Source organism: Rhinolophus hipposideros (genome assembly GCF_964194185.1).
Source record: "Rhinolophus hipposideros genome assembly, chromosome: 7".
NCBI lineage: Eukaryota > Metazoa > Chordata > Mammalia > Chiroptera > Rhinolophidae > Rhinolophus > Rhinolophus hipposideros.
Genome location: NC_138053.1, coordinates 24,815,224 through 24,887,312, shown reverse-complemented (window position 1 = coordinate 24,887,312; position 72,089 = coordinate 24,815,224). Strand labels below are relative to the sequence as shown.

General features: G+C 39.4%; 1 protein-coding gene across 2 annotated transcripts; it reads right to left on the bottom strand.

Annotated features, from left to right (window-relative positions):
* Positions 1–23,631: 23,631 nt before the first annotated feature.
* NREP (neuronal regeneration related protein) lies at positions 23,632–51,760 on the bottom strand. 2 transcript variants are annotated; one of them, XM_081054121.1, is made up of 5 exons: positions 51,658–51,760; positions 51,233–51,274; positions 49,849–49,913; positions 29,850–29,927; positions 23,632–25,390 (listed from the first exon to the last, which is right to left on the bottom strand). In XM_081054121.1, exons 3-5 carry the CDS (start codon positions 49,861–49,863, stop codon positions 25,265–25,267), a joined length of 219 nt encoding a protein of 72 aa, XP_080910247.1. In that variant the 5' UTR covers positions 49,864–49,913; positions 51,233–51,274; positions 51,658–51,760; the 3' UTR covers positions 23,632–25,264. The 2 variants fall into 2 exon arrangements, with proteins under 2 accessions (XP_080910247.1, XP_080910246.1); XM_081054120.1 differs by lacking the exon at positions 51,658–51,760 and adding an exon at positions 51,460–51,546.
* Between the last annotated feature and the right edge of the window lie 20,329 nt (positions 51,761–72,089).

Sequence of the window (72,089 nt, the reverse complement as noted above, 5' to 3'; positions counted from 1 at the left end):
TCTCTCCCCACCTCAAGAATCATCCCTTTCTCTCACAGCCAGCTCCCGAAGCAGCTAAAAAGCACTGTGGTGGCTTAGCATGCTCATTCTACAGAGAACAAAGGAATACAAACACCAAACCATAGTACTGGCCTCCTCAGACTCCTTCCTTGCTTCCTAACAGAATTCAAACTCTGCGTCTTGATATTAGAGGCAGTTCTTCTGCTGCCCTCAATCTCCCTGCTTCCTTTCTCCTTGGCAGCTCCCAAACCTGTCTGTTTGTCATCGCTGCATTTTTGCCCCCTTGCTGTCCCATGGCCCTTTGCCAAAGTGACCACCTCACACTCTTCTGCACCTAATTCTAGCTAAGGCTCCAAGACCTAAGTTCATTTTCCTCGGTCTTGTTCAGGAGGCCCCCACCTCCTCTCGGAACCCACCTAAACACCCCATGTACACTGAGTACATAGGGTCAGGTTTTGTTTTCTGTGTGTGTCTCCCAGCTTTCTTCTTCCCTAAAGGCTTCCATGCTTCTTAAATGTCTGTCAAACACACTTTGGACCTCCTCGCCTCTGCACCTTTGGCCACGCTGTTCTCCCACTTGGAATTCCATTTCTTATTTCTGCCTATTAGAATCCTACCTATATCTCAAAGTTCACCTGAAAGAATACCCTCCATTTAACTTTATCTATCCTTTGTATTCTACTGCGGTGATAAATTACCACAAACTTAGTACCTTAAAACAGCATAAATTTATCATTTTCTAATTCTGGCCATCAGAAGTCTCAGATAGCTGTCACCAGTACCGGCAGGTCTGTGTTCCTTTTGGAGATTCTAGAGGAGAATTCGTTTCCTTGCTTTTTCCATCTTCTAGAAGCTATCTGTTTTCCCTGACTTATAACCCCTTTTTCGACCTTCAGAGCCACAGGTGTAAAGGGTGTAGCATCTTTAACTCTCTCTCCGTTTCTGTCATCACATTGCCTTCTCTCTCGGTCCCTCCCTCCTCTCTTGTATTAGGACCCTTGTGGTAAGGACCTGGGTATTCCAAGAAACCTCCCACTTCAAGATCCGTAAGTTAGTCACATTTGCAGAGCCCCCCTTTGCCATGTAAAGTAACGTATTCAAAGGGCCTGGGGATTCCCCCAATGGAGAAACTTTTATTTTTAGTGCCTCCTAGCACTGTGTTTGTGTATCTATAAGTCAGGGTTCAGCAGAGATTGTCATGAATCTGTCTATATCACTACAGCAGGATAAATTCTTTGAGAGCAAGCACGGTGTCTTCCTTATCTTTATGGTCCTACAATATGAAGCTTGATGCCTTGAACATAGTAGGTCCCTTACTATGTTTGTTAAGTTACTAATTTGTACTGCTCCAGTTTACATCTTCAGAGATGATTCTGGAAGATTAAATGCCCATAAGACAGACATGTAAATGGAATAGGTGGAGAAAACCGCTTCTAGGTAATCATAGGCTTGCTAGCACTAGTGCTGGGCTCACAACATTCGGTGTGGCCACAAGCCCTGGTCACCACTCCATCCCTCCCACTTCCACTAGCATAGTGCCTGGCACATAGCAGCTTAGTTAGAGAGTGTTGGTTGGACAATTGGAATCGGTAAATGAATAAATGTGCTTTATAGGCTGCATGGGGTGAGATGGGGTAGGTCAAAGTATTTCAAGTTTGATAGCTAATGAAGATATACTGCTTTTTGATTCCTCCTTAATAATGCTCAACAATGAAGAGAACTAGGACTAGAATATAAGCTCTGATTTATCTTGGTAAACCCCTCCCTCCATCCTGGCCACCTTACACCTTAGAAACAGCAGCGTCCTGAGATTTCAGCCTTGATATTTCACCAGCAACTTCTAGGGGGATCCAGAACTTCTGAGTCAAAGCCCCAACCTCGGCCAGTAAAGCCCCACTCCTGAGAAGTGCCTCATTGGTGTGAAAGCCACGTCATAGGAATCTTTTCCCTCTTTGCAGCTGATTGACTTGTGTTCCGGAAGAGTCAGGCTGCACGTGCAGCCCTGTGAACTCTGTGGGGCAAGGGTATAGCTCCACATGGCACGGTGTGCCCATGACATACCATCTTACCATCTACAGTGGCTCAGCACAATGTACCTACACATAGGAAGCCTAATAAAATATACTTGAACCTTCATATTCTTGTCAGTAATTGTATGAATTAGTGCAATTTTTTTTGAGGAGCTACTATAGCAAAAGATTTTAAAAGATTCCTTATGCATATCTTTTTTCCTTACAATTATATTTCTCAGAACATCCTAACCTCCCCCTCACCCATTACTGCAATGCCCACCCAAGGGCACAAAGATAATTTACACAAGTGTGTTCACTGCAAAAATATCTATAGTAATGAATAATTGGAAAAAACATAAGAATCTATTGCTATGGAGTTCCGATCAAGATGGTGCTGGAGGTAAATGCTGTGCTTACCCTCTCTCACGACCACATCAAAATTGCAACTAAACTACACAACAACCATTGTCGAGCATCCCCTGAAATCTTGCTGAACTAAAGCCTACGGACATACAGAGGAAGGCACTTTGAGACTGGTAAAAGGGGCAGAGACATGGAACGGGCTGGTTCCACACCCATGTGTGACCATTAAAAACTGGGAGGGATATCTTGGCGGTGGAGGTCCCCCCAGAAAGAGCAAGGGGTCCCAGCAACACCCTAGGCTCCTCAGCCCAGGGTTCCAGTACCAGGGAGAGAAGTTCCCATAATTTATGGTTACGAAAACCAGCAGAGATTGTGGCTGAGTGAAATAGAGGGCAGCTATAGTCCCAGGTGCTACTCTTGAAGCAACCACACACGGAATTACTCACCGACAGAATCACTGGTTCTGAGCTCCACTGCAGGGGCAGCGCCTGGAGAGGCAACAGGGGCATGTGGGGGAACCGAGTTGTCTGGCTTCAGGACAAAGATGGAAGGGCAGCTTTTGCAAAGACAGAGGAGCTGGTGGACCTTGTTCCTTTGTTAAGACCTCCCCCTTCCCGGCATGCAGACGCCGGTGGCTGCCGTAACCAAATCTCCATGAGCTTGCTGACACCATTGGTTGGCCAAGCCCTGGTGATTCTGAAACCCTGCCCACCCAAATTTCAGGCACACCCGAGCCGCTTCCAGTGGCTTTTTCATGCACACTGCCTACATAGGCCCATGCTGCAGACTTTCCAAGGGTCTCTCAAAGGTTTTCGGAAATGAGACAAGCAGCATCTGTCTTGAGCATGTACCGTACCTCTGGCTGAGCAGTCCTAAGCCCAGCACCAGCAGCAGCTGGCCTTGGTTTGCAGCTTGGCCTCTTGAGGCGCTTCCAAGCACAGCATGGGCAGCAGCCATCTGAAGATTGCTTTGTGCCTCTTGCCAAGCTTCCTTGGGTGGGGCACAGGCTACAGCTGAACTTGACCTGCAGTAGGTCCCCTCCCAGGTGTCTCTGGGGCTGGTTCCCCAGTGGTCAGCTTTTTTCCCCCCCAGTGGCCAGCTTTGAAAAGAGCTGAAGCATCACCTGGAAACCTCCAAGGAGGGACAGATTGGGCAGGCACCAGAGCCCTGCTGAGGCAGATCCCACCCTGTCGGGTCAACCCCTGTACCACAACTCTTCCACCTGTAGTCAAGGCCAATCCTTACAACCAATGAACCCAAGGGTCAATCCCTCCCATTGACATGTAAATAACAACCAATGTTCAACTACAAGAGAGCACACACAACCCATGCAAGTGACACACCTGGAGTGCACAGCTCAGGTCACCAGGAAGACTGCTACTGAGCCCCATACCACACCTAATACATACGGCCACTCTACTAAGACTGGGAGGCATAGCAGCCCTACCTAAACCATAGAAACAAACACAGGGAGTGAGCCAAAATGGAGAGACAATGAAACATGTCCCAAATAAAAGAACAGAACAAAGCTCTAGAAAAAAGAACTAAACAAAATGGAGACAAGCAATCTACCAGATGCAGAGTTCAAACCACTGGTTATAAGGTTTGCTCAGTGATCTCAGGGAGAACTTCAACAAAGAGATAGAAAAAATAAAAATGGAGATAGAAAACATAAAAAAGAACCAGTCAGAAATAAAAAATACAATAGTAGAATGAAGAATACATTATAGGGAATCAACAGTAGATTAGATGAAGCAGAGAATCAAGTCCACGATTCAGAAGATAAGGTAGCAGAAAACACCCAATCAGAACAGCAAACAGAAAAAAAAGAAAAAAAAGAATCCAAAAAAATGAGGAGAGTTTAATGGGCCTCTGGGATAACATAAAGCATATCAACATTTGCATTATAGGGGTACCAGAAGAAGAGAGAGAACAAGGAATTGAAAACCTATTTGAGGAAATAATGATGGAAAACTTCCCTAACCTGGTGAAGGAAATAGATATATAATCCCAGAAAGCACAGAGTCCCCAATAAGATAAACCGAAAGAGGCCCACACCAAGACACATTATAATTAAAATTCTAAAGGTTAAAGACAAAGAATCTTAAAAGCAGCAAGAGAAAAGCAGTTAGTTACCTACAAGGGAGTTCCCATAAGATTATAGGCTGATTTCTCAACAGAAACTTTGCAGGCCAGAAAGGATTGGCATGAACTATTCAAAGTGATGAAAAACAAGGACCTACAATCAAGATTACGCAGCAAAGCTACCATTTAGAATCGAAGGACAGACAAAGAGCTTGCCAGAGAAGGAAAAACTAAAGGAGTTCATCACCACCAAACCAGTATTACAAGGAACCTTAGAGGTACTTCTTTAAGATGAAAAAAATTTTTTAAATCACAAATATGAATAATAAAATGGCAATAACTACATACCTTTCAACAATTACTTTCAATATAAATGGGTTAAAAGCTCCAATCAAAAGATAGGGAGGTTTAATGGATAAGATAACAAGACCCTTACATATGCTGCCTACAAGAGACTCACTTCAGATTGAAAAACACACACAGACTGAAAGTAAAGGAATGGAAAAAGATACTTCATGAAAATGAAAACAAACAAAAGAAGCCGTGGTAGCAATTCTTAGGCAAAACAGACTTTAAAACAAAGACTATAACAAGAGACAAAGACGTAATTGCACTTCTGGGTATTTATCCGAAGAAACCCAAAACGCTACTTTGAGGGGACATGCTCATCCAAATGTTCATTGCAGCATTAATTACAATAGCCAGGATATGGAGGCAACTTGGGTGTCCCTGAATGGATGAATGGATAAAGAGGAGGTGGTATATATATATATATATATATATATATATATATATATATATATATATATGTATATATAATGGAATATCACTCAGCCATAAAAAAGAATGAAATCTTGCCACCTGTGACAACATGGATGGGCCTAGAGAGTATTGTGCTGAGTGTAGTGAGTCAGACAGCAAAAGACAAATGTCATATGATTCCACTTATAAGTGGAATGTAAAGAACAAAATAAACAAACAAACGAAACAAAGAAATTCATAGATACTGAGAACATTTTGATGGTTGCCAGATGGGAGGGGAAGGGATTAAGAAGTACAAATTAGTTGTTACATAGTAGTCATGGGGATGTAGGGTGTATCATAAGGAATATAGTCAATAATAATGTAATAACTATGTATAGTGTCAGATGGATACTAGATCTATCAAGGTGATAGATAGGAGAGGGGTCGGGGTTAGGGTGGAAATGGTGAAGGGATTAAGAAATACTAACTGGTAGTTACAAAATAGTCATGGGGATGTAAGGTAAAGCATAGGGAATATAATCAAGAATATGTAACTATGTATAGTGCCAGGCGAGTACTGTTGAATAACTATTGTGTACACCGGAAACTAATATAGTATTGTATGTTACGTATATTTTAATAAAAATCTTTAAAGTTTATCCGTATGGTACTAGCTATTAAATTATGGTATAGTAAAAAAAAAAATACTAAGCAGATATTCAAAACGAGAAAGAGATGCATAAACTGGCATGGAAAATGTTCACAGTACGAGTATATTGTTAATTAAAGAGAAAAGCAAATTTCAGGCAGTGCTGTAGAAGCAATTTGGCTTTTGAAAACAAAATCATTAAATAGATGATGGATGATAGATGATAGATAGATAGATAGATAGATAGATAGATAGATAGATAATAGATATACACATATATAATGATTTTTTTTTGACTTTCAATATGCTTGTTACTCAAACATCAATCATCAGCACACCAAACAGTAAAGCACAGAGTAATATAATAATTGGGTAAAATAGAGGAAGGAACCAGTTCCAAAGTCAGTCAGAGTCCTGGTGGAGCGAGGAAGGGTGGCTGGTCTGGGAGGTCAGTCCAGCAGAGATTCAGTCCCAGAGGAGGAGGGCTCAGTGGAGGGTTCTCGGAGCAGAGTGGCAGCGTGGTCACCTCTCAGTGGACTAGCTCTCTGAGCTGCAGAAGTCCTCAGTTCTTATGCAGTTCTCTATAATTATTTATATATATAAATAATATATATATACATATATATAAATTTATATGTATAGACAGAAAGATCTGAAAGACAAACAGGTCATCTCTTAAGTATGTGATTTTGAAACATTTTCACCTTCTTGGAACATTTGAACTTAATTTTACAGTTATGTTTCAGTTTTATCGTTGGAAAAAGGAAAAGAAACCTATTTCTGAAAAATATAGCAACAGGTGCTATATAAATTCTGGAAACAAGAGAAGTCAATAATGGATATTTCGTAAGAGACCAAAACACAGGACATTCTTCTTTCAGAGGAAACTGAATGCCAAGAAGGAGGTAGAACCCCACGTTAACCTTACTGAAATCAACTGCTTTACATTTATTTTATTTTCTACAAAATAACAGCAGTTATGTAAAAATATTTCTCAGTGACATTAGGATGTCAAGATTCCACTACTTTCTACATCTGACTCTTTTCAGGTGCTTCTGCTTAAGAAAATTTCCCAGAGTTCCCAGGGTGAGCAGGGAGGGAAAAAATATATCTTTTTTAATTGAATTTGATACAGGATTGACAGGTAATATTAAGGAATATTTTGTAAGTGGATTTAATCAGACTGTTTATAGTTTTAAATATTTCCATTTGTGAATTTTTTGACTTCCCTTTTTCTCTTTTCCTCTTAAGTCCATGTGTTCCTATATGATTTTTTTTCTCCTATGGTCTAGATGTTCCTATATGATTTTTTTCTCCTATGGTCTAGAATATAATCACTTTAGAATTCTTTACACTTTAATAACTCGTTAAGTTGAGTTTGGCCACCAAAACAGCAGAATGTTATCAAACTTATTTTTTATATGTGATTCCATATGTTTAAAAGTCAACATGCAAAAATCCTAGAAATTTTTTTAAATGAGGAAAAAAAATAAATCTCCCTTAACTTGAAACCAGTCCTACTGGGTGATTCCAGGTGTCCTGAAGCTCGGTGGCTTAGATGTGTGTGTGGATGATGGAGGGCAGGCACCAACCTCATGTTTTTTTCTTAACGTTGTTAAAAATCAAATCTTTTGGAGAACAAGGACATGTATTCAGTGGGTGCTCAATAGTAATTTTCTAACTGACAGTTTTTTGTAGATACTTTTTTAATAAACATAATTTCATTTACTTTAGCCAATCATTTATTTTAGATGAGAACCCTAAGATTGTACCTTTCCACTCCATCTAGTAGCATGATCCCTCTATTACAGAATAATAAACGCAATTTTCTGTTTATTCAGAATTCTGATTGAATTCAGTGTTTAGAAACAATGCCATTTTTTTCCCTGAGTTTCATTTCTATCATTGGCAATCTTCTCTGCATACGATGTCTTCTGTTATAATGATTTCAAAACCTTGCAAAATGCTCTGCTTAGTGTCATAATAAGAATTTACCAAAACTTGGTACTATTTATTTCTACTTAGAATGACCTCCTTTTCTCCAGAATCTAAAATTCTTATCAGAAATCAGTGAACCAAGCAAAGACTCCAAGCTCAAGGAAAAAAGAAAGAAGAAAGGAATTCAAGTGGTTGGGTTATAAGATATCAGGCACCAGAGAATTCTAAGTGGTTTGGAGTACTGCTCTAGGTAGGACCAGCCTTGCAGAGTAGCAGCCACACTCCCATCTCTTACTCCCACAACCTCTCACTCCCTACTCATGCACCCTCCCTGCTCTGACCCACACACCTTCCCCCCTCCTGCCCACTCACCCTCTTACCTTCTCTCTGGATACTCATCTATAAATAGGTGAGCTGATTACATATGACTCAGGATAGGAATGAACATGTTTGGGGAGTAAAATCTCAACTCGTTCTTTACTTCCTGGTACATTCTAAGATATAGAGTGACATTCCCCAGGATGGAACACAAATATGCCTGTTCATCCAAGGCAATAGATCAAGTAACTGTGTTTTCAGTACTAAGACCTTCTTCCACTGGGGAAGTGAAGCCAGTTTTTTTTTGATGTTGAAGATTTGTACTCATGTTTAAAATATACTCAAGTCTCTGACTGATTAAGCCATTATAGTCTTTTGTGAAAAAAAAATAAAGAAAATTGAACTTTTGGATAAAGCAGAAGTTGGAGTAAAGTTAGGGAAGCTGGGAAGAAAGGGAGATGAGAGGAGAATGGAGCTGTGAAGCAGGAGAATGTTCCACCATCACTAAGTGGGTACCAGGAGAGGGACAGAGAGATGGCCCTCTATGAGGAGGTTATCATTTCTGTTGTTTTGTAAAAATATGTCAGGGTATACAGCTTTGTATTTATATAAATGAACTTTGTACATATGCAAATGAACTTCAATATAAATTCTAGGGGAATTGGCATATGAAGCAACCTAATCAGAAATCCATATATGGGCAATAGCTCCAGATATTGAGCTATTGATTAGAGTGAGGCATATTAGAAAATACTTTTCCCAACTGGAATTAGAGATTTTCAAGATAGGTGGTTGGCCAGGAAGATTTAGACAGATATGTTTGCCCGGCATGAATGAAGTGTAAGGTTATAGCAAGCCGGTCTAACATCAAGGGGCGGTGCCCTTGATCTTCAGCGCCAGCTGGTCCTATGTTCCCTTAGGAGCATTTACAAAGGACACTTAGAAAATTATTCTCTTGAATGATTCTACACAAAAGTCAGCTAAGGGGCAGCCGGTTAGCTCAGTTGGTTAGAGCATGGTGCTCATAACACCACGGTGGCCGGTTCTATCCCCACATGGGCCACTGTGAGCTGCGCCCTCCACAACTAGATTGAAACAACTACAGACTTAGATCTGATGGGTCCTGGAAAAACACACTTAAAAAAAAAAAGTCAGCTGCTACTGTAGTCAGTATTTGTTGTTTTTGCTTCAGCCTAAGCTTTTCCTGTAAAGTATGTGTTAAGCTGGTAGAAACATTGGAGAGTGAGGACCTCAGCAAGTTTAATAAATAAGTTGTATGACTGTTTTGGTGCCTCCTTATTTATAAAGGTTTGTAAATGAGGCAGTGCTAAGTTGGAGACTTTTTATTCATTCAAATATGTATAATCTTATTTATTATAATAGACCACATGGTAGAGAGGTGGTTCAAAGAAGGCATATGGCTCCCACCTACTCTACTAGTAAAAGACTACTAATATTCACCAAGGAAATGTGACATCAGGGAAAGGCCAGATTGGTTTAAGTGAATTCTTGAAAGAGGGGAAACTGCTAACGAGCCCAGAAATAAAGTCAAAGCAGAATCTTTGTTTGTCAACCACCAGGCCACAGGTGAGAAGTAACCTCATTTCACATTGCTGGCATGTGTTGGACAAATGTGAGGCCAGGTGGACAGAGATTCCTGGACCTCAATTTAGGGATAACTTGGGAAACCATCTTGATTCCTCTCCTGGTCCTTGCACATGGTCTGCCTAAAACGGAAACTTCCATGATCCCCAGCTGCTTTTTGCAAAGGCCCCTGCAGGTCTTGCATATCCTGTTAATCTCTAGAAGAAAGTCCTCACACTTCCTCTAAGTCGAAGAAGTGGCCACTCAGCCAGCATCTCGTGGATGCCCACACAGAGTGGGGATTTAGAGAGGATATTCACAGAAGAGGTGATGTTTTGGTGATAGTATTTTCCATAAGATGAAATGCATTTGTATTATGAATATTTAGAATAATTAGAAGAAGAATGTAGTGAGTATAGGCAGGAAGAGGAAAAGGGAACCAAGTTTGTGGGTACCAGACAAAATAACACAAAGAGAACAATAGAAGTGACAAAGTTATTATCGAGCATAAGTATAGAATGATCATTTTTCCAAAATACTATTAAGAGGAAAACCAGATAAGCTATTTTGTAAGTTTCCAAGACAACTACAGTTGTTGATTGGGAGCCAATTTTGAACATCTTTATGCTGGAATTTTATTTGATTTTTTTTTTTTTTTTTTTTTTTAATATACAACTATTTTGCCTATGTTTGTTTCTTCTGGCGTGGAAAGCTTATGTTCATGGATAAAAGAAAGGTGACAATAAGGTCACTGATTCAACACAGATAATTGTTGAGAAACCAACCATGGAGACTAGAGGACTTGGTAGGGGAGGGAGGTGACACAGAGAGAGAAAATAACAACTTTTTAAAAAGAGAAAATGTGTAGATAGTGAAGACAGCACTAGTGAATTTAACATTTATCTCAGGGGATTATCCTGAGCAGAGGTGAGGTAGGAAATAACCTTGTAGAATCAATCGGTGTCACAAGGACACATCATGCCAGTCTACTGTTTCCTTTATGGTTATGACCACTCTACGGGTAGATGGGGGAGCTTTAGAGCTAGTGAGTAGACTTTTAAGCAAGACACTTGACAAAGTCTAAGTTTTGTCCTTGTAGTCAAGACAGGGAAACAGAGGCAGCAGTTTCGAAAGCTAGTCCTTGAACTAATGCCAAAACTGTTGCTTAAGAGTTTCCTGGTGAACTTGTTAAATGGTCCAAGATGGCTGTGTCACGGCCCTTACAGAGTGAATTCTAGAGGTCAAGTTTTAATAAGCTCCCCAATGATTGCTATGAGCAGACAGGTATGACATCCTTGAAGGGAGCTGACTTATCAACCAAAGACACACTGAAGAGAGACTTCCCAAAGTGCCATGCAGCATTCAGCTCCAGCTAACACTTTGATCAGTGCCTCAGATAAAGATGAAAAGTTTATCAAATTCCACATAAGGACATGAAACTGGACAAGGTGGCAGTTAGCATCTGAAATGATAACATATTAAATCTAACCAGATAAAGATTTTTTTAAAGGCTATTAGAATTTTCATATTAACTATGACTTTAAGTCAGATGGGAAACATCCAAATTAATTTTATTATTTGTAATATTAGAAAGCCAATGAAATAGAATGCAGGGATCTGGCCCAGGTCAAAAGGGAGGCAGATGGTTATACACCTTGAAAGGCAAATAACCATGTGATCACTTTGATGGCAGCAATGGGGGAGTTGAGATCTCTGTGAGTAGACTCAGGAAGAACTAGGTAATGTGTCTGATTTAAATCCAAAGACATAGGTCCCAAGGCACCCCCTTCCTGAAGTTATGCAATAAAGTATAAATAAGGTTTATTGCATCGAATCAAGGTCTAGGCCCAAAACTCTGGTCATTAGTACCTTAGTTACCTGGGATGGCACTTACCCTCCTTAAAAGGGATTGGCCTGCTTTCAATCCCAGAATTGAGAATTGAGTAAAGAAATCTCTTAGAAAAATAAAAGCCAATAATATTAACATTTTTGAATTAAAGAAATTCAAAATTCAATATTTTATGTAGTTGTGATGTTTGGGAATCGCATTTGAGTAATAGCTTTATAAGTTCGATTTAAAATATCTAATCCAGTAATTGATTCAGACTGGAAATTTTACTAACTATATAATACAATATTTTAACACATAAGACAATTCAGGTTCATGATATTTTAAACTCAATCTACTAGATTTTTATGAATTACATAGTACTTGGTGAAGTCTGCCAGTCAGGCAATTGAATTACTCTAAAAGGAAATAAAATGTATTAAACTTATAAATGCAGGGTAAAATATATGAAGCTAGCTGTAAATGGGACGAAGTAGTTTTCAAAGGCCATTAGAGTGATTGCTGAAATTGTTAGGCATACCTAGAATAACATGATTTGTAAATCGAACTTAAAGCCTAAGGAAAAGTGAAGTTATTAAAAGTTGGTGACTTTAATAAAGTGACGGTCAATTTTGAAAACGAAATAAATACCTGAATAGGCTTTTCAGTATAGAAAAGCTATCCTCGAGTGAACCAGAAATCCCACATCAGCTTGTGCACAGTTGGGATGGACCAGCAGCAAGTGTGAAGATGATTAAGGCTGGAGGCTGAGTCCTCAAAGCTCCACTGGAGGTCTCAGAATGCAGAGCCAGCCAAGAGCTGCTGCCATCTTAGGCTGAGAAGCGAGGAGAGTATCCAGAGAGAGGAAGCTGATCACCACCCTCCATTCTACACTTATCAGATCCCTTGGCATATTAATGTTCATTCCTGGAAATCTGTCATTAAGACCAATTGTTGCTAATTGTCCCGAGCCAGCTTGATCACTCACTGACTCAGAGGCTCTTCTTTGTTTGTTTTTGTGGATAATGGTAGGTATTTTGGTAAATAACAATTAGAAGTAAGATTAATTAACTCCCTACAAAATCACTATCAAGTTATAATGAAAGCAGGTCTTCAGCTGAATGCTGCCTCATGTCTACCAGACACACTTATTAAATATCCATTAATAAGTACTAGACACAAAAGAGTTCATACAATCTGAAATGCCAACTCTCTGCCCTTTCATGCAATCTGACCATACTTTTAGTCTCTAGAGGTCGATGTAACAATATTTTGGCAGAAATCTATAACTCTTATGAAGAGCTGGCTTCTAAAACTTACAGGATTCTCACAACGGTACAGGCTTAGACTTGTGAGGCAGCTTAGCTGAACCTAACAAAACACTTCAGAGACAAAAGCCCGAGACACAGACAGATCTGGGTTCAAATATTAGCTGTGCCCAAACACTAATTTGGGAATATTACATAATCTCTTTTGCCTTCCATTTCTTCATCTGTAAGGTAAGGATAATAAAAACAACCTATTTATAAGGTTGTTGTGGGAACTAAAGGAAATAATGCATATAATGCATATAATGTACAGAGTGTCCAATAGTCAAACTTCATTAAATATAAACTGTATTGTCATTGTTTTCTGTGGCTCCGGAGGGAGAACTAGAATTTATGGGTGAGAATCAGAAATAGGAAAACAGTCAGTCAATTCAAAGAAAGAATTTTCTGGTAATTATAGTATTATAAAAATAGATTAAACTATTTTTTGCTGAAATAAATTTCTATCAGGGGAGCAATCAAGAAGAAACCGTCTAAGGTCTTATGAGAGGTTTACCTAAGCTTTCAGAGGAGATTCCTGCAGAGGGTAGAAGATGACATGTAGAGAGGTCTCTACTTCTATCCAACACATAGATTCTGTAATATTTGGCCCATTTTCTTTCCTGGTAGGTATAATTTAGAGGTGATTACCCATGCGTAGTTACAGGACAGTGGGTTCTCTAGTCCTGCAGTTTTACAGAGTGAGAATGTGGTCTATATAGGATCACTTTTCCTTTATTTTGAACTCAATGTCCTTTTCCTGAAAAACAGTCCAAAGCCTGCTGCCTCTTTATTCCTGTTATAAGCAGTGCAAATAATTTTCTGCTTTCACCTTTCTTTCAGGTGTATACACATACACCAATCTGACATTTCCCCTTCCTCGATTTATATCCACAGTCACACGCATCTTCAAACAACCCTAGCTCCGTATTTGTTTTAAAGCATAGGTCTCTACTGAAACAATAGGGCCTCGTTTCTGGGATTAAAATTGCACCCTGGGCTACCTCTGCAGCTTTCTGCCATTTGTATTTTTAAGCCATTTGATTCTTGCAAAATTTTTGTATATTTACCTGCCTCCCTGATCCCTTTTTTCCACCAGGAAAGGCTACACCCAGGTCTTTACTCATGAAGTCCCTGCTGTAATAATTGCTTTCTGTGCAGAAATCATTTCTTGACTTCCTCCAGCCATAAATCATGTCTGATCTGGACCCTACTTCTGACTTCACTCTAGTGATGTCTGCTCATCCTCCTCCCTTCTTGGTTATATTTCACCTCAGGATCCCTCTAACATCCAAACCTGACTGTCACTTTTACAGTAACTTTTCACAAATTATAGTCAATTTTTAACCAGTGCCCATCGCTTCATGCATGAAGTCGTAGGTATCCCTTGATCCTTGATGAACAGACTAATCATAAAATGATATAAATGATTTATAAACATTGAAAACCATTCACCCTCACTACTACATACAAGCTAATATAGGCAACGAGGTACAATTTTTCACCTGCAGAATTAGCAGAGATTGGAAACCAGCTGTGCATTGCAAGTCTCATGACGGTGGGAACAGGCATCGTGCCCACTATTGATAAGAGGGTAACTTGGTACAAACGTTTTGCACAGCACTTTGGCGAAATATAAGAAGAAACATGTCATATCCATATAAAGCTTTCAGGGCTTAGAGGTTCATCACAGCATTATTTAGGATGTGAAAAATAAGAAACAATTTCAATGTCCAAGGTAAATAAGTAATAGATAAGAAAGTTTGCTATATAAATGATTATTTTGCAGACGTTCAACGTGTATTTTCCTTCTCTGTGTTTTAAACTGAACTTTCTATTCTGAGATAATTGTAGATTTACCGGCAGTAGGAAATAATGTAGAGAGATCCCTTTTACTCTTTACCCAGTTCTCCCCGTGATAACATCTTGTAAAACTTGCACAAAATCCCAATCAGGGTGCTGTCCTGCATACAGTCAAGACATAGCACAGCCCCATCACTGCAGGGGTCCTTCCTGTTGGCTTTTATATGCTCCCCCCCCCCCCCCCCCCGTGCCCCCGTCCCACACCTCCTCGTTAGCCCCTAGCAACCACTCATCTGTTTTCTATTTGTACACGAAGGTCATTTCCAGATGGAACCATACAGTATATAAGCTTTTGGAACTGGCTTTCTTTCACTCAGCGTAATTCTTCGGAGGTGTATCTGGGTTGTTGCATTATCAATAATTCCTTCCTTTTTATTGCTTAGTAGTCCATGATGTGGAGGTATACACTTCAGCCAACTCCCTGAAAGACATCAGGGTTGATTCTAGTTTGGGGCTATTATGAATCAAGCTGCTATAAACATTCACTCATAGGCTTTGTGTGAACATAACTTTCCATTTCTCTGGGGTATATACCCAGGAATGCAATTGCTGGGTCATATGGCAGCTGCATGTTTAGTTTCTTAAGAAACTAACAAACAGTTTTCCTGTACGTTTTACATTCCCACCGGCAATGTACGAGTGATCCAGTTTGCCTTCATCTTCCTAATCAGTATGTGTTGTTGCTATTTTTCATTTTAGTTATTCTGATAGGTATGTAGTGATATCTCATTGTGGTTTTCAATTGCATGCCCCTGATGGCTAATGATGTTGAATATCTTCATGTGCTTCATGCCATCAGTATCTTTTCTATGTTGATGTGTCTCTTCAGGTCTTTTGTCATTTTCTAATTGAATTGTTTGGTTTTTCACTGTTGAAGTGTTAAAAACTGAGATGTAATTAATGTATAAAACTTGTCCTCTTCAGGTGTACAAGTTAGTAGTTTTTAGTATAGTCATAAGATTGTGTAACCATCACATTTTATATAATTCCAGCACATGTTCACCACTCCCAAAAGAAAGCCCCTATCCATTCACAACCACTCTCCAGTCTCTCCTTCCTCAGTCCTGGACAACTTCTGATCTACTTTATATTTCTATAGATTTGCCAATTCTGGACATTTAATATAAAGGATATCATATAATACGTGACTTTGGGTGACTGGCTTCTTTTACCTGGCATAATGTTTTCAAGATTCATCCATATTGCAGCATGTTTCAGTACTCCATTCCTTTTTATGGCTGCATAATATTCCATTGTGTGGATAGAGCACATTTTGTTTAGCTCTTCCTCAGTGGATAAACATTTAAATTGTTTCCACTTTTTGGCTAATATAAATAATGCTGCTATGTATATTTATATACAAGCTTTTATGTGCACCTGTTTTCACCTCTTTGGACATATACCTAGGAGTGGAATTGCTGAGTCACATACTAACCCTGTGTTTGATATTTTAAGGAACAAGCTGTTTTTCAAAGCTGCTCTGCACCACTTTTCATTCCCACCCACAATGTTGAAGAGCATAGAAAAGGTAAAGCATTAAAGAAAAGGCTCTGCCATCTTAGACAAGATATTTCACTCTGGGCAGTTAATTATTCCTCAACTGAGCTAATGATTGTGACCACAGTGTTGCAGAGGGACCGTATGTGAGCTAAGCGACAGCTCCTCCAGTGTCCTACACATGCAATGAGCAAGCGGCTATTTTTCACCCTCCCCTGGGGGTTGTTACCACACTTTTTAAATGTCCCTCTGAGCTAATCCTCCACCTCCACAAGAGCTCACATCAAATACGCCCTCATTATCACATCTGACAAAGCAGATCTTAGCTGTTAATGACAAATCAGAACATTCCAGTGGCCCCTCTCTCCTAGAAAGCAGTGCCCTTCAGCTCTGCAGGGAACATTTGCTTTTCAGAAACCAACCCTGGGTTTTAAGGAAGGAGGCAGCAGGGAGATAGCCCCTGAAGAGGCCTAAGGAGGCACTCTGGTTTGCTCCCCTCTCCCAGACGGCTAGTACCTTTAGCACACACAGCCCAGGGAAAGTATAGAACAAGAGGAGGCGTAGGGCCTCTGAGAAAAGAAGTGACATCTCCCTCCTTGGAGGCTGTGGGAGCCCCTCTGAGGTGAGGAGATTGTGGAGACTTCACTCAGGACTGGGGCTGTCCGAGTGTCAGAGGGAGCAGAGCCCCTGGGCCCTACAGCAGCTGTTTAGACAGTAATGGGGAGCCTCACTCTCTCAACTTAGCGAGGTCATAGGTCACCCTGATGGCCAGCGCACCATACAGTGAGTCCTTCATGGAAGCCTCTGCCATTGATCCTTCCCAGACTTTGGCTATCCAGGTCAGCCACAAAGAAGGGTTCTTGTAAGAGGGCAGTAAGGATGCTGCAAGTTCCAGAAAACAGGTCACAGGACAATTCACTACAGGAACTGAGGCAGTTTGGTCTCGCGGAGAAAAAGGCAAGGGGAGCAGGATGTGAAAAACTATCTGATAGAAGGAAGAGCCTACCTAGTCTGTGTAGCTCTGAGAACTCAGCTAGGACCAAAGGGTGGGTGGAAAGTAATAGAGGCTTTGGAATTAGAAAAGTTCCAGCTAATAATTAAAGCTGCCCAAGTTGAAAGAATCAGCAAGTTGATGCATTCTTAAAATTCTCTATGCCCTGAAGCTTTCACATAGCCACACGGGTCTCTCAGTGAAACAGCTAAGCTGTGCATTAAGGGCGTGTATTGCAAGAGGGAACAGATTAATTTCGTATTGCTTCTGTGTAGCTATACTCGGAGTAAGCCTAATGGACACGTGAATCAAAGAAAAGATGACCCCTTTTTCTGCTCTGATTCTCGAGCTACTTGCTGCCCTAAGGACTTTCCCCAGGGATGCTGGGGTCTTAGGAACTAAAGGGTGTGGAGCCTGCTGTATAATCCCACTTCTCTCACTGACCTGAGCCCTCTTCTCCTGTGAACATGGACTCAGCTCTTTTGGAGACATTGGAAAGAAAGATAATGAAGTGTTTGGAAGAACCTGGAGGAGGAAGAACCTGGAGGAAAGGGATATTAGAATTAAAGGGATTTGACATTGCAAGGAAGTAAAGGTTCGAAAAATTGCCAGTCTTTTACAGACTCATCAAATTTGCAGCCCTGGACATCTGACATCTGGGCTCTTCCTCAGACCCTTCCCCCCATGCAGTCTGTGCCTCAGTGGACCGGCCCCTGACAGGCAGTCTGGACCTTTCTTTTGCTTTCCCATCAAAATTCACTGGTGCTCTGTTCTCTCAGGGTCTTTTCCCTGCAGTGCTATAAATTCATAGCCAGCAACCTTCAAGGCTTCAATCAGAAGTATAATGGGGGAAATTCAGGCATTGGGGCTGGGTGGAAAGTGTTCAGGGCCAAGCGTGAGTTCCTCAAAACACAGCCCATAGGAGGTTGTCTAGCTCAGAGGTCTTCAAACTTTTGGGGTCTTATACCTTCTAAACGAATCTTAATAAAGTATGTACCATCACGCAGTTTTTAAGTTAATAATAATATTTTTCATAATTTAAATATTTTCAAAGGATGTAATTTGGAGCATGTAAATACTTTCATTTTTAAATGAAAGCTAAGTTTCTCTTGTAAATATATACAATCCAATCTAAACACTATGACAATTGATAATTTTATCAATTCCACTTTTAAAAACAAATACTTTTTAATCCTACAGAAACTTGACTTTTCTTTTTCTCCTTGAACTTAAATTTTCATTCCAAAATTCCCAAAGAATTTTATCTTCATGTAATATAATAATTGCTTGAAAAGAATTTATTGAATACTCTATCACATTTATCTTCAGTAAAAATGTATCTAAAAATTTTAAACTTATTTTGTGTTACCATAAGACTCTAAGCAATAAAAAAATCTGTGTGCTTGAATTATCATTATTAGCACTATACTACTAATTAAAACACATGAATACATGATAATAATTATTAAACACAAAAAGTGAAATTATATTGCAAATGAATCTCAATGAGATGATGAACGGTTTTCCATTAGTTCATGTTATCTGTAGATTAATATTATTTATTACTAGAATGAGACAAGGGTATCAATTGTTTCTTTTCTTTTTTTTAATGTTCATTGGGGTGACAATTGTTAGTAAAGTTACACAGGTGAACATACAATGTGATATGTAGATGATGCATTGTAATTCTGTTTCTGTTTTTTGTTTTTATAGATGTAAGCTGTAGGAACTAGAACTGTATTACAGCAACATAATTCAATTCTTTGAACTCCTCCTATGTTGTATGCCAAAATTCATATAATGATCTCTTATCAAAAGATATTTTTAATCTTCTGTCTCCTGACAACTTGATTAGGTCCTTCTTCATTTTTCTTATAGGTGGTGAATTGGAAAGCACCTGACGTGCAAAGAGATTTGTTCTTGTCATTAGAATAATTCACTTTCTCAATTTCTGGGAAGTATACCAAAAGAACTCTAATAAGATTTATCAAATTATTGCTAATTATGTTGTAACACTTTCACTTACACCTGCCTTTTAAAATCCTGTGTCTTCAGAAATGATAGGAAAAACAGATACATTATTAATTGCATGACTCTTTTGCCAAAATAATGCTTTTTGGTAAAATGATTTGAACAAAATTTCTTGCTTTGAATATGTTACCATTACTCTGAAGCTGCAGATTTAGCTCATTTATAGAAAATGTCTATCATAAATCTCACTGGCAGAGCCAATCTTCACTAGCAAACTAATTAGCCAAATCAGATACACTTTTTGTAAGAAAAAAATCTTTAACTTCATTTTTCAATTCAAATAGGTATTTGAGGATTATTATAAAAATCAATGAGAATTAAAAGCATATCTTGTGAAACTGATTGCTAAAAACATGAGAATTAAAAGCACATCTTATGAAATTGATCACTAAAAACAATCAAAATTAAAATGATATAGGATCTCATATAGTTAATTATTCCATGTTTAAATAAGTTATAAAACCAAGATGATCAATATACTCTTTTCAGATAAAGTAACGAGAATGTTAAAAGGCATGGTAAATATCTGGTAAAACTGGATGAGGCTCTTGAATGCTGCTGACTGGCTTTGGAGAATAAATAAGAACTCGTGTGAAAATCAGACAAGCTACTAATAATACAAAGGTTCTAGGCTGCTAATCAGTCTAGCAGCATGTAATTTTTTTTGTTATTATGAAAAGGATATGAAATGTTTTGTAAGTGACAATGATGAAAATTGACTATAATTGAAATAAATATTTCGTGCTATGGTTTGATACAGCAGGTTTTAACAACTTTGTTAACGAATGTACATCAAATCTGAAAGAACCAACATGAAAGTTTATCCTTGGGTTTTATCCACTTTGTGTTGTAAAAAGTTAGTAATCCCAAAAGGCATTCTAATCACATTTAAAATAATCAGCACCGCAAACCAATATTCTTTAGCTTTTCTAAGTTACTTCTCTTCCCAGTTAAGAGCTATCCTAGAGGTGAGTAGGGAACATAGTGAAAAATAATTGCTTACATTTACATGAAGAAGCCATTTTTGGTATTTAACATCTCCTGATTGTCTCTGTGCTTCACTCTCTTCAAGAGACTCTCCTTCAAGAGCAGGGTGTTCTTTGAAAAGAATCAGGAGGTCGAGGAGGAAAAGGCATTAAAGAAAAATTATCATTATTTCCATCACTCCACTCTACCATGTATTTGAATTCTGAGAATCCATGAGTCCAAACACTTCATTTCTGTGTTTTTTTATGTGTGTATGAGGACGGAAAAGCCCAATGTTCCATGGATTTTTGATTAACCATTAAAAGAACCATTCTCTCTGCTGGCTACCTCTGGGGGTTTTGTGTCATGTTAAGGGCAATGTGTCACATTAAGATTTGGGATAAGTGAAACCTATGTATTTTTATAAGGAAAGGACTGTTATGAATACAGACTCATTCTCAGCAGATCAATTTTAGGAAGGAGTACAGTAAGTATAGATCTGGAAAGACTTCGCATACTCTGAGGTACACACACCCTTTTGAAAATCATGAGCTTATCAGAGACCTATACAGCCTAACCTGACCCTGTCCAAGATTTTTTAGCAGGGGAATTTCCGTCATTGAGGAAGTATTTGAGGAAGAGTTTAAGACAAGGCCCAGATATACTGATGGAATTGCAGCAGCCCCTGTTTTGGGAACACTACTGAGGAGACCGTGTTTCCAGTCTGATGTGGATAGACCTGTATGTACTCCACACTATCAATCAAAAAGATCTTAGAAGGTCCCCTGGCCTTTTATTGATCAATAAGCATACCACTATCCCCTGAAATCAGAAAACTAGTGTTGCAAACTCACATGCCAACAGAGGCAGGCAGGCGATGTAAATGAATGAAGCAGACAGGGTATCCAAAAAGAAAACGAGTGGAAAATGAGGTGTGACAATTGGATCGGGAGGAGGCGGTCCTCACCAAAGGTGGAGGCTGCTACTCAGCTCCAACCCCACTATTGCTAGAACTTCTCCTTTTCATGGGAAGCCAGAAATCTGCGTTTTCATGGGAAATCTTTCAATTTGTAAATGTTGGCAATTAAACCAATGTTTGTATAAAACACAAAGCAGGCAAAACCAAACAAGTCTGTAGGTCCTATCCGGTGCATGGTTGTTGGTTGTGCTCAAATGCACTATCCCCATAGTCTCTGCCTCTGGAGAGAGAATAAAGCAGTCTTTAATCAAAGTGTGGGTCTCAGGCTCTGATTCCAGCTGGAGTTCCAATTTCTTAGCTCTGCCTCAGCAGTTATTAACCCTCAATAAGCCCATAGCTGATCCTCACACATGGGGCCTGAAAGTTGAAAGTGAAGTGCAGGGTCAATCATCTAATATTTCAAGCTTCATGGAGACCGAGGCTGTTGTCATCAGCAAACCCAAGTCTAGTGAGTTGGATAGAACTCATTTATTCCAGCTTTCCTGTTTTTACAGCTTCCAATCACATTCTTTAAATATTCCTTGTATTAGAAAATGAAGGCTATGCAACCCTAATATTAGTGTCTGGATGCTCTCCTTATACACCTTCAATGTCTGAAGCGCTAAGGACTGTAAAAACTTCAATGAAAGAAGTAGCTCTGATTCTGGTTTTAGACCTTCTCCTTTCCAGTCCCAGGCCTACAATTATCCTGAGCACTTTAACTTCAGATGGTGTGCTGGTTTTAAAACGTGTCCAGAAATTCTTTGATATTCGTCCCTTTAGGAAGGAGAGTTTAATTTCCTCCCTGTGAGTGTGGGCTATACGTAGTGACTTGCTTTTAGTGAACAGAGTATGATGGATGACAGTGACTTCTGAGAATAGGTCACAGGCAGTGTGGCTTTCTCCCGTTTTCTCTTGAATTATTCGCTCTGAGGGAAGCCAGAGGTCATGTGAGGACACTTAAGTAGCCCTGTGGAGAGGGCCATAAGTGCAGGAACTGAGTTCTCCTGCCAACAACCACGTGAGCGAGCTCTAGATATTGGGAGCAGATTCTCCAGCCCTGATCCCGCCTTCAGATGACTGCAGCTTGCTGACACCTTGACTGCAAATTCACGAAAGACGCTGAGCCGTAACCACCAGCTAAACTGCTCCTGAATTCCTGAGCAACGGAATCTGTGAGATAGGTCAAGTTTGCTGTTTCATGATGCAATGCGGTTGTAATGTGTTATGTGGCAGTAGGAACTAATACATGTGGGCATAAAGCAACGCAGGCCGTACCATAACCATGGCCTAGCCTCATCACCTTTCTCTGGTCCCCATTTAGCAAGGGCAAGAAGGCTCGATATATCCACTCACAGTTGTGATAAAATACAGATGGTGAGAGCCTGCTGGGTGAGAAAAAGGATGATTATTTATAAGATGAAAGATAATTTAAGGACGCCTCTTACAATCATAACTACTAACCTCTGGGTGGGATTATCGAAAGGAGTGGCAGCTCCATGTTAAGAATTTTCTTTCAGATTGAACAAATTCTGATTATCTGGGAGGCAGTTGGGATTTAGTTCCGCCCTGAGGCTCCTTTCTATTAGTTTAAAAGTTGCGGGTACATAGGAAACTTAACCAAAATCTAAGCTGTGCATTTCTTTAAAAAGTAACTCCCCAATTTAAAAGTCTCTCCTGACACACACAGGTCAAGACCCAAGCTTTTTCAGAGGGTATCTGATCCCCTCTCCATAGGCTGAGCACTCAGTTTGGGGCAATGCAACTTTTTGCTCCTCTCCCTGCTCTCACTGGCTCTTGCCTCAGGGTCTGTTCCTTAGCCTTCGGTCAGGTGAAACTCAAATAATTGAATCCGACCAGCCACTTTATCAACTTGTGGGTAAGTCTAGCTGGAGCAGCACTCTCACAATACATGGGTAGAGCTGCAGGCATCTCTCATGTACAGGGAGACCATGGTTCCCGCAATTGCAGGGTTTCAGGGTTACACGAGACCTCTAGAAGGTTCTAGCGATGCCATCTTATCATCTGCTAGATTCCAGATAACTGGGTACATATGAATTAATGACTTAAAATCCTATCTCAAAATTTTATCATGTTACAAGTGTAAGGCTTTGTCTGTATAAAAGTAGGTCAGGTATCTTTTGGCATGGATTAAGAATACCACAGAGTGGGTCGTAATAGTAAGGGGTAAGAAAGAATAAGTTTTGAGGTGTGTGGCCATACCCTGGAAGGGGAAAAAGGTGTAGAAATAAGAGTTTGGGTTTAATTTTTCTTTGTATCCGGAAGCAGTTCTGCAAATACCATCCTAATGAGCCACTGCTTGACCCCTAATCTCATAAAACGCTCAGAAGGGAAAATGCTTGAAAGGCAGCGCTGATTCTATCCCTTTTGATATTTGCCCTTGGGTGTACTTTTGGGGCTGTGAGAACACATGAATTAACATGAACCAGTGAAAACATTCCAAAATTGGCCTTTCCAATGATGAGTCAAGCCAGTTACCTTACAGCTTGTACGTTTATTGAACAAATGCTGCTAAAATAGCTAAAATACATTGGGTACTTGTCATGGGTGCATCAGTAAAGATCACATTACAAAAGCCTGCATTTTCAGCAGTACACAACTGCACCTCTACATAAATGCCACAGATGCAGAATACTGTTTTCTTGCTCTATTTACACAGCTGATATGCCTAGTCTAACAAAGGAGGGAGAGGAGAAACGCACGAGAAACTCAGGCCAACGGGGGCGCGAGAAGAGAACGAAGAAATGCAAGCGCATGCGTCATCGACGTTACGTCAGAAGCAGAACAGTTCAGAACAGAGCCTGCCCTGTCAAAGGAAGAGCTAAACGACAGTTATATAAAAATTAAGGTGGGCTTTCAGACTGGCTAACACAACAACATTCCGTGAGTAGATGGTATTTCTGAGTTTTGTTTGTTTGTTTCATCCATTCCATTGGGAGCAAGGACAAAAATGTAAAATCTACACCTTGCTTATCAAATCTGCCAAAAGAGAGTGCTCTGCCTGTTTGTGTTTTTGCATTTTGTAAAGACATTTTTTCCAATCTAATTTTTGGGAAAGGTGTAATTTTCATCATATTGCTACTCAGATGCCAGTTTTTTGGAGTTTTTTTTTCCCCCCAGTGGGCATTTATTAAAAAAGAATTTGCCCTTTTTTCCCCAAATATTCTTTCAAACAAAAAGGAACCAAGAGAGACACCTAAAAACGCCTGTCAAATTATTGCTTTTCTTTCTCGAAGTTAGGCAGGCGAGGCTACCAAAAGGAAGGGATTTGGTAAGTAAATTACAGTTTTGTGATTGCTCCCGTTACAGTGACTGCGTGTCCGTGAGGGCCAGCCAATGAGACGTGAGTCTCTTTTATTCTCTCTGGTAGCATTCACTCAACCTACAATGCGGAAGAAGAAAGCCACACTGAAGACACAAGGAAAACAAGTCAATCCAGTCTAGAGAACAACATTCAGGGAAACAGAGTACCAACACCTTCTTAGAACATGGAAATAAAAAATAACTCCATCAGAGCTACCTCGCCAAGGAGCATGTTGAAAGTCCAAAATAGCACCATTCATCAGTGTCTCAGGTCCTGTGGCAGCATCTCGGTCACTTACCACAAGGAAACAATGAGTTTCAAACTACTTCTATACATCAAAAGAGTACATGGATAAAATATAGAGATATACAGACAATTGATGAACATAAACTACTAGACTCGTTACATCTAAATGAAAAAAAAAAAATTGGGGACTCTCAGCCTCTGCAAGGAGCAGTCGGGAGCTGTGTGAGTGACAAGGCAGGAGTGGACCGGTTGTGTGAGAGCAGTGGGAGTTTGAGTTGTGGAAGACACCGTCGTAGAGAACCAGGCCTGAAGGCCCACCTGTAAGGGTTGTAAACGTGGATTCACAGTGTGAAATTCTGAGCGTTTTCACTTGAGTCAGAATGGTTAAAAACTGGTTTGATGATACCTATTTGTCCACTGTAAATTCTCTAAAGCAAGGCTCAGAGTCCCATAGTTTCTTCTTATACTTGATGATTTACACAGAAAAAAATCCCATATATGATACCATGACCTCATCAATACCCATACACCATATGTTATACAAATGGAGGTGTTACGATTAAAAAGAGTGGAGGTAACTGATTCTTGGGCAGTGGAGTTCATTGCTGCCAAGTGGAGTCAGGGAGGCAGCCTCGGTCTCATCATTCTTCTTGCGGTTCACTTCCTTTGGGACAGGAAGTCTTCCCTGAAAAGCAGGTGGACCCAAATACAAACAGACGGACACACACAAAAGAGAGACACACTTAGTCATGCTTCTGAAACCATTTGAAAATTTTTGCCTCTCCCTCCCGCCTTTTATCCTTGAACTCCCAATGTTTTGCAAACAGAGTTTACATATTAAACACAGTTCACCTGAATGTAAATATTAGGTCTGTGGGGGCATGAAGTAATTAAACACTAGTTGCCGTGGCTGTAGTAGAATCAAGTGCTTCTCTAATGGCTGCACCCAGCCAGGTGGGAGGCAGCATTCCCCAAGAGTCAGGTTTCTGAGGACAGTTTCTAGTACCAGATAGAGCCTGACATGAGGCTGGCTGAGAGGTGCTTGTAGGAGTATTAATACATTTTTTTTTAAAGAGTTCAATAGCCATGGTAGAGTAGGGTAATTATTTGCTAATATCGAATAAAAATATTTAAAAGCATATCACAACTCGCACAAATGTAATTTATGGACGGTTTATTCTGTAAGCACTGGCATAGTCCACGTGGGCCTTACGATCACAACTGGAAACCAAAGGTGGGAGCATTTGGGAGGGAAATAGTGTGGGGTGGGAGGACCGAGTTGCAGGAAAGAGGAGGACAGTGTGAAACTAAGGCCAGAAGAGAGAGATTCAGCTACTTTGGACTGACGGGGGCTGTTCTAAGTCTCTCCTCACTATCCTGATGAATGAGGGTTTTGTGTTTCTGACTAGAATTAGCCAACCGCAGTGTGATTGAAAATCTGTCTAGCACCCATGGGGAGAAGCTCTCCATCGTTACCAAACAGCAAGAGGATAGGACAAAGAAGCCCATTTGGCAAGGGATAATATCAAATAGAGGTCTTACTTTACCACAAATAGATTGTATGTCCCGAACAGATATGAAAATAGTGATCTCTTTTAGACAAACCATTAATTACTGAAGTTTTCTTGGTAAAAACTACCCATTGTGGCTTTAAAAGATCTTTTTTTCCTCCCTGAGGTCACATGTTCTAACAGGACATTTATAATAAGCTAATTTGACTGAATGTAAGTTCTTGCATTACAGTGATAATCTTGCATTGTGAACTGTAAATGATCACATTTGAATTTCTTTTTAAGAAGAATTCAGAAATCAGGAACTTCCAAACAACTTGAAATTGAATAAATGTTTTCAGTAGCCACAGGGTGAGCTAAATGTAACAGATTAATTCAACTTTAAAAGGCTTATTTACTGTATAGATTTTTCATATTAAACATCTGGTGTGTCTAAATTTTCTGTTTAAAAACCACAGATCTTGACAACATTTTTAACAACATTTTTACGATGTATATAAAATTCACTCAGTATGTACTTTTAACGTTCCAGTATTAGACTGTGATTTAGAGGTTGTTTTGGTACTATTAAATACCAACAGGACCAAACCAGAAAATTAAATTAAAATACAACTCATCACTCACACACACTTAAGGATCTAGATAAATTTCTAAGAGCATTATATTGGGCATTTCCTTTCAGCTGTGAAAATAATTTCCATCTTGAAATTTTGGCATGCAATCCCAAGATAAAAAAAGAAGAAAAAAAAAGAAAGAAAGAAAGAAAGAAAGAAATCCACTGCAATCCTGGTGACTTTAAAATGTTTGCTCTTCCTCCCCCATCAACCTGTTAATATGGTTTAAAATATGACAAACTTAGGTTTTGAACAAGTGAAGAAGTCAATGGCTGGTAATTGTCACAGTCCAGGAAGGGAAATCAAAAGTTCACAAACATTATTTCACTCAACAAGTACACTCCGTACATGACTGGACTTAAAACTGCTAACTTCAGTTCAGACTCACTCTGCTCAAAAGTGAATGTATAGAACAGTAGTCTATCTCTAGTATATAGGTCTCAGACTTCCTAATCTTTTACCTCCATGGAAAATACACAGCCAAATGAAATGAAGAGCTCAATGGGATCCGGGTAATTTGGGAAGCGGTATTTCCAGAAAAAAACGGTAAAGGAGATTATTTCACATTAGAATTTACCATTTTCACTATTATTTTCCTCTCTTTTGAGACTCCCCAACATTCGAATCTTCATTTGTTATTTATGTTCAGAGTGCTTACTATGGCTTGAGTGCTCTATTAGGTTTTGAACCTATAAAGAGTAAAACAAAGACAGAAAACCCCCCAAAAAACAGTCCCTGCCCATTCTACCCTTAATGAACTAGCTGTGTGAGAGACAACCAAGTACAACAAGATAATGACAAGATAATAATGACAAGACAATGACAAGATAATACCCTAACTCATGCAGGGAGATATGCCACTGAAGCAGCCTGAGGGGCCATAACCCAACAAGCCTGTGGGGAGAGGAACTCCTGGATAAAGTTCTGCGCATCCTCCCTTTAGTGGCTGGAGTCTGGAATCTACTAGATTTCAGTAACTACCTCCTGTCCCTCTTTTTTTTCTCTTTTTTTAAAGAATAACGTCTCTCGGCCCCCACTGAAGGAATTTTAGGTTTCTACAGCAAGGAGAGGAAGCATTTTCAAGAGAGGATACATTGATGCCTTATTTCTCCAGAAGTGAGACCTTACAAGAATTCAGAAAGTAATCATGTCTTCCTCCATCATCCAGCACGTAACGGTCCCTAGAGGACGGAGTAATTGAGAAGGCTGGAGGAAGGGGAACAGATGTGTCCCGCAGCTCCCACAGCCGTTCTGCCGGACGCCCCTACAGCTGAGCTACGTCAGGTTGCATGGCGCTCTCTGCTGATGACTCAATAACGTGTCTTGGACCAAGTAAGTCAAAATTATTTTTCTTATGATTATGCAAAGATGTGCTTTTCCAGAAGGAAACTGCTGGAAATCAGACAAATATATTACATGTAAGATAATATTCACACATTTAGAGAGGAAAGAACTTAAAATAACAGACGATCTGAATTACAGGATCCATTGTGCCAACCCCCTGGAGCACACCTCCTTGTAGGCAAGGCCTCGAACCTGGTGGCTTTCCAAGAGGAAAGGGAGGCACTACTGATCTCGTGGAGGAATTTGCCTAGTCTTGTCCCTCTGATAGATGTCACCAGTGTCAAAGAGATCTTCTGACACCTGATTGGAAAGACTACAATCTCCCGTGCCCCTTCCATGATCACGTCTCCTCGGCCTCTGAGCTGGCCCAGTAAAGAATGTCTAGAGTTATACTGCCGATGCTGGTGGTATGCTGGTGGTGAGATGGTGGGGTGTGGGTGTATTTAGAGCAAAGCTCCAGAATTGAAGCTCACTTCAACTCTACAAGACCAGTGAAAGTCTAGTTCAGGCAGGGCAAAATCATTTTGTTCACCTACTTCCCCGCCAATGATTTCAACCTTAACGTTCAGAAAATTTTCTGAAAAATTAAAAGTGATTTAGAACTGTTTTATTTGTTTCAGTGCAAACTGCCAGTTGACACAATCTCTCGAAATTCTGTTTATCAGTAAAAGGTAGAGAATTGCTAAAATCATTTAGTGCAAATAAGAGAATTTTTCAAACACCCAAATATCAGGGCTAGCTGGGAAAGCCTCATCATTGATCAATTACACATATGAAACTTCTAAATGTTAATTTTATTTTCAATGGACTCTATATTTATTAACTGTAAAATCAGTAGGTCAGTGGTAAAAAGTACCATCCGCCTGCTTCAGATCAAATGATATTTACCCTAACAGGCGAAGTCCAAAGGTATCTACAGTAAAAACTGGTAAATGTTTTTTTTTTTTCCATTTTTTTAAAGAAATGGTACTTAAATCTAAAATGTAAATTTTACAAATTCTCTTAAGGCAGAGAAGTGTCATACCTAAGATTCTTCATCAGAACAATGAAGGCATGTTTATAGAAAATATTTTTAGGCCTAAAAATTAAAAGAAATATAACAGTTTTTTCTGTTTTGTTTCTGTTTTCTGTTTTGTTTCAATGGTAATCATTCAGCCATTGTTACCGTGTTTCCCCGAAAATAAGACCGGGTCTTACATTAATTTTTGCTCCAAAAGACGCATTAGGGCTTATGTTCAGGGGATGTCATCCTGAAAAATCATGCTAGGGCTTATTTTCTGGTTAGGTCTTATTTTCAGGGAAACACGGTACCAGACAAAACTGTTATCACCTTATGCTTTTCAGATGTCTTTTTGTTTGAGCATATTTATCTACCCAGGAAGGGAACAAACAAATTAAAAACCTGTAAAATGTACACTGGTTCCATGATTCTTAAGTGAAAATTTGCTTTGGACTTGTCAAGAAAAGAATATAATGTAAACTTTGAGAGTCACAGGACCTTTTTTTTTTTGTATATGTTATTTTAAAGGTCATAATCGTAATAGATCAATGGATTATTATAGTAGACTATAATGGATATTAAAACGAAAAATGAGTAACTCTGGTTTTAAAAAAATGCTTCTAAATTAAAAAAAAAAACAAAAAATTAACAAAATAGCAGCTCTGAGGATCTTACCTTAGGGAGCCTTCCCTCCATTTCCTTGTTTGGAAATGGTTCTTGACTGACCCAGACAGAGAGCTCTGGGTAATAAACCTGTAAGAGACACAAAAGCACACACATTCAGATTATAAACAGGGCCCACTCTGAAACCACATGCAAGTAGCTTAACCAGCTCAGTTCTCAATAGTCATTTATTTCCTGATTGCAACTCAGAGCACTGGGGAGGCCATCAACTCTTTCAGGCTGTTAGTGTGCTTCTGAATGTCTGCTGTACTCAGGAGAGTTTTAGCTCAAAGTCTCCCAAGACCAAGTCCCATAGAGCAGAGATATTGACCAATGTTATCTTTAGTACACCCAGTGGCAGCTTCATGGCATGACTGACTGAACAAAGGCATTGAGGAGGCCTAACTTTCAAAGCAACCTGTGATAAGTATCCTTGCAAAATTCCATGTTTATGAGAGAAATGTGCCATGCACCTATCAGACAGTCTTAGGGGTTATCCCGCGATCATTTATTAGAAGGCTCAAAATTATGCACAAAGCATAAGGAGGAAAGGAAGAAGCAGCTTGCATTCTCTCCAGGTCCATGTAGCCACTGAGAAAGGGGCACGAAGATGAGAGTATCACTATGAATGATTCAGAGACTACTAGCTGATGAATTTAGGGGTGGTGGCAGGGGTGGGATGAGGTGGAGAGTGTGAGTCAAACTGAGTAATTCTTCTTTAAATATACAAAGAGTTATTATCATAAGTTTGCTGACCAGCTGTTCTCCGTCTCCAGTAAAGACAGAAGTACGAGATTAGAACTTAAATCACAACTACAGATTTAGGTCAGCTATAAGAAAGAATTTGGCATAAGAACTGTTAAATTACTGAAAGATTGTAGAGAGGAAAAAATGTGAAATCTTCTTTAAGAAATTTAGAAACAGAATCTAACAACCTTATTCAGGGCTAATTCATATTCGACACAGCCCTGCTTGAAGGATGATGAGGAAATTAGGTAAGATTCCCTCCAGATCTGATTCTCTAAATGCTATAAGTAAGCCTCACATTTAATAAATAATATTAAGAATCACACCTCATTCATAGGTTAACAAACAGACTTACATGCTGTTTTTGCTTTGGGAGGCGCGAGCTGTGGTAGCCTAATCACTGGACTAATTGCAATATTTTCCATGTCCTAGTCAATTCATTTGGTCCGGGGCTCTGAGGTAGGAAAGGTGGGTGGCTGTGGTGATCATTGGGATAATCTAACAGTAACTTTGCTCTACTCCGGTAACATTTATGGCACAACCCGGTTTACAAAGCAATTTTGCATACCTTACCTTATCCTGATGATAAGCCTGTGAATAGGTCTCATCATTACAGAAATGAGAAAACTGAAACTCCAAAGGCTACCCGACTTGTCCAAAGTCACGTAGTCAGTGTAGGATAGAACCTGAACTTAAACTGGGTTTCCAGATTCTAAACTTCAGTTCTTCCTAATATTCCCAACGCTCTCGAATTATCCCAGAATGCACATTACCTACCACCTCTCTTTCGAAATCACACAAGTCCACAGCCACCACACACATTTAAGTCTTAAGTGTCTGAGAGCTCATCTTGCAAGAACCGGACCTATTTTCTGACTTTGTAGTGGGTCTGGTTTCTGGGCCATGTGCTTGCGCCAACCCCAGCCTCCCCCCATTTGCTCAGCTTCCCCCTCCTCTGACCAGATTTTTGTGGGAGTATTCTACCATCTGCCTTGCTTGGGACAAACAGTCACCCCTGCCATTCCCTTTAACCAGGGATGGGGGAAGAAAACAAAGCCGCCATCTAAAATACAGGCTTAAAGCAAAGTCACAGCACACAAAATCCCAGTATGGGCTTCATTTTAGAGACCATCACTTGGGATCAAATGTAAATTCACTTAATATAAATAGATATAAAGTGGTTACATTTCTGCATTACTACTTTAAATAGCATGCTTCAAGTACCATTAAAAATATTACGCTTAGTGAGAAATAAAGTTCCATTGTAATCCAAAACATTGATAAAAATACATGTAAAAACTGAGTAGGCATGTGGATGCAATGAAAAGCAAGATCAAGTAAACGTCGCTCTGTCTGTGTTCTTGTGATTTTCTGATAGTCTGTTTTTAACCAATTCACACTGCTTTAGCATTTACCTTCTAGGTTCAAAGCATCAATACAAAAGCCACCCAAGTCTGATTTATAGGAAAAAAACAGCTTGCCGCTCAGAAATTATTATACTTATTATTCTTACAATTTGTTTTTCCAAGAGCTTTCCTTTTTTTTTAAAGAAAAACAGTGATTTTTTTGCCAAAGTACTCAGGAACACAAGTATCTGAGAGCAAAACCCACGACTGAGGAAACTTCCCCACCTACCTCAAATTTGTTCTTTTGAAACACATTAATTTAGCCACAGACTTGCCAAGGGCATTTCTAATGAGGCATTTTTTAGTGTTTGAATCATAAAGTAGTCATTGTATACTTTAGGAAAAATAAATGTCACTTTGGCCTTGTGATAAATTCTTCCAGTCTCCTTCAGAATCAGAACTTCAAGCCAAAAATGGCAGGAATAGAGGAGTCTCAGTTACATTCTTAAAACCTCTATGGCTGGTCTCTAAGAACTCAGCATATCACTGGAGCTGGACTCTAAAGGAGATATTTAAATTTCTTGTTCTGGTTTTGGAAAAAGGTGGTAGTTTATTGGAAATACATGCTACCTACATTGTAGCTTTGTTCTTTCTTATACCTGTGGTGTTTTGAGACTCTAAAATGAAGGCTTTAAGAGAAAAGAAATGTGACAATTATTACTCTTGCTCTCAAATAATTCAGAATACCTTTGTCCATGCATGCATTCATCATGAGTTTGTGAATAATCTCCAATGTGCTGGACACTGTTAGGTTCTGGGACTTGCAAGAAGAGAAATACAGTTCTTGACTTCGAGGAACTCAAATTTGGGGTGGGAGTGAGGGGAGACAGGGGTAATAGACCCTCTAAAATATCGTTTTAAAAGTGTGTGCTATAGGCTGAATTGTGTGTCTCCCCCACCCCACCCCACCCGCTCAATTCATATGTTGAAGTTCTAACCCCTAGTACCTCAGAAGGTGATTATATTGGGAAATAGAGTCTTTAAAGAGTTGATAACGTTAAAATGAGGTCATTATGATAGGCCCTAATCCAAAGACTGGTGTCCTTATAAAAAGAGGAAATGAGGACAGACAGACAGACACACACACACACACACACACACACGGAGGCAAGACGATATGAAGAAACAAGAGGACCATCTACAAGCCAAGGAGCGGCCTCAGAAGAAACTAACCCTCTCAACACCTTGACCTCAGACTTCTAGACTCCAGAATTGTGAGCAAATAAACTTCTGTTGTTTAAACCACCTAACCTAGTCTGTGGTACTTTGTTTTGACGGCCCTAGCAAACTAATCCAGTATGCTTTACGAACAATTAAAAAAAGAAAGGAATGTATAGGTTATGTCAAATGTAATAGTTGCTGGAACATGCATCAACAGACTGAAAAACAAATTAAAACACCCAACATTTAGCAAAACAACCAGGAGCATGGCCATCAGAGGAAATGGGGGTGGCAGAGCAGATCTGGGAGCGATCCCACAAGCTGTGACTCCACATGGGATTACCTCAGAACTCTTGTTTTATTAAACCAGTAAGCCAAAGTATGCCTTGATCTTCACAAGAGAAGCAGGTGTCCTCTAAACACTGTCTTCCATATATATAACATAAGCATCGGTTTGTTGTTGCTCAAGTAAAATTCTCAACACCCTCTAGAACACTGTTCTTCCAGAAGTCAGAAATCAGAGAAGCAAGCTATCCCCTCAACAACTAAGAACACACGAATGTTTGTGAAAATACAGAGGGGAAGGAAAATTTTGTTGTTTTAAAATGCAGAACATGCCGAGGTTTTGCTTGAATGCTGGAAAGGGTGAGTGTCTATGCTTGTCACAGAATATTATTATCAGTTAATGTGCCTTTTTCTACAATGCATCTCACTGACAACTATGTTTAAAAACAATAGAACTGACATGAAGAACCATGCTGGATTACATACATACACTAATTATGATAGATGTAAATATTTAAATATCCACAAGCAACTCTTAGGTGAAACCAATTTTTTGCTTTCAAGTATATACATTTAAACCCACTATAAATTTAAATCCAGTTTTATGGTGAAAATGAACTATTTCTTACTGATTCTCTTAAATGTACTTGATGATTGGGTATCTAAGTTTCAACTGTCTATCACAGTATACGATGCTCAAGGTTTTGTCTTTTTAAATCACTCTTTCTTTCTTTCTTGGTTTGTTTTACTCTCTGGACAATGCATCATAAAAAATAACTTCATTTTTTAAGTCTATAAGATAATTAGCTTGCCACTGATCATTACCTGGCATCCAAATTAGAAAAATACTATGTGGAGAAATCAGAGATCACTCCTGCAAGGTCCTAAAAAACATACAAACTAGATTATCCCTTAAATTCTTTTTTTGACTCCTTTTAAGCTTTTCATTTCAAAACTTGCTATTTATTTTCCAATAGTATGGTCCACATAGAGAATCAATATAATTGACTTATTTCCTATCACAACTATTATACTGCATCTACAATTTGAATTATATCCATTTACCACCTGTTTCTAAATTTGTATTTTCCCCTGTTCGTTGACAACATTTCTTTGGGGAGACTGTGAGAATGATCCTCAAAGGCAAAGTCATGGCTTTATTCAGAGCCTACATACATTACATGCATATATGCTGCTTAACTGGTTAACGTACCTTCTCTGAAACCTGCTATGAAGCGGTGGTATGGCTTGGTTATTAACGATCCCAATTACAATAGTATTTTCTATCTGTAGTGGAGTTCTATGTGCTTAAAGAACGCACACACGGCCCTTTTATGACTTAACAAGGATAGATACCAACCAATTAGGAAAGCGGACTAGGGCAGCAGGTGTCCAACCTGCATAATTAATTCTTTGAGCAGCAAAGGAGTATATTTCATAGTCTACCAATTAAACAGAGTGAGTGTGTGTGTGTGCCTGTGTGTCTGCACGTGTACAGGTCCTATTCTGCCTAATTGGCTGGGAGGTTGTGGAACCTAGTACCATAATACGAGGGGAATATACATGCATATACACACACTTCATTTCTCCAAATATCCTTTGAAGTGGCGCTATTAAGAATCTCCCTCAGTAGGCACTCTGCTCCCAGGTGTTGCTGGTCCTGTGAGAGGACAGGTTTCATGTAAACTGAAACCATAAATGAGTTAGAGGGATAATCTTCTCTGAACAGCATTACATCAACAATTAGATGCTGCCAAAAGATGATGTACCATCTCTCTAGAGACCAAGTCTTAGAGATCTGCCTAAGTCTGTGAATGCTGCTTGGAGATGAGGCACACAGTGAAGAAAATGCGTAGCAACTATAACAGAAGACAAAAAGATAAGCATGGCGAACACTGAGCGATTCAGATAATGTGCATAACCTCTGCACATTCTGGAAAACAGACTAAAAGTGTTAACTGGTTCCTAAATTGGCAAATATTCTGGTCTGGGATATAGGTGAAACATGCAGCGACCTAATTTAAATACGAGAGAGAGAGAGAGAGAGAGAGAGAGAGAGAGAGAGAGAGAGAGAGAGAGAGAGAGAGAGAGAGATAAGCTGCCTGTGGTAACAATGCTAATTACAGAGAAAGCATTACAAACACTCAGGCACACATGCCCTCCTGCCAGAAAGGAAAGGATGGCCTTTTAGAGCAGTGCTGCATTACAACACCTGCTGACACTCTGCTTTGCTGTGGCCTGACAGGTTTTTAACCTGTAGAAATGGGTTCAATGAGGTAGACAGTGATAGCTCAGAAACTGGATAAGCCCTCTGGCATTAGCTTTGCTTTGGGCACATTTGTCCACTCCCGGCACAGAAAATGTCCACGTTATTAACATTATATAGCAGATTATGTTACCACCCAACATTACATGTGAGGCAGGCAAAAGATTTGTAATTCTTCGCTTTGTGAGGTTGGGCATCTGAAACAAGCCGTGTAGACTTTAATAGTGGAACCCTCTAAATTCACACTGCTCATTGCAAGGCCATCTTGAGAGGCGTCTGGTGAATATGTGGGAACCTGACAGCTGTGGAGCTTTATTTCTAAATTTCAATCAGGCAGAGAAAGGAAAAGGAAATCTCCTGGCAACAAAATGAAAGTATTTACATGTGAAGTTAATCGTCAGCACAAAGAGCTTTCACAGTCACTCTGCTCCACAATATAACATTCTGCTTGTTGGGCTGCTGAGTCTTTTAAAATTTGATTTTTAAGAATAATAGCAAAGATTTTCAAGAGGAGCAATGAATCGGGGCAGGAGAAAACCACAAAAGGTTAAAAATATTATCCAACTCTGCCTTTTCACCACTATTTAAAACAGTTGGGGTTTGGTGAGTTTTCAGGGCTAGAATGGAGCATGGCTGAAGCAGGGTGCAGCAAGCAGCTGGGTAATTCCAGGATGGTGAACACAGAGGTTAGTGGCAAGTCCTGCACTGAGCAAACTCCTCCTCTCATCCCAGCCTCATTCCCTTCCAAGAGGAAAATGCTTAGCACAAAGCAATCCACCTAAAGACTCCATAAATCCAAAAAAGGGAGTTACTGATCGAGGAATTCTCAGATTTCTGCCAAGAAACCCTCCCCTGGGCTGGAGGTCAGCCTGGTGCAGGAATCAGAGCCAAACTGCGGACTGGATTCAAGGAATAAAGTTCAACGCTTCAGATCTTGACTTTTAATGGGAGATTTTTCTTTTCAGTGATGAAGACAAAACAAAGTACAAAGAGCTGATAACAGCCCAAAGTAAACCAGAAGAAAAAGTATAAGAATAGAGCTTGGAAACAAGTCTCGTAAGGGATATCTAAGATGAGGTTTTCCAAACAAAGGGAAAAAAAATAAAACAGCTTTTTAAAGCTCTGGCTGGAGATTAAGCAGTTTGTGAATGAACAATAAAAAGTAAAGGCCACAAAACAACATACTTGCTCTTTTCAGAAAAGAAAACAAAAAATACTGGCCTCCGTGAACCAGCAGGAAAAAAAAAAAAAAAGGCCCCTCAGGCATTTAAGCACAGCATAAGTTTTTCCTTACTCCCATGACCTCAACAAATATGTTAATAAAATCTTTTACCTCCCTGGAGTGGAACCAGAGTAAATATTTACTTAACACATCTGAGTTTTAAGTCTGGATCACCTTATTCCCTTATATAAATTGAATTTCATTTGTAATCAAGAGATTAACAACACTACATTTTGCAATTTTTCTCCTACATTTAAGGTGAAAGAAAAGCAGGAAAGAAAGGAAGAAAACTATATTGTGCCCCCATGCACCAAACAGCAGTTTTGAGTTTTTGAATGGTATTCTCTACCATAAATGCTGAGAGAAATACTGTTTGTATGCTTTCCAATACTAGACATCTGGAGTTGGCAGGACTTTTTCCAAGTACATTACAAGGTTAATAAGAAACATTTAGACTTGCTTTATTAGCTGGTTTGAATAATTTTAGGTATGCTGGGTTTCACCTTCAAATAACTATAAGAAGTCTGATTGCTACACATGAGAATGCTATTTTTTTTCTTTCCTCTTGCCCCCAAATTACTGTGCTGTCCATTAAAATATTACAAAAATTTTCACTGACATGGAAGAAGTCTTCAAAAATCAGATTTCTTTTTCTTAAAGCCCTCAATCAAAGGCTAGTGAGGTAAGTATTTATTTATCTAGACACAAGGATTTTGGATTTTTCGTGGTCTGGGTAGGATGATGAGATAGCCAGTTCCTATTGAGAAGTTTGTGGACATTTCAAAGCATGCCTCTGGCTGACATGCGAAAGACTGAGCTTTCCAGAAAGTGTGCATGTTCTCCCAAAGTGCTCATACCAAAAGAAACTATTCACTCTTTCCATCAATGCACCCTCTTCAGCTGCCAGCTGCAAACCCCTCTGTATTTAGCAAAAGTCATTTCACATTTTGATGCTTGTCTTGCACTGTCTCAGTCATTTAAAGACTGATATCTCTTCTACAGCAAACAGCATTGTAACAGATCACCGAATTTGGAGGGCAAGTGGTTTCTATTGTGGGAGAATGTACTTAAAACTGGCTTAAATCAGAGGCTAGTTGGTTATTCCATAAGAAGTTTGGCTTTAAAAAAGGTACAGTATAACCAGATCTGTGTGTAAGTGATGAGGTCACAAAGAGGCTGCTGAAAGGCTTCCAATAAACTGTCCTCTATGAAAACGGGCAAAAACTACAAGTACAAAAGGAATAGAATAAGATTAGGATAAATGTGCCCCTATACCACCTGGATTTTCAAGCCCACTGCAGGGAGCATGCTCCAGTTCAAGAGATGGCTTCTCATTAGGGCTCAGCCTGGTAATACCGTGGGAAGCAGAGGACCTAAGTGGTGGCCACCAACCCAAATCAATAATATGTTTCAGGGCTGGGAGTCACGGAAGAAATAAATACCTCAAGAATTGTGAAGATAATTGGAAAAGGAATGCCAAATTAGGAGGCTAAGTTCCCTGGAAAAAAGGATCACAAACTCTAATTGATAAGCAAAAGATAGTAATGGAAACTCAGACCGTCAGTCCAAGTCCTGATTGCATTCTCCAACAGGAGAATACTTGGACCTCTTATTTTTTTGTCTTTCTTCCATTGTAAACCAATCATCAAAACTACACTAGTCCAAAGGAAGAGAGCTATGAGCAATACAGGGGGCTTTTTGGAACCCACACAGGCAGGGTATGTAAATTTTGGGACCCATAGTTTTCTGTGGAAATGCACATAGAGTTTATTATAATGTTTTTCGTTTTCTTAATTTTAGGCGCTTTCATTTAATCTTCACAGTGCTGTTTCAATAAAATGCATAAATATTTGTAAAGTGACGGCAACACGGTCAGGCACGTAAGCAAGTGGAGCTGGTTAGCTGTCATCATCCTCCTCCTAACCATTCTACAGATGAGAACGCTGAGGGAGAGCAGTAAGGGAGCCCACCCAAGGTCACAAAAACCAAGAACTGGGGAAAACAGGATGCAAACCCAGCCTCTCCTCTCACAGAACACAGTCCGTCAATATCAGTCTTCCCCGCTGCTATTTCCCCAAAGCCATTTGGAGTGCAGGGCCCTGTTTTCAATCCCCCAAGTAGGTGTGGGGCATCTCTGCTTAGGGCCCTGGTGATGAAATTTAGATGGATTTCCGACATCTACTGTCAAGAGTAATTTTCTCAAAAATATCTGTTGCTCTGTGCCTATGTTTCTAATAAATAGCTGCCCTTCAAAAATAACTTACCTAAAAAAAACAAGTTGCACGTTTGAGGGCACAGGGGGTTTGCTCTCCAGTGTCCACATGTTCTACATCCAGTGGTTAAGGAAAGACTGCTCTTAGAGCAGCCACTTTGGCTTGGTTACATTAGGACATTGGATCTAATTAAACCCAAGCAACACTGCTCATCACAGTTTTGTCTTTTTGCCATTCTCCCTGGAAGGAAATGTTCAGCACAGTACAAATATCTGTTAAGCACTGCAGCTAATTACAAAGGCCATTTGCTGAGAAACCAAATTGTTTTACTATAACCCCCAACTGAACTCTCCAACAACTTCGCCGATGGCCTAGCCATGGACAGTCTCATTCAGAATATCTTTCTCTCATCAGATGCATTTGAAACATGTTCACTGTAAGTTTGCTTTTCAAAATTCAGTCAACTTAAAAACAACTGTTTCGTTAAAGGAGAATTAAGATCTTATCGTTATCAATGATCTATAGATACACAAACCATACACTACACAAAAGCATAAAGTGATCCGAGTTGAAAAGGAAGAACATAAACACTTATTAGAGAGGCAGTGTGTAAACTACTAAGAATGGTAATTTAGAAAGAAAAACGAGTTTGACCTGACACCCTATGGGAAGTTTAATAAATGTAGTAGAAATGTAGACAGTTCTAACGACAGAACAATAGAAAAACAGAGATGGGGTAACTAGCCAATTATTAGTTATTACTATCGTGAAGGTACCAAACTGCAAATAACAAGGTGAGTCGTATTTGATCCTCAGATTACATGTAGAGTACTGCATTCAATCACAGCCAAAGTTGTAATGCCCCTCTGGCTTTGTGTAAGCAACATAAGAGCAGCTGATCAATTTAGTCAAAATTCACATTAATTATCAGATGAATTATTTCTATGATGTCAAAGAACAAATTTAATTGAATTTCTGATTGAATTGATTGTGACAGTGTAGACAGTAAAGCCTCAGATAATAAAATTAAAGTTAAAAAAGCAGTCCTCATGAAAAGAAAAAAGAATAGGCTTAATGAAGATGAAATGAAAAGATGTGGAGACTTGGCTCGCAGACCTGGGTAACAAGATCAGAACCATTTAAGATTCTATTATCAAGAAGTGAACAAAATATCCAAGGCCAGGACATTTCATGATGTATAATTAGACCCAAGTCTCCACTGGGTAGTATGAAATGGACACTCAGTTACGGTCCAGAGTATCCAGACGTCACAAACAGTACAATCCAGGTAATTCAGGATAAAAATTATGAAGATGAGAAGGGCTCCGAGAAGATATGGGCAGAATTGCTGATGCTGTATTAATTGAATTGGTCAGGTATATAATCTCAATTATGCAAACAATGAACCAAGAAATATTTACCAAGTACTTACTTTCTGTGAATTATTGAATATTTGGTAGGCAACTTTCAATCCAATAGAATGAACATCTTATCAAAGAGTATGTCCCACTAATTTGGGCTGGAAGTGCCAAAGTTGCTAAGACACATTGTTTTCAAAAATTATTTTTAGAACTAAGCCACCAAATCCTGGGACATCTATTCAGGAAAGGAGTGGGCTAGTTCATTACTTCATCTTTTCAAATTCGAATTCTGTTAACCACACAACTGAAAGTCCCTGATATTGCCCATTTCAAATAGGGGGTCCATTTCCTGCACAGTATTCATTCCGTCAGCTGAGTCCCTAGACTGAGTCCCTAAAATACAGCAGGCACGAGGCTAAGTGTTCAACTTAGTGGGTGCTGCCATACCCACACCCACACGTACCAAGATTCAGCAACTGCCTGGCAAATGTGCAAAGAACAGACCTTCAGGTCATGGTCCCAATAAGCTTTTTGGGTAACTTTCACTACCATGACTTCGTGAAGGGTGTGAAACAGTATGTCTTGGGAAAGTACTTAGTAACAATCTCTTACTTGGATCATAGGTATCTTAGTCAATAGGTTTTATCCATCTAACTATTGACTAGTTTTTCCTTGACAGTTCTGAATGTGGGCTGCCAAAGATGCAATATCTTCTCCTAACGTCTACTTTTTCCTGTCCAAAAACAGGCTCTGGGTCTGACACTGACTTTACCCAATAAAAGCGTCCTCAAAATGCCTGCATCCATTTTAAACACAACTTGTGCGGATTTCTCCCTCTTCAGCCAGTGGACTACAGTACTTTTCCCTGCTGGAATGGTATCAAACCCAATTCAGACAGGAAGGCTGTTACCTGCCCCAGTCATCAAAGGACAGTGGCGTGTGATGGTGACCTGAGTAAGGGCCACAGTGGAGAAGGGAGAAGAGCGAGAACTGGGCTACCACGCCAAAACTTCTGTGCACATTATGAATCTCCCTCTTGTTTTAATGACTTACTGGTGTGAGTCTTTTTACTGGCAACGACTATTCAGCTATTCTCCCTTTCTTTCCAATCAATGGTTCTGGTTCCCAATTTCAGCTTAAAAGGGGCAAACAGACCTTCCTTTCATTGCCCACATTCTCTTATGTACCTCCTCCCTCTCCTTTCTGAATACGACTTACATTTGTATTTTAGTCTATGAAAGTAAGGATGAACACTGAAAAACCAGTCTACAATCAGAGGTTTAGAAAAAAAATCTCTAGCTTGATAATCCTAACACTTAAATCAAAACACTTAGACTGGAAACCCTTCAAAGGTAGTAACAGGCAATGATCTTCCTTATGAAGATTTCATTACCTTGTGAAACCAGAGCAGATTACGCTCCAGTCAGGACTGCCTCAATCGGATTCCTGCGAGACAAAATGCGGAACTGCTGGGAAAACACCATTCGTGACCTAGTGAGTGAAGGTGCTCCACAGTTAATGTTTCAGATGTGTGCATCGACCCTAAAATGAGATTCCTCTTTCAGCAGACCATACTACACTAACTTTTGGGACTCTCTCAGGACCTCTTCTGTATAAACAAGCGTAAAGGAAGGGAGCATCGAGTTAGGCGTTGTTTCTGTAGCGTGCTTACAGTTCACCTCCCTCTCCCCACCCCCTTACCTCCATAACATTGAGCCTTCTTAAATGTTCAGTGAAAGGGACTTTTCAGTAGTAAACTCAAAATCTGTGTGTTTTTATATATTTTATCATCAGAGCTGTCACAAATCTGCAAAGTGTTGGGCTGTTATGAGTTGTAAATCTCAAAAGTCACCTGGTTCTGCACAGAAAAAATAACAGATCCCCAAGTATCCACGACCATTGACTCTTATATTTATTCCACAGACATGTATTGATCACCAACAATGTGCCAGATCCTGGACAGGTATTGGAGCAGCTGTCAGCCGGATTCAGGGATATGGGATCCGTGCCAAGGTCGCATTAGAGCATGGAATGAAGGTTAGGATTTCCTTCTACTATGTAGAAAGAGAACACCAATCGACTTCACTGGCTGTTCTGAAGCTCCCTGTCAATGATGAAACTTTTCCACATCTAAATTCACCACTCTGCTGATAGAGGAAAAGGAAAAAGAAGAGGCATCACAGCCTCAGCTGCTACCAGACAAAGGGATGATGCTGAGTTACTAGGACTCAATGGTCTTGTTTCAATTTTCCAATCTTGGAGGGATGAAAAATGCTGCAGAAATAAGGCAGCTACAGGTAGACTGTTGTAAGTGTAGTGAGTGCACAGAAGAGCATGACATTATTCCTGCCGGATGCACTGGGGTGAGTTTCATAAAGGAGTTGTCACTGAAATGCAGTCTGGAAGAATGACTTTATTTTGTCAGGAGGAGCATTCTTTCTAGGACTGAGTAAGCAGAGCCACAGAAGGAGGGACTCCTAGGGCACGTTAGAATAACAAGTGGCCTGCTTCCTCTAAGAAAATATATTCCATTGTGGCTAGAAATAAAGTATTAGTTCACATAGTTCCTGGCATGGCTGCCCAGCCACAAAAATTAAATTTATGAAGGTCTAAACACAGCAGTTGAAAAAACATTATTTGAAAGTATGAGGTGGGAGTAGGCAGAAAGAATTCAAGGAGCAATGCTTACCTATGTCACTTTTATTGAGAGACTCAGTGATAAGTCAACCTCATCTGATGGGGCTAAAAGAGCTCATGAAAGCACTTCACGCTGAAAATCTCACAGCAGATGCATTCTAAGGTAGGAGGCTGTGATGTATCCAGAAGAAAGTCTAGAAAAACCCTTCTTATTCTTGGCTTTCCCCAACTTTTGCATACTATGTGATGAAATTCCCTCTTAGATGGTCACCAGACTATTGACTAAACCAGTAATAGCCGGTAGGCTTCAAATTGTAAACAATTTTATTATGGTGGTGTAAATGTCGGCTTGAATTTTAAATAAGTATGTCTGGCTGATCAGAAAGAAGTGTAGAGTGAGAACCAGCTGGATACTTGTGGTTGCAACTGATTAGCACATGGCTATACCCAGCGAGCCTCACAGAAGAAAAGCGTGGTATCCACTTTTGGGTAGCTCACACAGCAGCAACACCCTCTCTGGCCAAGCAGATACCTTCGAAATGCTGGGATTGGTCGATTGAAGTGCTGCCACTTTCTCAAAAGAAAGAGGTTCTTTCTTCTTTCCCAATTCTTTCTACCTAGCGACCTTCCTTCTTTCCACCACTCCACCCAAGCCCAAGGGCAATGAGAGGCAGCAATCAAGTCACCTTCCATTTCACCAGAAGAAATAGGTGAGTGTGTGTGCTCGTCCTTGTTGGGCACATTCAAGAGGCAAAGAACCTGATGCAGGTTGGAACCTGAGTGAGAGCCTCAGGCAGCCTCCAAGAGGCCTGCTCGGTGGCTTCTCACTGCGCAGCACATCCATCCAATCCCTGACATCTAGGTCTAGTGTGTGAGGTCCGTCCTTGACAGCACAGGGGCCCGACAGGGACAAAGACATTCCCTACTGTAGTAAACATGCATCATGCTCACGCTTGCAAACATACCTTTCTAATGTATGCCCTTTTACTGGAATATACTTCTCTCTTATCTAAATCTACCCAAATATTCTTAATTCTTCACCCACTCAGTCTTTCTTAAGAACTGGTGCTAAGCCCCAGGGATAAAACGCTTAGGAAAGCATAGCACCTGCTCTCAAGGAGCAAACAGTCCACTTCTAGGTTTCAAATTTTGGGCCAACTCCAATCACTCGTGCATCGTACATTATATTGAGGATTTTGAAATCACATTCAGGCTGAATAATAATGATTGTTGAGGCTGATTAGTAATGTCTGCCACAGGTGTAGCAGGAGTGAGTGGGGGCATGTATGCAATACATTTGCCATCACTGGGTCTCGCTTAATTTCTACCTCCTTAAAAATTCCCCTTACAATCCCCAGTCCTCAAGAACGCACTCTGCTGCACCTTACAATTTAGCACTAGATTACATGGTATTACATTGTTTGTTAAGTTTGTCATGAATATTAGTCTTCCTACCACCACTAAAATATGAATCCACTGAGGGCATAGGCCAAGTGTGTCCTTTCCATAATGCAAAGAACTAAGCACAAATAAAATGATCAAAAAGCGAAAACCAAAAAACCTTTTTCGACTGACAAGACAATAGATGCAGACTCTTACTGATGACTCTTGCCAGTCTCTTCAATAATTTCAGACATGGCACCTTTTGTTCTTGGGATCATTTCCGTAGTATCTCAGAATCAGGTGATACTGGAAATAAGTGAGTGCTTGAAAGTTCTCATGCTGGGAGCAAAGCTCCTCCTGGCCCCCAGAGGGGCTTGTTATGACTGCAGGAACAGTTGCTGTGAGGGAGCTTTGAGTACCACAGCCGGAGCAAACCCAGACAGCTAGCATCTCACCAGGTTGCTCAGAGTGTGGCACGGAAAGCTGCTAAAGGGGAGCAGTCGAAAGCCGCTCTTTTTTGGCAAGTGGCTTTATGGCTTAACCCGTTGTTTCTTCTGTTAATAAATTGTGGAAAATAAATTGGTGTGAGAACTAAAATACATTCCCTTCAACTTCCTAGACCTTTAGAAGGTAAGGATATACATCAATGCTAGTTCACCAAAACTTAACACGATTCAGCCGTTAAGGATGAATTTTAAAAGCCCAACTTAATAGATATTAGCATGCACAGACCAAATAGTTACTGAGCTTCTACCATATAGTTAATACTTTATTAAGCACTGTGTATGAATTTTATAAACCTTCCGGGTGCTTACAATGTAGTTGGTCAATGAAAAAAAAGCATATGATCCAACTAACAAATAATGAGGAGAATATAATCTAGTGTTATACCCAGGTTAATACCAAGCCATTGTTACTAATAACTGAACTGATATTTAGAATTTCATTGAGAGCCATGTTAATACTTAAATCCCAAACCATTAGAGCTGTTAATACTTGTCATGCACTAGCAGATCAATTTCAGGATCACTGCTATTTTTTAAGCCACTGAAAGGAGAAATTCTTGAAGCTGTCCCTAGGTCAAAATACATCTAGAAATATCCATTTCAGATAAAGTTAGACCCCATCAACTGTATTTTTAGCAACCCTAATTTCTACAGCTGTGGCTGAGATTTATGGTTAACCTGTTTTCCAGTTCAAAGCAAAGAAGTTTCAAACTGGAATCTTTTAATGTATCTTGATCAACCAAACACAGTCTAAGCACATTCAATACATTTTCCTCTGGTATGTTCTAACTGGATTTGCTGATAAAATTTCCTTGTTCTTAGTCTTTGCCTGGATAACAAAGGAATTATTCAAGTAATTCAGGCAAATCCTTCCCACTTCGATATCATTCCAGCAACATTTTAAATAACAAAGATGAATCAGACAAAAATCAAGGTGTGTTTTTTTTTTAAGTGTAATTATTCAGATAATTATCTCAACCCTTCATTTCACTTTGCCTGTGAGAATAAGGCCTTAAAAGACTTTCCAGCCAGAAACAACACTAAGAAAAATCTGTGCAAGACCAAGGAAGTCACAGCATTTCACTGTCAGGCTCCTCAGTCAGTCCAATGCAGATGAATACTGAATGGATCAAACTAATCATCTGGAGGTTACTTGGCTTAGTAAAGTATTCATATTTTAGGAGTCTATTTTCCTATTTCAGAAGTATTCATCTTAAGATTTAAAACAAAGTGAATTCCTTCAGTGTATTTTTGATGATCTGATTTACATACACGTTCTTAAGAACTGTATTGGGTTTAACTAAGAATGATACTCTGAATAGCTGTTTATTTCACAATTTCTGCTCAAATACCTTCTCCTGCCTGAATTACTTATTCAGCTCAAAAGGAAGCTGGACTGGGGTTAAACCCAGATAGACCATCCCTACTGTCCTAATTCGCCAAACAATTCCCAATTCTCCCCCTTACATTGTGCTGAAAGGGCTGCTGAAAGAGAAGGCAGTACCATATAAAATTACCCTCCTAGGTAGCCTTCAGCATCTCCCCAATCACAAATCACTGTGAGCAACTTGTCAATTTACATTACCAGTGGGACCACATCCCTCCTCAATCTTTGTCTTTTTCTTTAAACAGGAAAACCTTATGTTAATGGAGAGATTATTCAAAGAGTCTCCTTGTAAACCCATGAATGCCACTTCACAGACTACAGAAAGCAGAGCTCCATGAAACCATACAATGGAGTCAACTCATCTTTTTAAAAAGCTCAGCATCAGCCTTAGAGAGAACTTAAATTGTTCCAATTCCTAGGTCTCTGTTAAAACATAATGAGCCCATGCTTTGTGCCACTGTGAGTCCATGTCACCCACATACTCAGAGGCAAGTTTACTGCACAGAGCGTAAACGTGTTAAAAATCAGGACTTAACCTTGACAATTTGGATTAAATAATTCATTTTTCCAAAGTATTCAATAAGACCATCTGCGCATTCTGAAGTGTTTTCTTCTCACTGACTTATCTAAAGCCAAGTACTTTTAAAATAAAACACCTAAGTAAACACCAAAGACTCACATAAAATATAATCTTAGAAATTAAAACTTAGCAAAAAGCCAAATATAAATTAAAGAAATGCTGAAGATCTCTGTAGACTCACAATATTTTGTTAATTGCATTTAAAAAATAAGGGCCACTCAAAAAAAGGAATGCTTACTAAAAAATTTAAAAAGTTAGGGAATGAGTTATTGAAAAGAACATTCTGTTGAACCGAGACATGGCAAATTATACTCACAAAACTTTTAACACTTCTCCTAAATTGTACAACCCCAGGTGCATTATAATCTATGTAAATGGCACTGCCTGGAGTTGTGCACAAACGGTCCCATACAGCATACACTGTGATTAGCGCCTCCTAGAGTTAACAAAGTGGTTGTTTTTTTTTGTTTTTTTCTGATAAGGCAAAAGACACTTTAGGATTCATGAGTGACTTCAAATTATTATTGTGAAACATCATTTTAGGGTATGTAAAATATCTAGATATTGAATCACTCTGTTTTGAATTCTGGAGTCTACCAGTTAATTTCTTTCACTGGAACAAGCCGATTATAAATTTGTGTTTGGAATAAGCTCTTTATTAAACAGGCTAACTACACTGAAATTAGATCGCCTTTAGTTTTTTAAATTATGTAAATGGAATAACATGTTTAACAGAAAGGGCATGTTTACATATTTTCTAGAGGTGGCCAGGTGTTACGTCTACTGCATCCTTAGCAATAGTTTCTATTGTATGAGGGCGAAGGCTTTAAGTGAATTACAGATCAGCAAAGCAATTTGTGTTAATTAAGGAAAACAATAATTTCATTTTGCCAAAAAGGCAAAAGAAAAAGAGGAGGTGCAAAACACCTCTAATAATAGTTGGGGGAAAAAAACACAATCGAAACTTTTTTTTTTTTTTTTTACATTAGTATGTGCAAAAACTTCTAAGAGCTCGGATCTCCCGGAATAAGAGAATTGCTAGAAAGTTACTTGGAATCACCCACAGACAATAACTGTCGGTGGTTTCATTTCAGGCAATGGGCTTGTGCCAAAAGGGATTGACATCTTGATGAAAGGATCACCAAAAAGTTGTGAGACTTTTTCCATGAGGAAAAATCTTTCCAAGAGCAACAAATTGTGATTTCTCTTTCTGCCACCATACATAAACGACAACTGTAAGAAATTAACAACATGTAATAATAATTCAAATTTGCTCTTCTGCATTCAAATCGTTCCAACTTTCATTCTCGGCTTTGGCACACATGTTTGCTTTCCGCAAAGCTCATTCCACCACTACTACAGAAACATGATATTTACTCTCTGAGCTTGATCTATAGGGGTAATTTTGGCAGGATCAGCAGTCAAGTACATGTTTAACCAAAGTGGTCACCTGACATATGAGAACATACATGAAACTTCATGGTCCATCTATGGTGACACAAAGAGTAAGATTCTGGAATAAAGAGCTAGAAGGCAAGGTGATGTGGCCAGTCACAGTAAAAGATAATTAAATAAACAAAACTACTTCGCAGTAGTTCATTTTACTACCATCCTGGTACTCTAGGACAATAGCTAATTAGGAATTTAATATGAAGGTAGGAACCATTTGCACAAAACCCATTAATCAGTTTAATTTTCTGTTCACCCCTTTGTTCTTCTACCTCGAGTTCCTCAGTTTGATCATTATCAGAGTCCAAACAAAAGCTATTTTGTTTAGTGCTTTGTCCCACCTGTTGAAATGACAGGTGAGGCATACACAAAAAATAAAGAGCCTACTTGTTAATAGGATTCAAGCTGAACTCACTTAATTGCTTCTGATTCATTTTTCTCCTTGGAAGCTTAGAACAACTTGGGTTGTTCTCAAAGAAAACACCAAGTATATCAGATTCAATTGATTCATTAAATTCCACCCTCGTTTCAAAAAGGAAAAACTAAATTTGGAAATTACACATTCTTAGTGGCAAAGAGGTGTTTAAAGAATATAAACATCTGCTGTAGGACATGCTGTACTTATCTGAAAAGTTTCGTGACATTTCTATTTTATTTTTTTCAGTTCGACTGTTTTCCAAAGAGGAAATTTTTCATAGAAGATTAATATAATTATTCAGCTGCGTTTAAGGTATATTTCATCTATTTATTTAATTAGGCATCAAACACTAAACTGCTTTCTCTGTGGATCATGTCTGTCAGAAATCGTTATATCTTCATTTAGAGGATAACATGATTGACTCCTAAAACTGAGCCGATGTCTCTCATAAATGAGGGCTATAAATCAACAAAAAATAATGCCAATTATATTTGAGATACAATAGAGTATATTAATATAAAAGTCCATGCTCTTTTGTTTTTAAGGACATTGTTTTTAAGGACAGCAGATACTACAACAGTCTGATTAGCTGGACACAGACTCCCACTTTTTGGATAAGTTCTGATTATCTCTAAATACCTCATTGCTTTGTTTGAGCCCTTCTGCTCATCCTTTCCATGCATGTCACAATACATCACTCTTCTTAAAGAACAGAATGGTTTCTGTATTTGAGCTAAATAAATCTTCACTTCTAAAAAAGCAATTTCAGTTTTCAATTCAAAATGACTGAAAATCCAAAGATCTAATTCACCACATCCAATTCATATAAATTACTGCAAAGCTCCCACAAAGGAGACAGAACCTTTTAAAGGTCAGATGAGGTAGGAACAATGGAGGGTTGAGGCAGGATGAAGGTGGGTGGTTGATATTTATATGGAATAAAGACTGATAAGAAGCTACTGAGAATCTTCTCTGATGACCAATTCTTACCATTTTGAGAATCATAACAGTCTTGGCCTTGCACCCTCCCTTCTCTTCAGTCCAGGGAGACCAACCTGCAAAATATGGTTAAGTACAGTAGACAAATTGCCTTACCACAGGTCAGCGAATGAAAAATGCCTGCTTAGAGGTTACAGATAAATATTCATTTTCTGTGGTTAAGTTACATGCAAATTATTGTTATCACTGGGGCTTTCGAAAGAGCTTTCTAAGCAGTCTATATGCTTAAACAGGGGACAAAGGAATCCTTGATACCTGGCTTTGCAGAGTCCTGGGCTATTCTTAGTGTTTGGTTCATTTTTAAATTGCAGTTCAAAAGGTTTAGCAACTTAAAAGTAGAACCAAGTGATAAAAATAGATTGTTTTCTGGCTGCTCTTTGTTCCCAGACATACTACTGGCAGTATATTTGCAATCAAGACAGCAGAATAGGAATCAGCCTTCCACCGTGTAGTGTAATGCCTCAGAGTGGATATTTTTGGAAATGGCACTGCATTACATAACCTTCCGTGTTAAAAAAAAAAAAAAAAAAAGAAAAACAAAAAACTACACTGGGGGTGGGGGGAAGTCAGGAATATACACCATTATGCCCTTCTCCCTAAACCAAATCAACATTAATGTACATGCTGCAGTGATTTTCCTCTCAACCTTTATGTGATGAGAACACAGTTTTTTTGTTAACATAAGTTATGACAAAAATTAAGATGAATGGAGAAACTAAAAGTTCTCCTAAAGGGTATCATAAGCTCTTAGGCTTTTCCTATGATGTTATTATAAATATATAAACGCAAATCAGATTATTATCATCACCAAGCAAAAAGCAGTCATTTATTTTTAAGCTTTCCCTTCCACCCCCAAAGTTCAACTGCTTTATAAGAAAATGCAGAAAAAAAAGTGTTGCAAGATTGAATGCCTGAAAAGACCCTTGGCGGCAGCAGCAGCTTTGAAAGAGTAATAAAGTGTAAAAAGATGGAGGGACACAAATTCGTTTAATAAAAGGGCAGGGGGAGAGAGGTTGCATACACCAAAGTGCATTTAATGTAAAGAAACAAAACAGTTCCTAACAATGCTTTATGAGCAAGAAGAGCAAAAATTAACCACACCAACAAGCAAAAAACCCCACCCCTTCCCCCAAAGAATTCTCCCTCTTAACTTGTGTATTTTTTTTTAAGGCAAAGTTAAATTGCAGCTTTAATGCAGCAGGATCAACATGCCAGAATTTCTCCAAGGTACACGCTTCAGCTCTTTAAAATTTAGAGGGAAGAAGCATGAACTCTGCAGTGTTGAAGGGTCCATCCAGCTAAGAGCAAAAGCAAGGAATCAACACAAAAGAGAAAGCAGCGCTCCCGGCCGGGGATGGGAATGGCATATACTTACAGACAAAAGCCCCGCTCCCTGTTCACTCTCTCCTCTCTACACCTGAAACACAAATGTGGATGAAAAAGGGCATCATGCTAGAAAGACAGCTGGGGGAGGGGGAAGAAGAGGGAGGGGGAGGGGGGGAAAGGGGTGGAGGAAGAGGAGGGGGAAGGGGAAACAAAACCCAAACCGGCTTCACTTCCAAGAAGTGCAGCCTTGGAAAAAGGAGGGGAAGGTCTCCCTGCCTCGTGCTCTTCTAGAGTGTGTGTCTCTCTTTCTTTAAGAGAGTGTCTCTCTCTCTCTCTCTCTCTGTCTCTCTCTCTCCCTCTCTCTCTCCTGCTAGTGTGCTAGTGAACAATGAGCTAATTCTGATGGGGCTGGCACGGCGCCAGCGCCCCAGCCTTGCTGCCACTGTGCTGCCGCGGCGGAGCCAGACTGCTTACTCTGCAGGAATCGGCGACTCGGGGCCCCCTGGGCGAGCAGCCCGGGCGCGCGCGCGCCCCGGCACCCCGCACCACTGGCGCCCCGCGCCGCGCCGCCCCCTCTGAGCCCGCCGGGCCCCAGGGGGACAAAGGGGCCCACAGCTCGGCGCCCGCCCCGGCCCCGCCCCCGGAGCGCGGCGCGCACACACCCAGCCCTGCCGCTCCCGCCCCCGGCGGGCTTCTCCGCCTCGACGTGCGGTGGCTTTTCAGACAAATAAGGAGGCGGAGGAGGCGGTTTGGGGGTGCGCCAAGCACGAAGGCGGCCAGGGCGCTGCACAGCCCGGCGGCCAGCCAGGGCCGCGGGGAGAGGCGGCGCGGCCCGTACTGTAATAATAAACCTGCGGCAGAGGGCATCTGAGGGAAAGAGGACGGCGACGGGCTGCAGCCGCCTTCCCTTTTATGTGCCTGTCCTGAGCGAAGCGGAAAATGGTGCCCGCGGTGGCGGCCGCCGCACGGAGGCACAGAGGCACACAAAGGGCCAGCGCCGCACGCGTTTGCGCACAGCCCCGGGGGGCCCACCGCCCCACCAAGTGCGCGCCCGCTCCACCCCGCGAGGAAGAGCAGGACCCAAGCACCCCGAAGGCTGGGCCCTGAGGCCATGGGACTGTGCGCGCGCGCGTGCACACACACACACACACACACACTCGGACACACGCGTGCACAGACAACATGGGCTATGACCTGGCGTGTGATCAGCCCAAGACACACTCCCCTATTAATCACCTTCTTTGCTGAAGGATTTAGCATGTCTCCCACTCTCTGCCCCACTGAAAGTGTTCTTTTTAAAACTGGAGATTGCTTTTCTAAAAAATGATTTGTATTTCTGATTTTTTTTTGAAAACTTATTTAAATGTCTCTTTTCATAGTAATGTAATGGCTCAAGATTTTGCTACAAACTCGAACAAACTGGTCTGTTGCCAGCAAAACAGGATATCATTTTATAGTGTCGGAGAGGAAGATTATTTTCTAATTAAATAGCTTTGCCAAGAAAAAAAAATACATAAAGGTTCATAATGTCTTCTAAATTTGCCATCCACCTTTCACTTGTAATCACTAAAAGCAATGTTTTCTATTATAACAGTCAAAAGAAAGGCGGGGAGGAGAATTTATAAAAAAAAATGTTTATAGAATGTCTTATTTTTTAGATTTTAGTATTTTGGGAGATCCAGAAATAGCACACCTTAAACGCGATATTTTACACTCTTAATTCTAAAGAATAAATTCTCTATAAGCTTGTTTCTACGACTATAGATCCTCCTTTCACACTACAAAAGCCACTGCAGCAGCAAATACTTATTAGATTGCCAGCGGGTGTTATTTTTAAGGGGCCCGCTAGGAGCTTCCCTGAATTAATCTAAAATATTGCAGCTGTTTTCCTGCAAAAAAACTTCCCTTGAAGCCATTGCTAGGAACAAAGAAACAGCACTCCACAAACTTCCCTAACGCATTCAGGACAGAGTTCACCTGCCAGAAAACGATGGAAAGAAGGTCGGCTAGTAAGTGGGGTGGTGCGAGAGGGCAGAAGCCTGAGGGCTGCTTCTGCAGGTCTGAAACCCCAGCAAGCTGGTCAAGGGAACATCAACGTTGAGATCTTTGTCATTCACCTGAGTCAGGCTTGAAAAGAAACCCAAGAGGGCACTGCCACGTTGACCAAAACATCTATACCAGGAAGATATGTTCAAAGTTACTTCTACAATAAAACACACACACACACACACACACACACACACACTAACTTTAGTGTTTATGTAAAACTTAAAACTTACCTAAAAAATTGCCTAAGACGTCCTTTAAAAACACAGGGAACTTTGGGATTTATTATCTGTTAATTTTTTTTTTTTTCATTATAACCACAGACATACAGGTAAGTCACTATTTTAAGAAATAAGAAACTGGATTAGAATGTAGTCTATTTACTGTGTTACCCAAAAGGTCACAATCTAACTATCCAGGAAACATTCTTGAATCTTTCTGGTTCTAGGAGACTGTGCTAACACTAGGGAGGGACATAAAGGAGCTCACACCATGTTACCTCATTCAAGAAATGGAGCAATACCTGTCTCGCAGTGCTCCTGGCTATCACGCTCTGCCGCCACTCAGCTACCATGCAGGTTGTATGAGATACTGTATGGGATAGTCAGTCTCCTGAAACACCTTTGTAATCATGGTAACCGCTGCTCCATTACAGGATACAGACCATACTTAGCCTACCACTCAAAACTTGCCACAACATGACCACAACTGAACTTCCTAGCTTTATTGTCCATCTCTTTCATCTCTTTCCCAGTTATGGACTATAGTCCTTCACTTCAGTCTGATTGATTATTTAGGGCACATTCATTCTCTAGACCGTTAACAGGCAGGAAGCAAAGTCACAGAAACACTGACTTACAGCAGGGTGACTCAGCCTCAGCACTGTTGATGTTTGGGGCCTGATGGATAATTCTGGGGTGGAGCCAAGGGATGCTACATTTCCCTAGTGAGGTGACATGATGTGAGTTCCTTTATGTCCTTCCCTAGTGTTATGTGGAGGGGAGAGGGACTCTCCTGTTCATTGTAGGATGTTTAGCAGCATCTCTGGCCTTTACCAACTGGATGCCAATAGTAAAGCCTAGTTGTGACAACCAAATATATGTACAGACATATCAAATATTCCTGGGAGGGGCCAACTTGCTCCTGGTTGAGAAGCACTGGCTTAAACAAACAAAACCATTCTCTGAGATGCAATGCAATGCTTCCCTTGAGCTATGTGGACTGTATGTACAAAAGCAAGGATTTTTTTAGGAAAAAGGAAGAAATAGTAGGCAATGTCCTTATCTTCATGGAATTTATGATTTGGGATAAGGGAGTGGAGAAACACATTGGATTGAAGCAGCCTGGATCAGAACCTGACTTGTCTTCTGTCCCTACCAAAGAATAGTCCAACCGAGGATTTGGTCAAAAGGAGAGAATATAGTCTTTTCCGAGATACAGTCTTTACCTTCAAGCTTCCTTAGATATTTCCATCTCAAATATCTTCATATATCCAACTGTATCCAAGTGTATATTCCCCCGATTTTGTTTATTTACAGTCTATGTCACTGCTTAGGATAACAAGTTGCATGAGTTTGAGTTCCAGGGGAAAGGCTATGTATACAATGATTAGAACCAGGTCTATGTGACCCTGGAGACGTTATTTAACCTTTTAGTCTCAGTTTCTACATTTCTCAGTTGGGCTTTATACCACAGTACCAGCATGCTGTATTATGTAAAACAGCATACAGGCATTTTAGTTAGCGTTACGTACAAGGTACCAACAGGTATTATAGGTTGCTTATAGAATAAAAAACTTACATGGTGTATCATGATCTGCCTCTGCCTCTCCTTCTAGCCTCATCTTTAGTCCCTCTCTGGTCAGCCTGAATGATATGCAGCTTTCCAAGAGTCATTGTTGCATGATTCTTGGGCCTTTTCACTTGCTATTCCTGCTGCCAGAATGCTCCTTTCCCCTTCAATGTATTCACTCGCGTTCATTCCTTATAAATATAGCTTATGGATCACATCCTCTAGGAAACTTTCTTTGAATCCCTGATCTGGTTTAGAAAGGAGTCTTGGTGTTCACAGTGGACCCTGACAGAGCTCTATAATTGTCCTTATCACACTGCACTGTAACTTTGGCTTTATTTTTCTGTCTTCACCACTTGACTGTAAATTGCATGAAGGAACAGAGTATAATAGACATTACTGGTTACCTGCCTAACACCCATTATCTCTTTCCTCCTATTCTTTCTTAATGAAAACCTGATTTTGTCCTGGTCTTCATATTTTCCCCATACAGCCCACAAGTTCCAGGGAAGGTGACCCCAAGATGTAGTTCCTAATTATTTTAGACAATCAGTGCATTGAATTGTTTAGATTTGATAATGGGCTAGAGATGAGCTTGTGACCCAAGTTCAACCAATCAGACTAAAGGGAAACAATTTTGTTGCATGCTTGAGCTGAAAGATTGAATTCTATGCTTAAAGTAATACAGAACTGTTGAAGAAATTTAATCTGAAAGTGATGTGAACAGAATTTTTTTCCTAGAAGGATTATTCTGAGAGCAATTTAGAAGATGGATTTGAAAAGGGAAAAGGTGTGGAACTGAGGAAGTAGAGATCATTTGGAGACTTTTACAGTAATCCAGGTGAGTAACTATGAAAGGCCAAATTAAGGTAGAGACCATGGGAAAGAAGAGGGAAGAAGTCAAGTTAAATCATGGAGGCAGAATGCTGGACTCACTAGGGGCTTGAAAGAGCACTGGACATTAGCCGGAGAAAGACCCCCAAAAGATCCCAGGTTTCTGGCTTTGTGACCACTTGGATGATGTTGCTCTTTCCTAAAACAGAAAAATACAGGAAGAATAGTGGATGTAGGAAGAGAAGGGGGTGATAATGAGTTCAGTTTTATCTGTTGAGTGTGGAACTCACATATTCAATATTCTCACAGCAAACCTTGGTAATTTTCTTATCACCATTTGCCTTTTCCTCATGCTTTCTTCCTGTCACGGGCTGAATTGTGCCTCCTCCAAAATTCATATGTTGAAGTCCTAACCCCCAGTACCCAGAAAGTGACTGCATTTGGAGATAGGGTCTTTAAAGGGATAATAAAAGTGAGGTCATGACAATGGGCCCTACTCCAATATGCCCTTATAGGAAAAGGCGATTAGGACACAGGCACACACATAGACAAGGCCATGGGAAAACACTTGGCCAAGATGCCCACCTACTAACCAAGGATAGAGGCCTCAAAAAACACTAACGCTGATGACAGCCTGATCTCCAGAATGGTGAGAAAATAAGTTTCTATTGTTTAAGCCACCCAGTCTGTGGTACTTGTTAGGGTAAATCTAGCAAACTAATACACCTTCCTTACATCAAACATCCAGAAGACTACAGAATTTGTAATATTTCTGTTTGTTATGAAGTTTAGGTTATTATGAAGTGGAAAGTCCAAGAAAGGCTAAAGAAGAAGTAATATGTCCATCACGGGCAAGGTTTTGTCCAAACCCAGAAAGTCTCATTCAATCTTGTAAGAAAGTTGCAGTTGTGGAGGCTCATCTAAAAGTCATAGTTCGTGGTTCTCCAAACAGCATTCCAGAACACATAAGGAAACCTATTTACAATCGGCCCTGTCCATTTGCAAGTTTCCAGCTGTATTTACACAGCTGCTGGAGTCAGCACAGATGAGAAGGATTCTCCACTTCATCACTGAGAAACCCACACTGAGCATAAGTTCAGAAAAGTGCCTCCATATACGACAATTCAGTAAGTCTCAGGAAGTAACACAAAACACCAAGAACTGAGCCATTGACATGGGGGACACTGGCAACGAAAAGAGGAAAAAGAGCTGTAGGTTTTGCTAAATGTGAACTCTGATTGTAAAAGTAAATATAGGATGATTTGTAATCTGTGTCATTCTATAAAACAAAATGAAAACAGCATTTAAAATAAAAAGGACCAATGAAAATGTGAGAAACCTGAAAATCATGGTGCTTTCAATCGTGTATTTTGTCCATCATCTGGAAATAATGGAAAATCCCTGAAAAAGTCAAGTTAGTCCTCCTGGAGGTGAAGAACAAGCTGGCTGTTGCAGAACCAAAGAGATAAGTGGAAGGAATGTCTCAAAGGAAGATTTATCCAGATTATCCTATCATGCAAAACAGACCATATGAAATACATTTAAAAATTAACCTCCTGCTTGCCTTAAAACTTACCTGAAGGGTGGTGCAAAACGTTAAAAATAATACTGTTAGTTAATGCTGTTCCAAAACAAGTAAAAGGAAATTATTTTAAAATCCTTCTGTGTGTGCACCCGTGTGTGTGTGTGTGTGTGTGTGTGTGTGTGTGTTAGCTAATTAGATTTAACAAAGAGGAATGTTCCCCCCACCGTGGGAAATTCCGAATTTTAAAACTGATTAAAATAATCAATGGATATCCTGCATAACATTGGAGAAATACAAAAGCGTGGTCTGAGAAGCTGACACAGTATATTCTGTTACATGAAGGTAGTGCTTGCCTTATCATTCAAGAGGTGGAATAACAAAAAATGTCTCTGGATTTTGATGTCCCTGAATAGTGTGGTGTAATTAAAACAAAATTTTATACAAACTCAATCTAATTTTGAAGTTAACTCAAGCACCTTGACAGATGAGCAAAGTTCTGTCCCAGTACAGTGGGATTTGTCAACCTTAGACTCTAGGATTCAAAAGAGGCAGAGATATTCAGAGTTATAGTTATAACTCACATTGCTCACCTGCCCACCTTTCTCATATGCCCAATCAGTGGGGAAGGGAGATGGAAGGAGGAGGCTGGCCAAAGAGAGAAACAGCTGGTTGGAAGACAGAAGATTCTGCCTTAGAATGAGGCTCCTCTTTTCAAAAGTTGGGGCAACTTACCTCCTCTCCTTGTGAAGATACTCAAGAAGGTAAACCCTTGCCAGAAACTTCAGACATCAGGTAGTGTTGTCCTCTAGAATTCATGGAAATACACATGTAAAGAATAATGAAGGTGTAATAATAATAATAATAATTCTACACGTTTGTTGTAAATACTTTCCTTTTTAACTTGTAGAAATATGTATGTTTGGCTATATATATATACATGTATATATATATACATATACATATATATATATACATATATATATATATATATATATATATATATATATATATTCAGCCACAAGAACCAGATAAAGAAACAGGTAGAAAAAAAAGAAGGGAGTCACATTTAGGATCGCAGCTCTAGTTAGTAACACTGATTGGACTGTCCAAACCATGACTAGACTGCATTCCTTTTCACCCAAAGAACTCAATTTCCCAGAAAACAGCACTTGAAACAAGCATTCCTCAGGGGCAGGCAGTTAGATCAGTATAGTCCTTGTATCAGTTATGTGACATCAGTATCCTCACCTCACAGCTGAAAAACTCAGGAAGAGAACGGGTAAGTCATTTAATTACTTGTCACAATGTAAATAGTAAAGCCTGGACTTGAATCCAGGAAGTCTGACTCCAGAATTCCATCTCTTATCCATCATGCTCTTGTGCGTCCCCAGTTATACCTTAGGATGTCCAGATCCAGTGGTTAGTCCTTCACTCCTTGATTTCCCTTATTTTGGGGGGAATAAGGGAAAAAATCCTCTCTGCCTTCTTCTTTGACTTTTTCACAGACTCATCTTCCATCTTCTATCCCATAAATTCTGGAAATTTACAGGACTGAGATGGTTCTGTAGGCAAAACTATTTGTAAATATGGCACCTACGTTATCCCTAAAACAGTCCGTAATTCTTTAAGGTGATTAATTTAGTTCACAAATAGTCTTGAATGACACCACGTGTCAGTTAGTCCACCAAATACTGGTAATGACATATTGTCAGAAAACAAAATGGAAAAACCAAGGTTCTCTTCCCACTCTACACACATGTAGTTATTTACATCTCTCTCATTACAGTTCCTTTTAAAAGTGCACAGATTTCATACTTCAGGTTTATCTTGGTTTTGGTGTTGTATGTAGTCCTGTCATTCTAAATTAAACGTCTTTCTGGAGTGGAAAAATATGTCCTAATCACTTTTTTAAAACAGTATAAAGTTTTATTTTTGTGAATCCTCTAAGGCATCATAATACAACAGTGAGAACTTGGCTCTATAATTGGGAAGACCCATGAGACGTCCCTGAGATTTTTAAGAACGTGCACTTTAAGAGGCTGACATTAGGAGAACTTCCAAGAAAAATGGCCAGGTTTTCATTTGCATGGATTTGCCTCATTCTTGCACCAAAAGGTCAGTGCTTTAAAGCACCCAGCTGTAATCCCTTAACTATGCCCTGAAGAGTTGAAAGGGTAAAAATGCCTCAGCTACTCATTAGAAAAATCTTAGGGTTGGACATGAGGGTAGAGGGTGGTGCACGGTTGTTCTCTATTATCCGTGTCAAGTTGCCTTCCACGTACAGAGCCCACCAGGGATAGACATCTAAAACCTCCCTTCCAGGGTCTCCCTCCCCTCATTGTCCACTTTGTCTTCTTAGAGCTTTGCCTTGCCTCTTCCTCCTCTCATCTCCCTTGGAGTTCTGTTGCTTCCTCCTCACAACTTCAAGTGCAAATTAGCAGTCCACTGACTTCTCCTCCATGGGGGTGGGTGCTCTTCCAGTTCTGGTGGGAGAGAGGGGCCAAAGGCCCAGGAAGTGTGTGGGTAAGTGCTTTCTTCCTGGAAGAGCTTGACAATAGGGAACATTTTCTTTCTGTGGTAAATCACCTGGTGCTAACTCTTCATTGGTTGCTAAGGTCAGAGACTTCTTGGTTTCTTCTGTCGACACCTTTATTTTTTCCAGTTTTGCAATTTTTAATGTCCTGAATTCTTTTTGTCCACTTTTCATAAGTTGCAATTTACTTTAACATCTCTCCCACCCCAGGAATTTAAGGACAAACATGAAAAAAGCCTCAATTGGTGATATATAAACACATCCTCAGGAATCCAAGCAGTCAAGAATTTTGACACTTCAGTTTCAGGTAGGCTAAACTGAGGTTGGATGGAACTGTAGTTTTGCAACATATATAAAGCAAGATTTTATGAGACAAATTAATGAGACAAAGATTTACACTTTTGAAAATCTAGCTTTGTTTTCAAGTCTAGCGCTTCAGCATATTTTCACAAAATTACAAAAAAAAAAAAAGGAATTTATTTATTAAAGTGATCCCTGAAGGATTATGTTTAGGAGTAGTTCATTGGCGACTCTCCTGGTGGCTTTACAAGGTGAAAAGTAGAAATCCCTGTCTCCAACTCAGACCTGTTGCCCTTTGTCTAAGTATCCATGGCCCACCTCTATCTGAATGGTCTGCAGATATCATAAACTCACTACATCTCAAAGTGAACTTATCATCTCCTTTGGAAATCTGGAAATATCTGTTGTTCTCTGTTTATGCAAATGGTTACAGTTCCATAGAATCACTCCCACAAGGTGGAGACCTTCCTCAACTTGTCTTTGAATCAGTCCCCAGTTGGTGTTAATCCTACATCTTAAACAGGGTCCTTCAAGCCTCAGGTCAAGAATTACTTCCTATGTGAAGCTTCCCTGATGGCCCCAGTTACTCCTCCTGGCATGATTCATTTGCTTCAATAAATATTCACTGAGCATCTCCTTACTACTGTGTTTCCCGAAAATAAGACTGGGTCATATATTAATTTTTGCTCCAAAAGATACATTAGGACTTATGTTCAGGGGATGTCATCCTGAAAAATCATGCTAGGGCTTATTTTCTCGTTAGGTCTTATTTCTGGGGAAACACGGTATGTGCAAGGCAAAGTGCTAGGCATGGACATAGAGCAGTGAACAAGACAGACCCAGGCACTGTCCTAATGGAACTGAATTCTACAATTCCAATCACAAATTCAAGACACAGGTAAACAAATTAGTCAGTAAGGCAATTGCACATAAAGAAAAATGTTTTTAAAAAGTGATGTGGCAAAGAATGGTTAGGTAAAGGGTGAGGAGGGGGGTATTCAAGGGAAGTCCTTGTAGAGTTGACATTTGAGCTAAGATCTGAAGATGGAGCCAGCAATTGAAAGATATGGGGGATGAGCGTTTCTATCAGAGAGGGGAGAGCAAGTACAAAGGTACTGAGGCATGAATCAATGGGGATATTCAAGGGATAGGAAGAGTGCGATTGAGATAATGTGGCTGGAATGTAGTGAGCAAGAAAAAAAATACAGATGAGATCAGAAAGGTAGGCATTCTTCTAGGTTAGCATGTCATGTTGTGTTAAGACTTTCATTGTGCTCACCTGCCTATCTTCGGGGATCATTACTTTTGATTTTAAGATCCCTGGTGTCTGACAAAGAACCTGACACTAAGTAGGTAAAAGATCCGTTTAGTATATAAATATGAAAAAACACGTTTTTGTTCAAAAATAAAGTTTAAAGGGGCTAAATTGATTCAAGATAATGCAGTTTTACTAAATGTTTAATAAATCATCAATATAAATTTTAAAGATGCACAGAATTCGTGGAGAATTATAAAAGCAAACTATAATCTCTCTCTTTAGGCTGTAAAGGCAGCTCCTTAACTTTAGAATGCATTTGAGCTGTTAGAATTATTTTCCTTCATCTTTAACCACTCCAAGCTTAAGTTTAATTTAGTGCCAAAGTTGAAATGAAGTTGATGCTAATTTGACTAGACTTCAGGAAGAAAAACTAATGAATTATTCCCAATCCCCTCTCCTGGGCAAATAAGAGAGAAAAGAATCATAGCTTGATTTGAATGAGTTCTTTCAAAGTAATTCCAATGCTCATGCATGGCAGCTTTCTTTCTCCCAGAAAAGAAACATTCAAAATAAAAAATTTTGGTTTCACCTGAAAAACAAAAGTATTCAAACGTATTTTTCTCATCCATGTTAATGTTTTTAATTTGTTTCTATAGCTGTGAGGAAAATAGCACTGATACTTCATTTAGAAATAATGAAATGATGTAGAATGTGTAATTACCTAAGTAACAGGTAAAGACGCATGAGTGATGGAAGGAAGGAATGAAAGGAATAGCTATTGAGCTGGTATGTTTTGAGAGGTACTGTATGAGCACACTCATCTGTGGAATTTCCCTGAAACTTTGTAAAATACTTTGAGTTAGGCACTCTTTAACTCGTTTTAACAGATCTGGGATCACTGAGTAAATAATTTGCCTGAGATCACACACAGTTACTAAATGACAGAGATAGGAATGGAAAGCAGGACTGTCTGACTAGAGGCTTTATACTCTATTACATGTATATGTAAAAACAAACAAACAAACAAAATATGTTTATGCATACATACATATATATCCATACTTATATACATAAAACAATTGAACATGTATATGTTTTCATATATCATATACACATATATATTCCAATAGAAAATTTAGAGGCAGGATTTTGTTGTTCCATCAAAATTTAGTATTTCCCTATCATTCTAATGTAAACCAAAAATTATACCGAAGTCTCTAAGAGCATTCTGCATGACTTCAGTTATAGCTAAAAAAAACAACATTAAAGCAAAGGAATCATGATTACAGAATGAGTTAAAAAAGAAATGTCTGTTAAAATTGTTTTAACAGGTTGTTATAAATGTCAGTGTAAAACACTGTCATTAAGAAAATTTTTAGAGGAAATGGAATTATTAGGAATTTCATGATCTGTAAGACAAGGGGTTTGAACTAGAAGTTTTTCCAAATCCCTTCCGGTTATAAAACCTTAAAATCCTATGACATTGAAGCTTGGAAAGGAACTATTGTGTGAAAATTGATAAGTGGAGTTCTCTACTCAAGTGCATTTCTTTAGTTGTCCTCAAACTGTGATGCCTTATAGAATTATTATCTCATTTACATTTATATGGTCAAGTGTCTCACTTTTGCTGTCGTGATAAACAGTCAGAGGTAATAGGATTTTTTTTAAATTCTTCAGTAGTTTTGAAACATAATTTGTTCGTCATTTTTGTTAGTGCTTGTTTCACTAAATTTTAGAAATGATTCTGAGACTTTCATCCTTAATTTGCAAATCTTTTTTAAAAGGGCAATTACATTTCTACCTAAGACATATTCCAGTTTCTGAAAGTCTGAAGGTTCAGTGCAGTAAGCAAATCATTTCATTCAGGGGGACCTTTTTTATGCACTTGGTGAGCATACTTAGTCTGGCCCCACATAGAGGAAAAGGTGGATGGCCTCAGAGCTAACCAATCGAGTCGTCTCATCCAGCTCCTCACCAAACAGATCAACATGGATGCCTCTGGTGGTTTATGGGAACTATAATCACAACCTTTGACCAGGAGGGTGGTATATTTCCCATGAAACATAACTGAAATCATTTTTGAAATAACACCTGCAAGATGCTATTTTCTTGATATGTTCCTGTTCATGAACCTTCCTTATTACATATTATTAATCCTAGAGGTTTAATATAAATGATGCTAGGTTTGGATTAAGTAATCTTATCTTGTTACTATGGTTACTGCTGCTTAGTTTCTCTTAAATAGCAGATGATGATATTCAGATGATCTATTTTAGGTTCCACGTTTATCTGTATTCAACTAAAGTCAACATAGAGTTGATAATTCCAGAAGTTTACTATATATAAACACACAGTCTTTCAATTATTAAGTATGTTTATATATCTTCTATATGTCTGCGGTTGCAGGTTACAACAGACAGTAGAGGGTGCCACTTACTATACATATAACTTTCAATCAATTTTCTGAACCATTATTTTTTAAAAAATTATAAGAAACTATCGTATATCCAACATAGTACATACTATGTTTCGGATTAAAGATGAATCCTTCGCTCAAGAAAGGCACAGTGTAGAGGGAGAGACAGAATTACAAACATACATAAAAACCCTGGTAAATATCTATTTCTCTAAAACAAATATAATAAGTGGTTGTTGCAGGTTATTAATTAGTTCTGACTGTTGCAAATATAATAATAATCATGATGATGATACAGTAGTTTTATTTACTCAAATCAAAAAGTGGGAGCTAAAGTATTGGTCAGAATCTTCTTTGCTCAAGAAATTTGGAGATAATTATTTATTCCACTGAGAATATTCAACAATGAGGATTTATCTTTAGTAAAACTTGTTGGGGAAATGTGACAATCTGCCGTTTTCAATTGTCCAACAAAGATCAGTAAGAATCTTCCTCTAGATAGATCACAATGAAAATTCTCATGCAAAGATGTCTCTTTGCTGTCTACCAAGAAGACCCCAGAATCAAAGATAAGGTTTCAAATGATCTGAAGTTCTTTTTCTACTACATGGAATATTTCTTTGGTCAAAAATGTATTATCTTCTCTAGAATGCTTAATATTCTTTTTTGTTTTTCGACAAACTCTAGTGAGTCGAAATTTGGCATATGCTGTCACAGAGTTCTACCTGTTCTGTCCACAGAGCCTTGCGTGGCCCAGCAACTTCAAGGTACCCAGGGCAACCCCAAAGTTGAGCTTAGACCAGAGAGACAGAACCACACTCCTGGACCAGGCAAGGCAAGCCCCTCTGCCCAGGCTGCAGGGAAACAGGGATGAGAAGCCCCTTTTGTTTTTCCAACTCTGATCTTCTGGGAGTTTATAAACCACCTGACACATACTTGATTCGACATATATTCCCAGAATTTAGACTGAAGACTCCAGATGAAGAACTCTAAAAACATCACTGAGCTAACCAGTATTCATTTAGTCCTCCTTATATTACATGCCTAGCATGGTGCTAGATGGTGGGGAGAGAGGGCGAAAGAGAGAAACAATAATATGGTAGGCAGATTAAAGGCGCCACAAAGATATCTTCATCTTATCCTACAACATCTGAATATGTCACCTTACATGGTAAAAGGGATTGTGCAAATGGAATTAAAGTTATAGACCTTAAGAGAGGAAGATTATCCTGGATTATTCAGTTGTACCCACCTAATCCTATGGGCCTTTAAAAGCTGCAACATGGAGAGATGTCACAGAAGACAGAATTCAGAGAGATTCAAGATATGAGAAAGCATCAGTGCTTTGTTGAGGGCTTGAAGACGCAGGTGGCCTTAAGGAACTGAGAGAAGCTCCTGCCTGAGATCCAGCAAGGAAGTGGGGACCACAGCTCTACAATCTCAGGGAACTGAATTCTATCAACCACCTGAATGAGCTTGGAGATGGATTCAGCCCCAGAACCTCCAAAAAGCAGCCCGCCCAAACTCTGATTTCTGTCTTAGAGAGACTCATTGTGACCTGGACTTCTAGCCTGAAGACTTGTGAGATTTCAAAAAAAAAAAAAACAACAACAACAAGTGCTGCTTTAACTGCTAAATTTGTTATGGCAGCAATAGAAAATTGACACAAGTAATAAATGGTCCTTGGTTGTGAAGAATCTAATGGTGGAGAAAATGAGTGAATGTCAGGTTTTAACACTATGATTTGAATGGCAGAGGTCGGTGGGTGAGAAGAAATCTTCCTGAAGATTGAGACTGAGAGCTTTAAGCATCTCAGTAATATTGCCATTGAGAATAATGCCTTAGGTCCCTGTCCGTATAAGTCCTCATTTTCGGGGATATCGCTCATGTTGACCAAGTATTTGGGAGCAGTGTAGGGTGCCTGCCACTCTCTGTAAATTGTGGGCTGCCCTAGAGTAGTGTGACACATCTGATTACCACATACAAACACTTTTCAAAGCTGAACAAATGACCCTAACACAGAATTTTGCTAAGAATGCAACTTGCCTTTTGCTTTCTTGAAAAAATTGTTTATACCAGTCATATTCATGTTCTGTGTGTCTGCCAATTACTTTTTTATATGCAGGCTTTCTTTCATTTTTCTGAAGTGTGTATTAGGGCAAGATCATACTTAATAATTCAGAGAGTATATCTAAAGCATAATTTATTTTTATTCATGAATAAGGATCAAGACACATCTTATGGGCTGAGTAGGTGGGTAGAAGAAAGGGTAGACTAGGGCTTTGTAAAATATGCTTTGGAAACCCGATGTAAAGGAAATAGTCCAAATTATTTCTTAATTATTAACAGATTCAGAAGACAAGCAACAATCTGGGGGAAAATATTTGTAACTAATATCACAGAGAATGCACTAATTTCTTTATTATAAAAAGAGTTCCCCCAAGTCTACAAAAGACCAACAACTCAGTAGAATAATGGGTAAAGTATATTAAAAGAGAGTCACAGAAAAAGACATACAAATGCTTTTAAACTTATGAAAATATATTTAATATCACTTATACTAAGAGACTTTCAAATTAAAACTACAGAGAGACATGATTTCTACCTGTGGGACAGACAAGTTCAAAGCACTTGATAACTCACTGAGTTCGTGTGTGAGGTGAAACACTGCCAAGTATGGCCGGTGGTGCATGCAGCAGTTCAAGCACATTGGAGACAATTTTTGTCATATCTACTGTAATTAAAAATGCACATATCCTTGGGTCCAGCAAATTCACTTTTTATACTTTTTGTTCTATGTATAAACTTGTATATGTGCAAAATGACTTATGTAAAAGGATAATGTTTAGAACATATTTTGTAATAGCAAATGTTTGGAAACAACTTACATTTCTATTAATAGTGGGGTAGTTTAAATAAATCATGGAAACTCCATATAATACTATGAAGCTGACACAAAGAATGAGCAACATTGGAACAACCATTTTGGAAAACTGTCAATGTTTACTAAAGCTAAGCATATGCCTACATCATGACACAGTCTGCTCCTAGGTATCTACACAAGATAAATGAATGCCTACATCCACTAAAAGACATGTGCACGTCTGTCCACGGCAGCTTTATTCAAAATAGCCCCAAACTGGAAACAATCCAGATAGCCATCAATAGGAGAATGAGTGAATAGTGATTTCTTCATATAATGGAATAATATTTAGCAATAAAAATAAACTGCTACATACAATAACATGAAAAATCTCTCTGACATGTTGAGGAAAAGAAGGGAGATACAAAAGTGATTTCATTTATAGGATGTTTCGAAACAGGCAAAACTAATTGTAATGATGGAAGTTAAACTAGAGGTCGCCTCTGGAGACATCAGGGAACATTCTAAAGGGATGGAAATGTTCTAGATCATAATCTGAATGGTGGTTACATGGGTGTAAACATATATGAAGTTAAGTATTAATGCTGTATACTTAAGATAGATGCACTTTAGACGCTTTCTAATTTATGTTATAGCTCAATAAAAAAGTAAAAGAGGAAGAACAAGGAAAAGACTGAGAATGAGTAGGAGAGCACATCTATATGTGCCCATGTATACTGTGTTTCCCTGAAAATAAGACCTAGCTGGACAATCAGCTCTAATGTGTCTTTTGGAGCAAAAATTAATATAAGACCCTGTATTGTATTGTATTATATTATATTATACTCGGTATTTTATATTATATTATATTATATTATATTATATTATATTATATTATATTATATTATATTATATTATATTATATTATATTATATTATACCATATTAAAGACCCGGTCTTATAGTAAAATAAGACCGGTCTTATATTAATTTTTGCTCCAAAATACGCATTAGAACTGATTGTCCAGCTAGGTCTTATTTTCAGTGAAACACGATGTAATCTGCAAGGTAGATTGTTAATTGAAAGCATTTCTCAACTGTAGTTCCTTGTCTGAACCACAGCACGGAGAAAATTATTTGCAACTCTTCCCTCAGTTCTCCCAGGGATGATCCATAATACCATTCCTGATACCCAGGAGAAGAGTTATTACATACCTTAGGGCATGAGAACTTAATTCTCTCAAGAAATCCTAGCTGAGAATATTTATGCTACACCGTGTGTTGTTTTTTTGAGTATATAATTATCACAAGAAGCTAACAGTGATTGTCCCTGAAGAGGGAAGTGGGTAGCTCATTTTTAACTGGATGACCAATGGCACAGTTCGAATTGCATTCTATGTGCATGTTAACACACATACACACATACACACAATTTCTATATGGGACAGTAGGAATGTAAGAGAGGTGGGACACTTAGGAGTAAAGGCAGTGATGCTTCAGCAGGGTTGCACGTTAACCGAGATATGCATGCTAGTGGTATTTCAAACAAAAATGTTTTGAGCTCAATTTTAAGTCCAAAATACTATTTACATTATTTTGAGTAAACTAAGAAAGAAAAAGCAAAATTTCTGAGGGCAAGGTATATGATTTAAGACTATCAAAGTTCCACAAATTGTAGGTATGGAGTGAGAGGAAAAAAAAAAAAAGGACATTTGTCCAGGGCATAAAGCATGGCAAAGTTCCAATAATATTCTATTAGTAGGTTGGGTCACTTTTTCCAATAGTCATCTAATTTCCTGTGTCATGGCTCATGTGAAATAGGTTGATGATTGAGATAAATAGAGTAGAGGGGGTCCAGGAATCTGTTTTGCTAGTAATTTTAAAGTTTAGACAGCAAAATATCAAAATAGCTTCTCTGTTTCGCTGGTGAGTAAAAATGAATACAGCTAAAGAAAGCCAAAGAAACTAAACTGAAGAGTGATGGTTGAAGCCATAGAATTTAGTACCAATTTACAGAGAGAGAGAGAGAGAGAGAGAGAGAGAGAGAGAGAGAGAGAGAGAGAGAGAGAGAGAGAGAGAGAGAGAATGGGAGTGATCTTGGTGATCAGAGGCAACTTGTGTGCCAGTTTTCAGTCAGCACATCAGGCTCTTCATGTACCAGGAAAAGGATACCAGAATTTCCAGGTACATTTGTAATAATGAGGATAACAACTGCTATACAACAAGTAAGTATTATGAGATGTACTGAGCACATCAATGCACGTGCCAAGTGCAATATGTGCACTATATTGTTAAACCCTCTCAACGTCCCATTGTAGTAAATAATGCTGTTATATTCATGTTACAAATGAGGAAAACAGGCTCAATGAGTTTAAATAGCTTGCTTACTGTAATAGTGAGTATGGAGCCTACTTCCTTCCCTCTAAACCATGTCCCGTTTGTGCATTACGTGGCTCATTGTCAGGCAGTGGTATGAATTCCTTTTGCAAGGAATTACACATGCAGCTGTACACAGAGCCCAACTCCTCATTTATTTAATTGTAATTTAGGCTTTTCCCACAATCCATCACATTTCTTAATTTACGAAGGCATTTTACCCCATTTCTTGAAATGGACACATGTTTCTCAGAAATGTTTTACACATTTGCTTTTGTTTGTTTTGCTGTGACACTCATCCTAAGGAGCAGATGGAAATTTCTTGGAAAAAAAAATGATGAGTAGCATATTAAAGCCCTCTTCTGGAGTCCCCACAAGTAAAATTTACTATTCAAGGGTTAATGCATGCAAAATACCTTCAGAGATACTTCAGTAGCATACATTTCTTGAGGAAGCTCTTGAATTACCTAAAATAAGTTCACAATGACAACATTTTATTCAGTATGAAAGTATGTTTTATCTTTTTAATGGCCCTAGAATATCAGAGAGGAACATCAATCATACTTTATTGAAACTCCTTGATTTAGAATTCTTCACTACTTACAAGATATATGCCCCAAAAATAGTAGGTAAGTAAATTAGTGAAAATAAAGATATCTTTCCATGCCGTGTTTCCCCGAAAATAAGACCCAACTGGACAATCAACTCTAATGCGTATTTTGGAGCAAAAATTAATATAAGATCCGGTCTTATTTTACTAAAAGACAGGTCTTATATAATATGATATGATATGATTAATATAATATAATGCTGGGTCTTATATTAATTGTTGCTCCAAAAGACACGTTAGAGCTGATTGTCTGGCTAGGTCTTATTTTCGGGTATTCTTTCTCACATCCTGTGTCAAATAATCTCCGCTCCTGGTTGCAAAGCAGCTGAAGCAATAAGGTGAGCATATTGTTTCATTGATGGGCTCTCTCAGCCACGCCCAGGGGCAAGAGGAGGAGTCAGAAGGGCCTGGATGCAGGAACTAGATGGCATTTGGGAAGTAGATTTCTTTCTCCATTTTTGGAAGCCAAATGGTTCACATCCATGTCAAGTCTCTTAGCATCTACTTTGTGTTTCTGCCTCTGCTGAGAGGTTTGCTCTGCTTTGCTCAGACTATTGCAGTTACTGTTTTAGTCCTATCCCACTGTCCTAGGACAATCATGCGATTGTATTAGTTTGAGCCAGTCATCCACCATAATCCATTCAGCTGCAGGCAGGTGGGTGGGATCGCAAGGTGCCCTCCCCTCAGCAGGGTGGGGAAGGGGAGGAGAAGGTCTGAGCAGTCTTGCTAAGAAGAGGGTTAGGGGAGTCCTGAGTACACGACTGTGGAGAAAATAGTTGGAATTTGTATTATAGCTGCCGTGTGGGAAGCAATATTCTTCCAGAATCTAGCTATTCAGAGACTATTCAAAAAAACATCTCTATCATACTTAGCTGTTTCCATAAAGGCCTCTCCTGAGTCAGTCTATCATTAAAATTTCATAGGATTTAAGGATAAGCTTTGGAAAGGGAACCCAAACAGACAGAGAATTGTGCTAAAGGAGAGAGGACAAAAGTGGGGTTTACCTATTTGGTTTGGATATAAATGGGGACTTGGAGCCTCTCTTGTGATGGAATGGTGATTTTTGCCTCAGAAGCTCTGTTCCTTGGCACATTCATAACCTCTGAGGCTGAAGCTTTCCCTGAATGTTTTGGAAATCAGAAATGGAAAACTTAAGTGGATAGTGCTGGCTGCAATTCAGTGCACACCAGTGCAATGAAGAGGAGGAAAATGTTATTTAAAACCACAACTGAATGTGGCAACTTCTGCCTTTTCCATGGAGAAGATAGGGGTGGGAATAGAGAATAATTCACACAACTGAAGGACTAAATCTCTTCACAGTTCCTTGCCCTCGCAGAAAGAGGTGAAGAGGGGAGAAAGGGTGAGGCTTAGATTTAGATGGCCTGTGCTTTAGCAGAATACGTTACTGGGTCTTTGTACATACAAAGAGAGTCTATGTGTTGAGTATGGGGCATGGAGATTCAGAGGAGCGAAAGGGAAACAATCTTTATAAGAAAAAGGAAGGTATTTCAAGCTTTTACTCCTGAGGGGGAGGAGGCAGAGAACAAAACAAAACACAACAAAACAGAGGGAAACAGGGAGAGAAAAAAGCCATGGAACATAAGAAAGAGCCCATAAAACTTTCCAAATTATTGGTTTCCAATATTCTATCTTTAGTTATTTGTTTGCCTACAATGTAAATCCCATCCATTGCTGCAAGCCTCAGTCAAGTCTGCCACACAGAAGAGACTCATTAAAAAAAACACTTTAATGAGTGTTTTTGTCTGTGAGTGTTTGATTAGGGGGTGTATTTCTTCGTGTATAAATCATGGAAGGAGGCTGGATTTCAAGTGTTATTGGAGATGGTAGAGAATAGGGAGAGAACCTATAAAACAGCTAGACCATTCATTAATGGAACTAACTCAGCAAAAGCAGGCGTGAAGGGTCATCCGTGACTTGGAAAACTTTTCTAATTTCTCACTATTGCTTCCTGTAGCAAAGTTTACCTTGCAAAGAAGGCCATACCAATGTATATCACCGTCCCACATACTCTGTATAATGTGACACTGACACATCTCCATTAAGAAACGGAGTCTATGTTCCTTCTCCTTGAACTTGGTGCCTCCACCAATAGAATGAGATGAAAGTGATGCTGCATGACTTCTGAGGCTAGACCAAAACAGGCAATATGGCTTCCACCTGACTCCTGCTTTCTCTGGGGATGCCGGCCCTTGGAGCTGTATCACCGCTATGTGAGCAAGTCCATGAGCCCATACATTGTGCAGCTCGAACAGGCCATTTCCACTTTATCCTAACTGACTCAAAGTAACCATGAAAAATACATAATTGTTACTTTTTCACCACTAAGTTTTGGAA

Excerpts from the sequence above, each read along its gene's own strand:
- NREP (XM_081054121.1), bottom strand. Across the intron at positions 25,391-29,849 it reads TGGAGGGAAGGCTCCCTAAG|GGAAGACTTCCTGTCCCAAA; the intron begins GTAAGATCCTCA and ends CCTGCTTTTCAG.